Source organism: Alligator mississippiensis, chromosome 2 (genome assembly GCF_030867095.1).
Source record: "Alligator mississippiensis isolate rAllMis1 chromosome 2, rAllMis1, whole genome shotgun sequence".
Classification (NCBI taxonomy): Eukaryota; Metazoa; Chordata; order Crocodylia; family Alligatoridae; genus Alligator; species Alligator mississippiensis.
In genome coordinates, this window is record NC_081825.1 from 79385760 (window position 1) to 79457848 (window position 72089).

General features: G+C 44.1%; 1 long non-coding RNA gene across 1 annotated transcript in view; it reads right to left on the reverse strand.

The window, feature by feature from the left end:
• Nucleotides 1–70991: 70991 nt before the first annotated feature.
• LOC132248328 (uncharacterized) overlaps nucleotides 70992–72089 on the reverse strand; it is a 1267-nt gene continuing 169 nt past the window's right edge. Inside the window, exon 2 of the long non-coding RNA XR_009459502.1 lies at nucleotides 70992–71429. This is a non-coding gene — a long non-coding RNA (uncharacterized LOC132248328). The remainder of the gene's footprint in view (nucleotides 71430–72089) is intronic.

A 72089-nucleotide genomic window follows, 5' to 3' on the forward strand; every position in this document is an offset into this window, starting at 1 on the left:
CAAAATCATACCCTTGGGTTATGACAGTAGTCTGTCTAAATCTAGTTGCAGCCTCTCTCTCCCTTCAAGTGTGTCCACCTCGCCCCACAACTTAGTGTCATCAGCAAACTTGGACAGCGTGCTTTCCACCCCCTCATCCAAGTCCAAGTCTGCTTCTGGTGATGAGGTTGGGGAGCTTCAATGCTTGTTTGAAAGCTAGGATGGGTGGCTCTGGGAAGATCTCTTTAAGAACAGGGTCCCTTTCTAGTATGGGTTGCAATTGTTTGAGGATTTTCCGTACGGGTTTGAGGGAAGGGGTGATATGTCATAACCAGCAGTGTGCGATTTGTGGGGGGGGTTCTTCTGTACTGCAACAGTTCTTCACGTGGTATCTGGGTGGCTCTTTCAAACATGTGATCTCTCTCTCTGGAGGAGTGTCCTTTTTGTGTGAAAGCCTTTTTAAGATTGGTGAGGTGGCAATCCCAAGCGTTCTCTTCAGTGCAAATTTGGTGATATCTGAGGTCTTGGCTATATATCACAGCTTTTTTGGTGTGTTTAGGGTGATTCCTGGTTCTGTGCAGATATGTATGTTGGTCTGTGGGTTTCTTGTATAACGTGGTCTGTAATTTGTCATTCTGGATACTGATCATCGTGTCTAAAAAGGAGATGCTGGTGCTAGAGTATTCTAGAGAAAGTTGGATGGAGGGATGGTGATTGTTGAATCTGATGGAACTCAATCAGAGATTGCAGGTTTTCAGTCCAAATGATGAAAATGTCATCAATATATCTTAAGTATAGCAAGGGTCTGATGGTGCAGTTCTTGAGGAAGTCTTCTTCCAAGTGGCTCATAAAAAGGTTGGCATGCTGTGGGGCCATTTTGGTGCCCATAGCTGTTCCCATTGTCTGGAGGAAGTGTTGGTTATTAGAAGTGAAACTGTTGTGTGCGAGGATGAAGTATATAAGGTCAGTAATATCTTTGGGTCTGTATTCTGAGTTGTAATCTTGTTCCTGTAGATATGCAAGGCAGGCTTGGATGCCATCCTGGTGTGGGATGTTGATATATAGGCTGGTAATGTTCATGGTGGTGAGGAGGGTGTTGCTGGGAAGTTGGTCTATGTTTTTAAGTTTCCATAGAAAGTCTGTAATGTCTTAGACAAAACTTGCTCTGTGGGTGACGAGCAGTTTTAGGATTGATTCAAAGAATCCTGATATTTCCTCAGTTAGGGTCCATGGTTGGATATGATAGGTCTGCCAGGGTTCCCTTGTTTCTGGATTTTAGGGAGCATGTCACAAGTCCCTGGGTTAGGTAGTGGGGGTATTAAGGTCTGTAGTTTTTTCTTGTAGTCCTATTAGAAATGATTTGATGATCATTCAGCAGAAGCATATCATCCCTACTTTGACTGCCCACTCTGCTGCTCTGCATGGTTACTGGTTCCTCATCTAAGGATGCAGGTTTAGTTTCAGGGGATGTATCTGCCTCATTCATGTTAAAGATAGCACCTGCAAGTGCAGCTGATTCTTCTGAGAGATCAGCTTCTGGCACTCAAGAAAATACTGGTTGATTAACACAGGTATGCCTAACATGAAAACAAATATAAGACAAAATCAAAAATATCAAAGTAGAATGATATCTAGCATGTGTGGTATACTATGTCCACCTTTCTATATATTTTTTTCATTTTCAGAGGCCACAACCTCTGGTAGCTATGTTTTCTCCTCTTGTTAGGCATGTCTTACTTTCTTGTACTACAAACCAGAAAGCTGTTTTTTCTTTTGTATAGATTCCAACCTAAATACATTGTTAACAAGTCATTTGGTACAATGAAGGTTGTACCAAGCAGCCAGCAAGGCCACCCACACCTTGTCATGCGTCCAAAGGTGCATCTCAAGCCTGTCCAAAGAGGTGATACTCCCCCTCTATGTGACTTTGGTCAGGCCGCAGTTGGAGTACTGCGTCCAGTACTGGGCGCCACACTTCAAAAGGGATGTGGCCAGCCTAGAGAGGGTTCAGAGGAGGGCTACCCTCTTGGTGAGAGGGCAGCAGGACAGGCCCTACGAGGAGAGACTGAGGGACCTGAACCTGTTCAGCCTCAGCAAGAGGAGGGTGAGGGGGACCTGGTGGCTGCCTACATCAGGGGAGATCAACAGCAAATAGGCAGAGCCCTTTTCTCCCTAGCACCACTTGGGGTGACAAGGAACAATGGTCATAAGCTGATGGAGAATAGGTTTAGGTTGGAGATCAGAAGGCAATATTTTACAGTTAGGGTGGCCAAAATCTGGAACCAACTTCCCAGGGAAGTGGTCCTCACCCCTACCTTGGGCAAATTCAAAAGGAGGTTGGACAATCACCTGTCTGGGGTCTTGTGAGCCCAGCATTCATTCCTGCCTGTGGCAGGGGGTCAGGCTAGATGATCTGTTCAGGTCCCTCCTGACCCTAGCTACTATGATACTATGAAGCTTGGATTTTCTACATTCCAAGATCACAGATTGAGGCTATAAAATTCAACAATCCTCTGTTAGTGTGACTGATGAAGTGATCCCATGACTGAGCTGAAAGAGAGCAGCAAACCGTATCTGGCAATAGGGAATCACTGTTTCTAGACATCTCTCACTTTTCTCCCTCAGACGTGCCATATGATTTGCAGCCCAACTACAGTCCATTCCTACCTTTCAACTCAACACTTTGCACCAAAGAAATGTATTCTGAGTAGCAATAAAGTTATGTACCACTGAAGAATTTGCATGCACAGGAAACAAGCAACTGAGGAAACTTTGAAAATGCTACCCCTTTGGGAAAACTGAACTGAACTATATATATTGTATATCAATTCATAGATTATTAGGGGCTGGAAGGTACCTTGTAGATCATCGGGTCCAGCCCCCCTGCACTAGGCAGGAAAAGACAACTGGGGTTAAGTGACCCCAGCAAAGTGACTGACCAGTCTCCTTTTGAAGATTTCCAGGGTAGGTGACTGCATCACCACTGGAGGGAGTTTATTCCACAGTCTGGACACCCTGACTGTGAAGGAGTTTTTTCCTGGAATTGAGCCTGAAGCAGCCTTCCAGGAGTTTGTATCCATTGCTCCTGGTCTTCCCCAGGGGTGCCCTGGTGAACAGCTGATCACCGAGTTCTTGACGTACTCCCCTGATGTAGAGGTAAGCTGCTGCCAAGTCCCCTCTCAGCCCTCTCTTCTGTAGGCTGAAGAGGCCCAAGTCCCTCAGTCTCTCCTTGTATGCATGTCTGCCCCAAATTCCACCTACGTTCAGTTTCTTCAATATGGAAATTACCCCAATTTAAATTCACCTCTAAATTTAGTTCAAACATGAGTGTATTTACAAGCATATAATTTATGCAGCTTCATGCATCTAAAAAGCCGTTTTCTTTTGCTCATCTTTCTTAGTAAATCTAATAATACCTTAGATTGGGGTGTCAATTTACCCAGCCCCCACCTCTCCCACACCACTCCTGAGGCTGGGTCCAGACCACAAGTCTGCTTGGAAGCCAGATCCAGACCCACCCTTTTTTGCTTGGTTGATTAGCTGGGGGGAGGCAGGGTTTCCTCCCCTGCTTCTCCCTTCACCTGTAAGGTAAGTTTCTGATAAGTTCAGAGCTGCCAGTTCTTATTATTTATAGGAGAAAGTCCCGAGGCATTTTTACTTCAAGAAAGCTGTGTAGAAAGAATCATAATGAGCATATGAACAAAGGGGCCATATTGTGCCATAATTTTTTAACATATCTGTCCACTGAAATTAAGTGGGAGATCTCTGTAAAAACTGCAGGCACAGTATGACTAATGCGAAATAAAAGTAGGTCAAAATTGGGACCAGTAGAATCAGCAGGGAGTTATAGTTTGTCCAAACATAACAACTCAGCATCATTAGGTCTCTTATTTTCCTTTCAAAAAGCAGATAAGTAAAAACACCTTTAGTTATTTTGGCAAAGATTTTACTAACCCATAAAATATTATTCAGTCTAGGGAAGAAAGACAGATAGAAAGACAGGCAGAAGTCTAATGTAATTTCCAAGCATTAAGCTAAGAAAATTAAATATGAAAATGTATGTCTATATGCAATGACATTTTTTACTTTTAGTTTGTTATAACAGAAGGATCTTGGAGAATTTAACCTTGTTAATGGCAGTTTTAATTAGTGCAGTGCAGTGAGTACCTTTATAAATGCCCAAATAAATTCATTATATATCTAAAATATTCTTTTGACAAATACCACCCCTTAAATTTCCAAACTACACTTTCTTGGATATTGCAACTCTAGGGCACATCCAGATGAGTGCACACATGCCTCTTGCAGCATCTCAAACCCCTTCAAGATGCTGCAAGACACACATGTGGGAACAAAAAAACGTTCCCCACACTACGTATTTGCAGCGCAGGGACAAAATTAGACCCCTGGATAGCCAGGAGTAAAAAAAAACCCCAAAAAACATGCCACAGAACAGCGGGCAAGGCACAGGTCAAGACTGTGCCTGGAAGCAACCCGGGAGTCAGTCCTCCAGGAGAGATGCTCTGGTTTCTAGCCAGAGCGTCTCTGTGGTGCTCCTGATACCCCCAGTGCTATCAAGGGTAAGTTAGGGATGTGGGGGGTGGGTTTATGGGTGTGGTTGGCATGGGTGGGTGTGAAGAGTGGCAGGGGGATGTCAGGGGCTATGGGGAGTGGTGGGAGGATGCCAGAGGGTGTTGGGAGATGTCAGGGCGTGTCGGGGGTGGGGTCAGGAATGGTGGGAGGGGATTTCCTGTATGTGGGTGGGTTCATGGAGGGGCTCAAGCTGGAGCTGCCACACACCTGCCCCCCCATCTGGCCCCCACAGTACCGGTGGCAACAGGCAGTATGGCTGTGGCTCTACTGCAGGCACAGCCAGCAGCAATGTTGCCCTGTGTGACCCGGGCTCTATACATGCTGAACGGACCCAGCCCAGCCCACTAGTGCATGACTTTGGACAGGCCAGGCCAGGTCCATTCAGCATGTACGGAGCCCGGGTCACACAGTACCACATCACAGCATGTTGTGCCTGCAGCAGAGCTACAGTCCCGCTTGCCTGCTGCCACTGGTGCCACGGCCACTTGGTGGGGGGGCAGGCATGTGGCAGGCCCAGGGCCATCCCTAGGGCTGTGTGGGGCCCAGGGCATATCAGCCTGTGCAGGGCCAGGGGATGGTGAGCGGAAGGGGGTGGGGGATGGTAAGCGGCTGGAATGCAGAGCAAGGGGGTGGCGAGCAGATGGAGTGTGGAGCCAGCAGCATGTGGCAGCCACGGCAGAGCTGGTGGTGCGTGGCAGCCAAGGCAGAGCCAGTGGCATACGGCTGCCTCAGCAGAACTGTCCATTGGTGGGCTTTCACCCCCAAGTCCTGCCCCTATCTGTGGTAGAGGCTTGTCTCTATTGATCTAGGTGTTGTCAATCTCTGGAGCTCATCACCTTTCTGAGCGGTTTTTTCCCTTTTTTTCCTTTCTTACTCCATCTTCTACACCAAGACAGTTTTAGCACCTCAGCTAACAAGCCGAAGTCCACGGTGACATCTGCTGGCCTCTCCCACACATCCGCGACCTTGCCAGCCACAACTTGTTGTTATGGAAGAAAAAAGGGTGCTGGGGCATGTGGGTCTTGACACTTTGGCTCTTGCAATTTGTCTTTGTGTAGTGAGAGCTCCACCAACACCTACACCCTTGCCCATTCCACTGGGTGGTAATTCAGTCATCTCCACAATCTGCCTTTTGAGCAATACAAAATGCTCCTTGGGTCTCTAGGTCTGGCCAGTCAATATCCCCAATGGGCCCTGTTGTACCCCACCCGGCTGGAACCTGGCACAGACATGCCATTAATCCTAGCCAGTGTTTTCCTGGCTTATTGCCCTGATAGTTGTAAAAGCACTATCTGGGGTGACTTTCCTCTCACCCTAATGAAAAGGAGAACAAAAAACAAATTGGCACTTCTTCTGCTCTTATATTCCCAACTTTGTGGTACCCTTTTTCTTCCTCCCTCCTATTAGGGTCTTTATGGTACCTTCTAACTGCCTCTCTCTGGGTGTTTCCCTCAGGGTTCTCTCCCCAGCCCCCTCCGCAGCTCCCTCCACAGAGTTGCTTCCCTTAAGCCCGGTCCCCCTTGCGTCCTCAGCGCCTCTGGCTCTCCCTGCCGTCTTGCTGCCTGAGTCAGTCACTTCCTGTTTTCTGCATCCTCCTTTTACCTGCCCCACGTCTCCTTTTATCCTGGAGTTCTGGCTGACTCTCCCTCCCCTCCTGAAACACTGGGTGAAGAAGGAGCCCTGGAGAGTTCTTTGCAATGCAGGTGCATTTTACTTCTCTAGGGCTCTTCTCTTTCCTCACAAGGACCTGTACGGCACTGTCCGCAGGCCCCCGCAAGAGCACAGGGCCTGAGGCAGTTGAACCAATTCATCCACCCCCCTAGAGACCAGCCCTGGGCAACCCCTGTTCAAGCCCCTCCATGAAGTTGGCAGCAGGACCTTACCTGGCCCAGCCCGGCATGGCTCACTAGCCCAGCTCTGCACTGTAGTAGCATGTGCAGCTCCAGGAGGCATGGCTCCTGTGTGAATGCATGCTAGCTTCATGTCCTGGCCCGGATCGGGCCAGCATGGCACATTTTCCGTGAGGCTCAGGTGCACCTGAGCCTCATGGAAAATGTGCCCTGCCCGCCCAGCCTGACCCAATCCAGCCTAGGCCACATGGCTAGCATGTGGTTGCACAGGCGGCACACCTCCTAGAGTCGTGCATCGCACTCAGGTCTAAAGCTGGGCTTGCAAGCCATGCTGGTCTGGATCCTGCCATGTGCCTCTTCCCCGCAGGCACTGCAAGTCAGGCAGTACTGCCACCAGAGGCAGTACCTGGCTCAGCTCACAGGGACTGTGTGTCACGCCAAGCTGAGTCCTGCCGGCACTGGGGCCGCTCACACTGCCAGGCTGGGCCAGTTCCATAGTGGCAGGACCAGGCTCAGCACTGGCCCCAGGCTCTAGCTCCCCCTGGCTGCAGATCTGGGAGGAGCTCGGCAGGTTTATTTTGCCCCAAGTGGTACAATTTGCCCCACACCAAGTGCATGTCCAGGCATGTGCACTGAGGCAAAAAGCCCCGGCTCAAATTTGTTCCACTTCTGTTTGAGCTGCTGCAAGCACATGTGCCTGCATGTGTGGATGCACCCCTAATGTGTAAGTTCAGGGAAGTAACTGTATTCTAGATAGCATGCTTAATTATACATATATGCTCAGTTCTATGAATTTTAGAGAGGCTTAAGCTTATGCAAGTAATTTTCTAAATCAGGGTACAATTTAGTAATAACCATATATCACAGAGCTAATATATACACCTGTAGGGTCTTGAACCATCATCCTAGTTGTATGCAGGTACAGAAGTGGAAAAGGACCATTTTTACTTCCTAAAACCTCTTTGCAAGAGCTAAGTACATTGGCAGGCCATGAATTCCAGGAAGACAAGAATATACAAGTTCAGAATTTGCAAAAGGAGTGAGGCTTCCCACTCCTAAAGAGGCAGAACACAAATTATTATACTTTCACCTGTACTCCTGGAGGCACTTGACTTTAACTACTTTCTTTTTTTTTCAGCTGTTTTGCTCCAGCTTCTCTTAATTTCAAACTTTTCACAGGAACATTAATGCATACATTAATCCTCAACACACCTGGACAACTGGAATCCATCTGTCAACTACTATTTTCATAGTGTGACTAAATTCTGCATAAGACAACACAGAAGAAATTGTTCTTTCTCCAGTAATCTAGTCTTCTAACTTCCAAAATAAATTCCAGTGCCAGACTAGCTGACATCTGCTTGGAGACCCATCATCACCTGAAAGAGAGAACTGGTTACCTCTATCCAGATGCCCAGATCATCCTGTCAGTGAAACGTAAAAGCTGCCAGACAGCAAGAAGCTGCTGCTATGGAGTGGTTACAGCTGCAGATCAACTAAAAAGCCTGCAGCAAAACTATAGGTAATATCCCTAGTGCTATGACAAAGCCATTCTTTAAATTTTCACTGAGTTGCTGCTAAAGTGCTTTGCTATCAATGACTTGACAATCAATGTATACTAAAAACATAGATTTTTTATTCCTTTTCTAGCCAACTAGGAAAAAATCTTCCTACTTAAACGGGAAAAAAATCTGACATGACAATTCTGTTACAAGCAAATTTCATAAAACTACCAAACTCAAATATCTTTAAAAGTCTTTATGTATTACTTTTAATTTAAATTGAGAAGTACAGTGAATCCCTGCATCAGGTGTGAGTTGCATCATAGCTTTGACCAAGACAAAGAAGAAATATTTGAATTTTGGAATGTTACTTATTAGTAAATTAATTACTAGCCCTTTTACTTCGTGCATTTTTAGCCTTTACTATTTCAAAGCACTCAAGACATGTGAATAGAGGTTCTAGCATTAAATGATCAACCTAACAGCGGGGCCTACAGTGACAGGCACTGATCCTATAAACTGATCCAGGGGAAAAAAAACATGAAATCCTTTGATATATTTGATCAGTCATTCCAACATCATTTCTTGATGTAGACAATGAAGATTTAACTCAAAGCAGGAATACAAATCATGATAATACAGACACTTAAGTAGCTTTTGATTTAAAATTCATTATTTTGGACTCGGGCTCTGTTTGCTTTATAACACGACAGAAGTGCGACTATTTCAGCTGGATTTCTAAATTTTGCCCTCATTGGAGGTTAGAGTTTCAAGTTCTCAATTTGAGAACTCATTACAAATTTATAAATCTTGATCCACTTGATCATCTTGATTCATTATCTACTAATTCTCTAAATCCCATTTTTGGAAACCAGCCGTATAAAAGCTCTATGATTTGCATGCTGCCAACTGATGCAGTAGCTTTGTTTATAAAGCAGCTGCCAAGGTTTGAGTAACTAAGTCGGATTGTAACATGCCCATTTGTATAATTTCTATTCTTTGGCAGTGCTTAAAGGTTTTTTTAACCTGTTGTTGAGATATAAGTCAGGGCACATTTCAAAAAATGGATCAGTGATAAATTTGTTCCACCATAATTTTAAAACTATAGAGCATTTACACACATACATTTTCATGCCCAGATGCACCAGAGATCTGGCATGTCAGAGCAGACTCGATTAATCAAGTCTGTTCCACACACAAGCTGATGTGCACATAGGGTAGCCACCATAGAGGACAGTCTGGTTGTCTTCTGTCCTCTATTGATATGAAACCCAACACCTTTATGTCCTTTATGAGGATATAAAGGCATCAGGTTTCATATCAAAAGCAGACAGAGGACAGAGTAGCAGAAAACTGGAATGTCCTCTACGATTGGCCATCCTATGTACACATCGCTGCAATACTTGCAGTTATGGAAGCAGTGAAATACATGTCAGCAAGGAGAAAATGGTGGTGGTGCGCTTTTGAACTAAAACACCTTCTTTGTCAACACCTTTCTGCATTTGGCACCTTCTGCTGCCATTTTCTGCGTGCTCACACACATTTTGCCACTTATACTACCATAAGGAATGCAGTGCTGGACACTTTTCAAAGCCCCAGCACTGTGGCACTTGCATATGTAAAAATGCCCTTATGTCCAATTCATTCATTCTGTGGCAAATTAGAAACCTCTCTCTAAGGCTGGAGAGAGGAGATTTGTTTGAGGGGTGGCACACAAGTATAGCTAATGCTTACTCATCTCATAGTGTCTGTGAAGACAAAACAGTTTTAAAACCCACAAGGATTTCATACATTCAGTCAGTTCATCCCAGGCTGCAAGAGTGCCATGCCAAAGCACTCATTCTGGAATGTTTTCTTTAGACACACAAGAAAGCAGTGTTTGGCTGTTTTCCTCAGTGGCAGCCTCCAACCCTGGTGGCCTTCTGGTGTTCATTTTGTTAACTCATTCTATAATGTTGCCCAAAATGCTATGGCTATCTACACTATCATATTGGGGGCAGGGAGGAAGAAGTATTCAGTGGATTATTTTCCTTTTTAAACAAAAAATCTTTGAAGCAATGCTAGACAATATCTAGAGATGCTGCTTCAGTTCCTTCCATCTTAGGACCTGTTCCATCGTCTTCCTGCAGATTCTGAAACTTGTAGAAATTGACCGATTAACAACTGACAATAAAAATTACACTATACTTGATTTGAGAAAGGATAAATTCAGCTGATGAAGGACTGATGACATTTTGGATCATGCTCCCTCTTGTTTTATGCAGAGGGCAGTATATTTTCTATGACTTTTATATTGCCAAGATATTCTAGTTGGCTTAGAAACAACAACTTGCAAACCTCAACATTAGTATCAGGCATAGAGCTGAACATCTGCTTTTAATGACCTGATTCATAGCACTATTGTTTTGTTGTGCTTGCTGTTCTAGATGTTGAGATGACCTGAAAATAACCTAATAATAATTGCAACATTCAAGTAGTTGCTAAAGAACTCATGCAAAGCTTCAACCTCATGTCTGTGGGGTCTAAATGAAAGGTATTCAAAGAGAATTGGACCAAGTCATAGAGTACTTAGAGTGAGGCAGGCAGTACCTGCTGAAGTCCTCAACGCTGTACATTAGGGGTGTCCGACTGGTGACCTGTGGCCCATGAGCTGTTGATATATGGCCTGCAGGCTCCCACCCAGCCCCTGCTCTTCCCATTACTCCTGCTTCTATTGTAGCTAGAGGCCCTTTCTTTTCGCTTCTGCTTTCTGGCCTGCTCCTGGGACCAGGTTGGTGTGGTTGGAGGGGACCTAGCGAGTGGTCTGTGTTGCCTGCACACTGTGCAAAGCTGGGAAGAGAGGAACTGGACTCCACACATGACCAGAAGCAGAACTAGACTACCCAGGGGAGCTGCCCCTACACAGGTGAAGCCCATGTAGTTTGTACCCCATGGCATTGCCTAGAATTTGGACAACCCTGCTATATATGATAAAACCCCAGTTTGGGACCAATACAGGTTCTAGTCATCACGTTTAATTTTTATCCTAAAATAGGAAGATTACCCTTTAGAGGACCAAAAGACTTGTCAGTTTGGTGATTACGGCATCAGCTTTAAGCTAAATACTACAGTCCTATTTTACATCAGCTTTTAGGCCTGTTTGGAGCTTGCTTAGCTGTGCTCATGCATGCTTCTTTGAAGAGGAAAGGAAATGCTTTCATTTGTTTCACTTTACTCATGTTCTGACTTACCCTCTGAGGATTCCAATAGGTCAGGCTTGAAATCCAGAATACTAATTATTTCACATCACAGTTTGTCAACATGAACTGGAGGAAACAGCTTTTTCTGGATTTCCTCCTCTAAATGCTGTGGGTCAGAGTCAAGTAGTCTGATCTGGTAGCTGGAAAGGAAGCATAATCCAGGCTTTCTTGAATTTAAAGATTCTTCTTCTTTTGTTCTGTAATTTTTTTTGTTTCTGACTACAGTGATGTGTGTGAGTTCCAGGATGAAGATACCTTTTACTGATTTTGATGGCTCAGTAGTAGTGGTTTTTGGATTTTCCCTGATTAGATTGGTAGATTAGTAGTGGTTTTGGATTTTCCCTGATCAGACAAATAGAGGGCTGTGTAATATTAAATTGGAGATTGAAAATATTCATCTGGGGAGTCACACCGCAGGACTAGAAGTCACCTCTCAGAGAACTGGAACATGTATCCTTAATTATTTTCTTCCTGTGATGGGGACTTCCCAATCTCTATGAGGGAAGGAGAATCATGAGAGAGAGTTCTTCGATAGGAATGAACAAAACTTGACATTGGTCTGAGGCCTGAAAGACCAAAAATTGGGCTCCCAAGTTTGTAAATCTTATGGAGAGTAGGACACATGAATTAAGATAGATAACATACTCTCTCCAGATTCTGCTCCAGTAGAGCATGTAAATGGAATATGGGGCTGTATAAAGAGGGGAGAGGCAGATCCAGTGAGGGTACAGTTGCACCTCCCTTTAATTCCTGGTCCATCCAAGGCTTAAAACAAAGTGCTTGACAGTAGCAGTGGCACTGTTATTCAGGGAGCAGTGAAGAAGTCACTTGACTTCATGAATCATTATGATCTATTTGATTCCTTTAAACTTTTCATTTTTTGTGGATGTTAATGACCTTTCTTTTTAAATGGTCTTGAATTTCAACTAATAAAACTAGGCTTTCTTCTCCAGTTCTGCTGTCTGTTGACTGCTCCTGGTAATGTAGCTCCTATTTCACAGCCCTGCAGACTGTTTTTAACTCTAACTAAAAACATTAACTCAGGTGTGGAAATGACTTTTAGTGAAGTGTTGGAGGCATGGTCAAGATGCTCAAAAAGGCTAGATTTTGTTTTATGAAGCTGCAAAAAAGATGTCAATTTAATTTTAATGTCTGAAAAAACATCAAAATACCAGGGTTGATGGGGAGTCCCTTGCAATCAGTGAATGAAGCTCAGTAGAAGAGTCTCCACAAAGTTGCATTTTCCAGATACAGATCTGGAGGCTGAGAAATGATCCTGTCACTAACTGCTGACTTTAGCTTGAGGCTAGCTGAAATGTGAAGTATTGATGAAACTCGTAGAGTGTGTTGGCTGGTGGTGGTTAGAAAGTACGATGGTTCAATTTCTTCCAGCTGGAGTCTAAAACAGAGCCCAGTTGTTGGTTCCACATTTTCTGACGTACTAGGGGCAGATGGGCAGCTTTTTGCTACCTGTGACTGAAAGACTCAGTACTGCCACAAGTGAAAGCTGCTATACTCAAAACGCCTGCAACAGGGACTATCTATCCTCTGGTACTGACTCTCTGTTAGAGTGAGGTCTTCAGGGAGAAAGAGCAGCCTTTAAGCAGCTGGAAGCATTACAAATTCCCTTTCAGAACTGTACAGCTGAGGAAACTTCTGACTTCCCTCTTCATTTTCCAGACCTTATTTGAGACCCAGTATAGGATAGGGACAGCTACACATGGTGGAACAAGGCATTGTGAACTCCCTGAAACTTCCATTAAAATCTCTTTAGAAAAGAGGGGAAAGCACAAGATAAAGGGAAAAAAGCAAAAGAACAAAAATATAGAGGCTTTTCTATCCTACAGATTCTTCTATCCAAGCTGCCAGTAGAGAGACAGAGAGCACATCTACACATACATATTAGTGTGACAAAGTAAACTCCAGCACAGTTCCTGTCAGAGTTTATTGCTCCTGGGCTCAGCATTTACACACATGCCCAGAATCGCAGCATTTTGAGCCAAGGCAGCACAGCCCTGGCTAGCAGCCAGGGCTGCTCTGACCTGGCTCAACATGCTGTGGAGGAGCTGGCTGGGGCACAAGGGTGCTTCAGTGTGGGGCTAGCTGACAGGAGGCCCTCGCACTGAAGCAACCTTGTGCACCAGCCAGCCCCATCAACATCTACACGTCTGTTGTGGCAGAGTAAATAACTCTGCCATAGGATAGTACTTGTATCTGGCAGTACTAACCTACAGTGAACTTAGTTTACTATGGCCTAATAGCTCTGCACATGTAGACTGGTGACACTTTACTGTGGAGCTAGTTAAGCAACTCTGCAGTAAATGTCTTACGTAGATGCACCCAGAGAAGAAGAAGAGGACTTCCAGAAGCCAGAGCAAAAACTTCCTTCCTACAACTGACAGGCCTGGTCCTGCCTCTGGAGCTGCAGAGCACAGGAAAAGTCAATCATGCAAGCTTGGATAAAGAAGAGACATGATGCATGAAAGACTAAAGAAGGAATTCACTGAAACAGTTTTGTTGCTCTGTTGGGGGAGAGAGGTGTTCATCAAGATTCTGCTTTTTGCAGAAGCAGCAAGAGTTTGAGAGGGGTCAGAAGTTAAATGGCAGTACTTTGGTGAGATAGAAGGAGTAAGCTCTTAATTAGGAAAATCTCCTGGCTCCTCCAATTTCCTGTTACTTCTTATTTATTATTGCCCTTAAGAGAGCAATCCTGCCTTTTCCTGTGTTACTACTCTCATTGTCAAAAAGCTTTTACTCTATATTTATTATTAGCTCTTTGGAAAAGAAATGTTGCTTTCATTTTGCAGAAAACAGTGAAAAAGGAGCTTTATGTCATTTTTTAACAAAATTTGTCACTTGTCAATTTAGCCCTAATTGATGTAGATCCCACCTATTGGAGGCTAAAACATCTAATGCACTTTCTTTTGTTGGCAGGTAAAAGATCAGTGCAGAGTATTTCTGTCTCTAAGATAATAGTCATTTCCCTTGCCTCTGACCCAAACCTGTGTGATTTATTGCCTACAGACACTTGAGCAGTGTTTAGTACTTTGCCAACAAGGAACAATTGTATTTTAAGGGGAGTGATTAACTGATTTGTTAAAGTTTCTTTCCCCTATTTACTTACATCAAAAATCATGAATTTATGGTAAGGAATCACAAACAATTGTGCTTCCATCTACAACACATTAAGGAACAAAGGACATGATTGGAACAGAGTCATCGTATTACAATTTAGCTACTATTACCACTCAGGGTATTTTCACCTTGGCCCAGGCCCATGTGAGGTCAGCCGGTGAAACACACCTCTGACTCTTCACATTGCATCATGATTTATCACATATGCAGCTCTTAAAATAATGACTGAATTGGGTAACAATTATTATGTCATATTTGATAATGTGCAATGCAATTTGAGTGAGCAAAGCAGGCACTGCTTTTTGCAAGTACCCCCCTATATAAAAGTCTAACATCCACAGCATCAGCACTCGGGTGCAAAATTTTAGTAGCAAATTCTTAAGCATGTTTAAATAGAGATTGGAGTCTTAGAATAACTAATTTATCCAAGCAGGGTGGATGTCTGCTACCTATCCAAGTACATGATCAGAGAGAATAAAGAATTTTGAGTGGGCATAGTTAACAACAGCTGTGCAAGTAGTACAGGCAAGAAGGTGGCATCTGAAAATGCAGATAACAGACTCACCAAACAAGCTGTGTTCTGCCAAAAGGAAGAGAAATCTACCTAGATAGACCTTTCACAGAACATTAGTTTTATGTGTTAGCAATCTGAGCAAATAAAAGGAACTGGCTTGGAAAGGATTAGTTAGAGAGAACTGACCTCTGCTAGCCAATTTTTTTAACTATATCAGTGCATATAAAATCCATGAGTTATTTTTCATAAAAAACAAATTATATATGAATGCATTGCTTGTAAAATAACCTGTATTCACATTCATCATGTAGGTTGACATGAACTAAAATCCGATTCTAATATGTACTGTATTAATGTACATGATATACATGTGTAGGCAGAAACATATAAAGAAATGTGAAACAGCTGTGGAATGGAAGTTCATGGAAGGATAAGAGTAGGCAGACTTTGAGGTCACGGATGAAAAGGGAAAATAAAAAGAATCAAGACGTCTGCATGCACTATATCCTGCTTTACTCACTGTTTCATTCCCAGCGCACATGTCTGTTCCGAGGATTTGAAGGGTCATATTCCCAGGTTTCCTAGTCCTACCCTAAATGACGCTTCCTAAGAGCTACTTTGAAGTGCATTGTGGGGCATTCTGTCCCTCTCTCATGACCTTAAGTTTTCCCCAGACATCACATGTACTTGTGTCTCTCCCACTTTGCCTTTTGTTTATACTGGCATTTCTTGAGCAGGTAAGATAGCTATGGGATTACTAACAGTGGCCTGAGAATTTCTACATGAGGAAGCAGATTTTCAAGTTGCTGTATGAGGCTTGTCACAACGTTCTGATACCAGGGAAGTCATATCAGTGGTGAAATGGTGCAACCATTTGGAAATTGCCTACCCCAGACTGCTACATCTGTGTGATTCACTGAGGTCAGTTCCTAATGGTGGAATTATTGATATAATTCTAAAGTTGTTTCATCTTGGTGGTGGGAATAACCCTGAAAGAACAGCTAGCTTTCAGAGGATGGGGTCCCAAGACCACACTGAAGCCACTGAAATTCCTTCCAGCAAATCTAGTATCTGGGAAGGGATTTCATGCGGTCATTTAGTCTAGTCCCCTCACTAAAACTATCCTAGCCAAATGTCTATCTAACCTGCATTTAAAAATTTCCTGGAATCACCACTGCAGCAGAATAGATAGGCTGGGATGATCCTGCTTTGAGGAAGAGGCTGAACTAAATGATCTCATCCCTTCCAGCCCTACTTTGCTATGATCCTATGGTCCATGTTTCCCACCATTAGGAGCGATAGAATTTAACTGCAACTACTCTCCAACTCTGCATAGTTTGGTGTCCCATAAGGACAGATTCATTAATGACAACACGTTCCCATGTTATGGGAAAGGCACATAACACAGAGAATTATCTGGAATTTACATGTTTAAACAACCTAGGACCTTATGCCCTATTAATGACATTGGTATTAACTGGGTAGTGGTGTTCACTGTCATTTTGAGCAACCCCATTTATCCTCTCCCATCACAAATCATTAAACTGGGCTCCGACAACAGTGCAGCGGAAAGTATTCAGTTGCATGTTTAGCAGTTACAGGAGGTTGGTGGGGCATGCATTTGACAGACTGAAGGCAAGACATCTGGGGACTTTGTGGCATATGATTGTGGCCAGCTATGTCCTACCCATTATCTCTATGGTGAAAGGCAAGTATTATTTACACCGAACAGATCTAGCTCACACAACCAGAAGTGCTCCCATCGACACTAGCACCAGCTCAAGAGAGACAAGTAGTAAGGGAAGCCAAATGTATCCACATCCTGGCTACATAAGAGAATGTTTATGGATAACCGGGAGTTCATATGCTGCTGCTTTCTTGATTACATTTCCCTAATGCGAAAGGAGCCTACATATATACATATATTTTTTCAAGTACAGGCAGTCCTCGGACTTACGACACAATTGATTCCTGAAAACCACGTCTTAAGTCCAACTTTGTAACTCAGAACCAATTTTCTCATAAGAAACAATGTTATAAATGGGGGATTGGTTCCTGAACCAAGGCCCGATACCCTATTTTCACTAAAAATACCTCAGGATTTTGTACTCGATCAATTATAAACAAGTCATATAGCTACATTAATGTATTTATATTCTAAATAGCAATCATACCGATTTGGAAGGACTTCCTTGAGGTGACTTTGCTGGACTTTTTGAAAGGCTCTTGGCTGGACTTTTTGAAGGGCTGTTGGCTGGAGTCTTCTCAGGAGTCTTGGCTGCAGGCTCTTCTGGAGTCTTGGCTGCTTTCTTAAAGAAAGTGTCCAAGGAAGTTTGAGCAGATGTTCTCCAGGGAGATGAGCAAGCCAGCAAACTTGTTGGCTAGTGTGACATCGCATCGGATCAAGAGTTGTAAAGTCAAAACTGACATCATATAGTTGAAACAGAGTGTCAATTTATAAGTGTTGTAAGTGAAAAATGTTGTAACTCGAAACATTGTAAGTCGAGGACTGCCTGTATGTTCTCAAGATGGGGACCTGCATAAATGAGATGACAATCTTTTCAGAGGAAAACTGCACTTTGTAAATTTGTCTTGCATTTAATAAACACTTTTATCTTGAGTTAAATGCCCACTGTTAATAATTATTTTTCTTTTTTTAAAAGAAATCTGTGTTCATGGGGTCTCAATTATATGGCCCCATGTAATTTTTTACCAGTCAGTTACCAAATGACTTAGATTTTCTGATACCTTAACAAAATCTATAAGGATAAATAAGAAGTAAGAAAACAACTTAGCTGCTACAAAAAAAAAAAAAATTTCAACTGGACCAGCTGTCTGCTTTCAATTTCAAAGTGTTGTTTTTTTAAAGTTCAGTATGGTGAAAAAATCATGTTATGCAAAACCTGTAACCCCAATTTAAGTAAACTAAGTAGCTGCAAAGAAAACAGAAACATCCATACTTAAGTACAATCTAGAACTCCCAATGCATAAAAAAAATTGCAGCTTGCACCTTACAGGAGTGGAAAGACATCAGGAGGAATGCTAATAAACTGCAGAATTAACCCATAGGTCATCAACAGCCAGGGACTGCACCCCTAAATCCTCCCCACCAAAGGGGACATCTAAGAAGCACAGGACAAGAATCAAAACTTCCACTGAAAACTTTGGCAATGAATTTTCAAAGATGGCTTTCTGCCTGAATTTATTCCATACAAATTAAATTATTTCTTCATGCACGTGTTGAGCCTCAGTGCCTTTTTGTCTTCAATGTGAAGCATTACAAGTATGAAGTAAATAAAGCTCCCAGTTTTTCCACTGATGTAACATATTCTTGTGTTTAATCCAAGTTTCTTCTAAAACCACTATAATACTTTTTCAAACACAGTGACCATGTAGTACCCAGTCATAACTGCTTTCAGATGGATCAAGTGTCCTGAAGACAAAGAGAAACAAATAAGAGAGACAAATAAAAAATGTTAAATCATACATCTAAGGTGAATTACAATATAGATAGTATTAATGAACACTTGGAAGCTTCACACTTAAACTTCCTATACCAGTTAGGTTTAAAGTCTTAAATATAATAATAGGGGTGATTCAAAGTGGAATTCTACCTTGAGAGGTATGTAAAATAGCATTGCAGAGTCATATCCTCATTGCCAATTTTTCCATGTCTAATATTCACAATTTACGGCTGATTTCAAATTGCCAGCCCTGCAAACTTAGTGGGGATGTGAATGTCAAGCTGAATCCTGCATTTGGTATCACCAATTATTAGCAAATAATAATAACTCCTACCACCAGATTCTGTATAATGCTTTTATACAACTGTGTAAAGGAGATAATCATTATTATCCTAATTTTACAGATGGCAAAAACTGAATGGAAATGTGGAATGACTTGTCCAATGTCACCCAACAAGCCAAGGGCTGAGCCAGGAATAAGCACAGGTCTCCCAAGTCTTGGTCCAATCCTTGATCCACTTCCCCTACCTAGAGATTCTGCAGCTTGTTGATGTACAAGCCTGAATCCAGCTCACTTCTCTTACTGCTAAATCAAAGTAATGGAAGGGATCTACTCCTTTAATAAAGGGATTCACCTGCAAAAGCTCCTTTCTTGCTGCTCCCTCATTACTACCTACCCTCTCCAACCTTGTTTGGCATCTTCCTTCCCACCCCTCTGAAAAAGAGCAGGTTGCTCAGGAGTCACCCACACTGTTCATTCTTTCCACTCCTTAACACATCACTGTCCTCGCCCTAATCCCCACACTGAAATTCCTATTTCAACCAAATATCCCAGCTCTTCTTACCCCACTCCTATCCCACCAGGCCATGGGCTCTTCTGCTTCCTCTTTACCTTCCCTATAAATGTAAATAGCATCACATAGCTACCAGCCAGGTCAAGTGAGTGTGCAGTGGCATCTGCCAGGTCAGGAAATAAGAGATCTAAAACTGTAACAAAAAACAACAGAAACCCACACACTTGTGAGTAATGTATGAATAATGAAGCTCATGTTGAACAGAACTTAAGCCCACATATGGCATGAGCACCCTGTAGAGCTATAGTTTAAGACCCTGCTGTTGGCCTTACTACAGTGTTTTCCTTCTTGAGCTCTGACTCAACATGTTGTGACACGCTAGCTGACGATTCATGTAGTTAGACTGAAACAAAAACCTGTTGTTGTTTTTTCCTAAAACATATACTGAACTGCTATCTCACAGTTTAAGTTTTGCTGAGCAGACATATGGTGGTGACCACATTGCTGTGAGAACAGCCTGCAGGAAAAACATCTTCTTCTGTGACGACCATACTGTAACGTACATGATTATTTTGCAGTCTCTTGGTAACTTTCCCACAAGCAAGTTAAGATGTTAGAAATAATGCTGCTGTTTTTAAAATATATTTTTATTTGTACCAAATCTGAATACTAAAATCATAGATGTGACATGAGATTATATCTGTTTCACTGAGAAGGGAATGAAATTGTTTGGGAGAATCTGCATTTTTGCCAAAAAGAGAAAAGAAGCATTAAAAATGTACTCATGGATGTTGATTTCTCACTTTAAAAATGATCAAATATTTCACAATTTTTATAATATTTTGTAAAAAAAATTGTAATATGAAACATTTGATTTGTCAGTGTGAAATGATACTTCTTTTCAAAATTTCCTTGAATGTTAATTTAAAAAAAAAAAAACACACACACACACACACACAAAAAATCAAAAAGCTTGACATTAAAATGGAACCTTTCAATTGACCAGAAACAACATTTTTAATTCACCAAAATTTTTCTTTTACAATCTGAACTAAAGGAAATTAAAAAAAAAATGCCAAGGAACAGAAGTTTTGTTTTTTTTTTGACGCAGCTCTATTCATCTATATATTTTGTATTTCTTTTCCCAGCCTATTAAAGAAGTCTTTCATTTTTTTCTGTTTTTCCTGCATCATTCCTAAGAATCCAGATGTAAGCAGGATTTGCAGCACTCAAAAAAAGAAAAAAAGTTTAATCTTATAGCTATTCTATACACAGACAAAAAAAAAAAATCCCATACTGAGTTAATACAACAGATCCATCTAGCCCAATATCTTGCATCTCAAAGTGGCAGAGAGCAGATGCTATGGGAGAGAATATTTATACAGGGTCTAACCAGACTGCTCTGTCCCCCACCCCTCTTCCCCAATAGCTTCCAACATTTACAAACTTAAAGGGCACATCTACACAAGACCCTTACTGCATGATAGCCTAATAACACTGCACAGTAGTGTGCCAGTCAAAACCATGCTAATAAGCTACTATGCAGTGTTATTGGGCTATTGCATGGTAACTGTCACAAAAAAAAACAAACCATGCATCAGTGCTACTGCACAGCAACTGTAGTTACTGAACATTTAGTTAGTACTTCATTAAGGAAGTACTATACTAAAATGCACAGTAACTACTGTGTATTAATGAATGTGTTGATGCACCCAAAGTGTCCAAATTTGAAGGTGACTACCTGTAACAAGTAGGCATCCTGGGGCCGATCTCTATATAGGCTCGCCCACTTGTTTCCGGGCTGGCCACCTGCCCGCCTCTCCTGCCACACCTTGATGTTCTGATTATTTGATGTTAATCAGGCGGGAGGCTGCCCATTGCCTGCCCTGATGACAATAGCCTCTGTACACACTCCGACCTCCCATTCATGTGTTCCATGCCTCACAGATGTTTCTTGGCCTAACACCAGACCTCATCATGATTATGGCCTAACACACAGCCTCATCAAAATCTCTACATATACTGGGTTCCCTGCCCCATCCCTGGGCCTACAAGCCCCATCCTCTGGCTCCAGGCCCCATCCCTGGGCCACAAGCCTCTCCCAGCTCTAAGCCTTGTCCTCAGGCTCCAAGCCCTGTCCCTGGGCTATAAGCCTGCCCCATCCTTGGGCTCCAAGGCCCGGCCCCAGGCATCACCCACTCTCTATATCTCTGGACCCCAGGCCCCCTCACTGGGCCCCAAGTCCCTCACAATGGGATTAGGGTTCCAAGCCCCATTCCTTCTGAAGTCTTACACCTGGCTCCATAATGCATCCAGGCAATCCTGCAAATCTGGGCACTTCCGCAGGTCCCTCCACCAAGCTGGGCCCTGCCTTAGAGCTCACAGTGAGCCTAGGCTCCCCCTGTCTAGCTATAACCCACCAGAGATATGGGGGCTGGGGTTTAGAGGCATCCATACCTGCCTTTTACCAGGGAGGTAACTGGCCTAGCATTTCTGGGAAGCTACCCTGCCACAGGTAGCTCAACCAGGCCACCCTTCCCCAGCAGGGTGCAGTTTCAGGTCATGCCCTGGACCATGGGGCCTCTTCCTTCCCCATAGCCCCAGCCCTTACCTCTGAATGATGCTGAACAGCAGCTCAGTCAGTGTTGACCCTCCAGCTCTTGGCAGCAGACTGCTGCCCTGAAGTTTAGGGACCCAGTCCTTATATACTCCAGCTGGGCCCTGTTTCCCAATCAGGCATCAGTGCCTGTTTGGGATTACAGCCACCTGTAGGCTTCCTGGCTGCTGCCTATACCCCTGTAGGTAACAGAGCATCTTGTGCTCTCTTACACTGCCCTATTATGCTTAATATACTGCTGGACCTATCCTACATAAATAGGTCTAATCCTCTCTTTTGAACCTGAGTAATTATCATTCTTTCCAACATCTTGTGGCAAGGAGTTCTTCAGCGTATATGAAGAAGAATTTCATTTTGTTTGTTTCAGACCTGCCTGCTTCCTCATCATTTCATTATGTACCCCCTGTTTCTGGTAATGAGAGACATGGAAAATAGTAAATTCCTATTTGCTTTCTCCACAAGATTATTTTATAGACTTTGGTTGTATCCCTGAAAAATACTAACCTATTTAGTCTCTCCTGGTACAAAAGCCACTCCATCTGCCTACTCAGCTTTATTGTCCTTCTCTGTGTCTTTCCCAGTTCAACCATATCCTTTTGCAGGTGGGGGGGGGACCAAAACTGTAAGCGTTATTGCAGGTATGCACATACCATGCATTTATACAGTGGCATGGTAACATTTTCTGTTGCTTTCAATCCCCTTCTTTGTAATTCCTAACAATCTATTTGCTCCTTTGCCTGTTACTGAACACCAAGCTGATATTTTCAGACAAATGTCCATGATAATGTCAAGATTTCTTTCTTGAGCAGTAACAGCTTAAGTACAGCCCATCATTATATATATGCATTGTGGGTTAGCCTTTCCCATGTGCATCACTTTGCACTCACCAGCATTGAACTTCAGCTTCCATTTTGTTGATTATTCAGTCAATTATATGAAATCCTTCTCCAGTCAACTTGATTTTTAGCAGCCTGAATAATTTGGTGTCATCTGCAAACCTGGTTGCTTCACTGCTCATCTGCCCCTTTCCAAATAATTTATCATTTAATTAACATTAAACAACATAGACCCCAGCATAGACCACGAGGGGACCTGCTGCACGCCTTCCTCATTTATAACAAGTGACCATTTATACCTACTTTTTGTTTCTCATTCTTTAGCCAGTTACTGATTCATAAGTGGAGCTTGCCTCTAGGGATATGACAGCCTAATTTCATGAAGAACCTGTGGCCAAAAGTTTTCTGTAGTGAAGTACTTATGTCCCTTCTTTATAGATGACAAACTGAGGCATGGAGACTAAGGGTGAAATCCTGACCCTCCAGAAATCAGTGGGAGCTTTACCACTGACTTCAGAGGGGTCAAGATTTAACTTGTTGAAGATCACAGTTGTGACCAAGTAAGGAATTGATTAAGATCTTCAGCAAGCACCCTGTCCCCTGACAATCCTTCTCCTCACAGATGATCCAATTTATTCTGTGCAGGCAACCCAATACAGTCAGTTGTAAGAAAGCTTCTACTCATGCAAAAGCAAATCATATCTTATAAGTACCAGCAAACTGTAGATAGTGTGGCATATATTCAGCTATGTCTTTTTTTTCCTTTCGAACACTGCAACTTTAGATTCCTAAAAATTCTAGATAGTTTACATTCAGTAGGAAGAGTTGCTGCAGAGAAGTCAAATCCCCAGGCTACTCCACAATGGTTTTTACTTTTGTTCTTTCTTGACCTTGTTTACATTAATGCAAGTGATTACAGGGCAAAAGCATATGTTTTGCTCCTTGCGTCTGGAAACATCAAAAAATGTATATGCTTAAGAAACATCTAGCTTTAGACTGATAAACAATCCAGCATAGAGTTACAGATAAAATATGTAATGAAGCAAGATCATATAAGTTAATTCTATTAAATGGTTAAGAAAACTATGTAAGGCATTAGAAACAACACCACAAATGAATATTTAGACTAGTAGCTTTGCAATAAGATGTACTTAAAAATAAGATCAAATGATACCAGTTCAAGTTAGCAAAACAAGCTTTGAAATAAATGCTTGCACATGAAAAACTCATGAGTTAAAGTCGGACTTCAATAGCAAAATACCATTGTGCGGGCAGTTCTACATGTGCATTTACTGCGCTGCACAGTAAGCAGCTTCTAGGCTGGCATCTACATGTGCAGCTGTTAAAGTGCAGTAACACTGTGTGTGGACTGTCTTGGGACTAAAGCTAGTCCCAAGTCAGTCCACACACAGAGTATTACTGCTCAGTAAGGCATTTACCCATGCATTACTGCAACTAATTGGGCATAAATTTGATACATGCATGATACAGGTGTCAAATTTACACCCAAGTCAGCGTAAGTTGCCATAGTTGCTGCGTAATATGGGTGTGCGCGTGTAGATGCGCACCTGTACTGCATAGTATTTTGGTTACTGTGCAATAACCTAAATTACTGGACAGTAAATGTGCACATGTAGACATGCCCTGTATCACCAAAAAATCCCTTTTAAATAATATAGTTATAAATAGGCCAAGGGATATATGTAAAATGAAGCATCACTACTAATACTGTAAGGCAAAAGCACACAGAAAAAAGAAGCAGTTTAAGAGTATGATTGGTTGAACCGCAAGTTGAAAGTGAAATTTCACTTATTTTTCTCAGGGATGATGGAGCTTGCAGAGATAAAGTAACAGAGATTATCCCAGTAAATTCTATGCAAAGGCTGAAACTAAGTTTCTGAATGTGAGAAGGGCCTTTTGTTGGTTTGATTTATTGTCTTGACTGAGTTAATTCCTTTCATATATATGACTTCTGTAATGATTCTGGATAGCCACATAATTAATCATTAGGGTGCTTAACACTTTCGCACAGGCTTGGCGTGGTGGTTTAAATATAAAGGGAATAAAAGTGAAGGATTATAAATACACAGTTTCAGGGGGGAAAAGTTGCTGAATGTACAGAAGATAAGGCACATTGTACTATAGGAGCTGACTGTAAGAAAAGGTAATTATGCCAAAGTTACATTGTATTTTTATTCAGAATAGCATTCACAATGTAAAATGATTCATTTCTATGAATTCAAACAAATGTCTCTCATGCTTCCATAATTACTCATTGTTTCTTAAAATATTGGATGCTAGAGAACTCAGTCCTATTGTACATAGCTTAGTAAACATCATTCAGCTGCTTCAAGGTCTCTCTTACCTGCAGTAGGTACTATACCTGCAAATTAGACCAGACTCTGAATAAAAATTACTTCCCCTGTATAAGGCCACCAAAAAAGTACTTTATAAGCACCTGACTCCACAAGTAATGAGCCTTTAGCTATATACATAATAATTCTCCTTACCTCTTGCCAGCTGGGTTACCTTTTGTTTCCCAGGACATTTTGAGGGGAACACTTTGTGTAATAATTATTTCAATATTGTTTTTTTCCCAAAATGCTTCCATGGAAAATGGGTTATACTTAGAAACACAGATTCATTTCTGCAGTGGGAGTCAAATTCATTAAAATTAGAAAAAACTATTTAAGTCAGGGCTCTCCAGCTTCTAAGCGGCTGGGACCAGCACACCCTATAGACCACACCAGCAGAGGGCGCATGCCTCATGGATGCTTCCCCAACACCTTGCACCTGTACCCCTCCCCACCCCTGATTCATTGTCCACCCACATGGGCAACCCCTTCCACCACTGCAAAGACCATGCATGGATGGTACCTCCATTGCTGCAGCACACATTTGTGTGGCTGCCCTCCACTACCATTTCATGCTGAGCTCCTTGTGCCATGGCATGCCAATGCCATGCCATGCTTCACTGCCCTGGGGCATGCACAGAATGCAGAAGCTGTTGCAGCCAGAGCAACAGGGGAAGTAGCAGCTAGGTGGTAACCCAGTGGTTAAAATTTAGCTCCACTTGAACAGCCTGATTTAAATCAATAGTTTTAAATAGATTTGCCATATTCCAGATCATGGTACAGTTACATTGCAAGTGAAAGCAAATGCTGGCCCCTTAGAATTCTTTCTGCTCCTCTAAGGCACGTGAAAGGTACATCTGATAAATGATCCAGGCCAAGGGTTGGACAGGATGAACCATGATGAACCTGTGATTCCAGGTTTATTGCAACTCTATGATTCCATGATTAACCAGCTACTTCTGGTTAACTGTGGAATTATTAACCAAAGAAGAGCCACACTCTCTTCTTTGGAGTAGAAAATAATGCTACACTGTAAAGATGCTATATCAGTGTTTCTCAACCAGGGTGTCACAGCAAGGTGTCTGAGACCCTTTTAAGGGTGGTGCAGGATGCCATGTAATAAGGAATATGCAACTACCTACACGATTCACCAGATAAACCCAGAAGTTTTAAATAGGAATCCACAGTGTTGAAAACATTCTGACTAGTTATAGTCTCTGAGTTCTTTGCAACAGAAGACTGGCTCTGTTGTTTGTCTGTAGCCAAAAAGAGAGTGAAAGCTAAGAGCTAGGATTTCCTAAAGGGTGGCTTGAGTCTAAATAGACTGAGAAACATTGATCTATATGTTCTGAATACCTTCAGGAATTCCTCTTAGGGGGAAAGGGGGAAAGGGATGTGCTTGTAACATGCATAGTTATTGTTGTTCTTTCTATGCAGTACACATTTAAATGTAAGATAAGGAGAGGAAAAATTCAAATTGGAAAAGCCTCCTCTCCTGCTGAAACTTCTCAGTATGGGGCTTTTTTGGTATTATTCTGCTTTCTGTAATCAAAACAAAATGTGACCTAAGCTGAAAGTATTTGTGCATTATAATAAACACAAGCAAGAAACACAAGAACAGCCAAACTGTACCAGATCAGAAGTCCACCCTGTCCCTAATCCTTTCTCTGATGTCTGCTAATACTACCAGCATCAAAATAAAATAAGGGGGTGAGCCAGGGGGAAGGCTGCAGAAGACAGTCATGGGACATCCTATCCAGAAAAAAAAATCTTCCTCACTTCTGTAGTCTGAAGATGACTTAAGCCCAGGGGGACTATAACCCTTTTCAAAGAAAAGTATTATAATAAATGCACATATTCAGGTTGTGTATATCAATGGACAAACCATTTAGAATCCTAGTAAACTTTTGAATAAATATCCCTGTCCTTGCAATGGAAGGTGTCTCAAATGGACCTCTTATTTTTCTGTTACAGGTCAACATTTCTTCTCTGCAGTTCTCTTAAAAATGTTAGGAGGCTGTGTCCTATCCAGTCAAGTAGTATTTCCATGCAGAGCTACAGCTGCTGTCAGCAATAAACAGAAACGGGAAAAATGCCACATAAACCTCCAACAGTTTGTTCCTACCTCTCATGATGCCACAGTGAAACTGAATTTTGGTTGTGTGCCAAAAGATTATTTTCCACCCAAACTTACTTTTTCAGGGACCCTAACTTTTCTGGAAAATGCTTTTAACAAGTAGCCGCAGTAACCCTGGTATCTTCTACACTATCCGTCACATCATAAATAACCCTACTTAGGCAGTGCTGCTTCTTAGCAGCTGACGTAAGTTCCCAAAGTCTTTCTGACATTTTTAAACATGCAGGTGGTTAGTTACAATAAAAATCAACAGGAAAAACTACATCCAGATTGTTCTGGTACAATCTATATTGCAAAAGACCAGTACTTGTTATTCAAGCTAATCTTAAAAGTGAACAGAAAAGCAAAACTGAAAATAGAGTTCATCCCAGATTGTTGTGTTAAAGGCTCACACTAGCCCAGCCCCAAGGAGCATTCAATATACAGTAAGTTTCAACTACCCTTTTTAACCAAATTCTTCTATGTGAAACTCAGCTGGTGCTTTGAGAGAGAACATCCCAGAAAGCATAATTCTGTGATATCAGATTAAATTGAAGTCCCATTACTCCCAAGAAATTATGGGAGTTCCAGTGCTATCACAAAAAAGCACGTTCTGGGATGACTTGAATAAGCCAGGATGGGCCAGAAAGTTGTTTTGTTTTCTTTCATGTTTTAATCAAAGGAGATAAATTTAATAAAGGTTAATTTAAAAACTTATTTTGTGATGAACAGCATCATCAGCTGGGCTAATGGAAACATGCATCCCATAAATGGAGAATTAACTTGATTTTCATTTCAGTTTGTCAGTTTACCTTTAATACAGAGAACATTCCCCTCTTGTGGCTACATGATAACACTTCAAGTAAGTGTCATTGAACATCACCATGTGATTTCAAGAGTTTAAGTGATGTTGTTTGCTTCGGAGCCCAATCCCTGGATGGCATTTTATCACAGAATAAGAAGAGACTTGTAGTACTAAATCATTTAACAATACTTAGTGAACTGTTCCTAAGGTCCCTAGATGTGCTTCCTATAGTTAGTGATTTGTCCTATCTGTTTATAAAAGTCTAAAATGATGGGATTTGAACCACTTTTCCTAGGAAATGACTCCCATCTCCTACAAGAAGCATAATAAGGTGGCTGAGCGCCTGGGGCAGTGGAATGCACAGAGGCAGCTGCTGCCATATCATTGATGTGACTAATAGCTGGTATTAGTTTTGCATCCAACCCTAAGCCAGATCTACTGCTCTGGTCACTACACCCTACTAAACCACCCTACTGTCTCCTACTAAACTACAGTCTTCCATGTTCTTCCAGATATTCAGCCTCATTTTTCTCTTATAAAGGTTATCCTTTTACATACATTTTTATCCTCAATTGATCAAACTAAATAATTCCTCTCTCCCTCTGTTCTTTACATTATTCTAAGATGAATTGATTAATTAGCTCATATCGTAATTTGATTATTCTATTCTTTAATCAATCCTTTGGTCCTTTTTGCTGCTTTTCTCTAAACTGGTGGTTCCCAGCTTTGGGGTCACGACCCCATTTGGAATCACAACAATAAAAAACAGGGTCACAAAGATGCTCAGCAATGTTGACTGATTATAATGAATACTTTTCCTATTTATAAATATGCAACTCATATACGTGGCAGTTATTCATCCACACACGACAGTTGCAGCTCCGATGCAAGCCATCCGATCCAAGCTCCGATGCAAGCTCCAATGCAAGCTTGTTCAGTAGAGGAAGCTGATGTAAAATCAGTATGCTGATACTGGCTGGCTGAAATGTTTTACATGACAGAGAAATCTAACATGGGTGGCTTTTTTTCTGAAAAGTTTCTCTTCAAGCTCTAGTGGTAAAACTAACAACAAGGATCAGAATGAGAAATGAAAGAGGATGGAGCAACTTGTGTGGTGGGGTGCAAAGCAGGTTTGCATGCCATGGTAAAGAAAGTTGCGCCTGCTGCAATATAGACACACTGCCTCATTCACAGAGAACAGGAACAGAGTAAGGAATTGGATGATGTTTTGCAACATGTTACTTCAATTGTGAATTTCATGAAAACTCAGCCACTGTGCACTCATTTCCTTGCCCAGTTGTGTGATGAAATGGGGTCCCAGCAGGATGCTCTGTGGTTTCACACTGAGGTTCACTGGTTCTTAAGAGGAAAAGTCCTTGAATGATTCTTTGAACTCAGAGACAAGATATGTGTACATACAGTTCACTGCAACAAACAAGAATTTGTGAACTTTCTTTGTGATAATGATCACATGCATCTGCTGGCATACCTCAGTGACATCTTTATGAAGCTTAACAATCTGAATGTCAGTCTGTAGGGCAAAAATACACACATTCTCATGCTCAGCAACTGCATCAATGGATTTGTGAAGAAAATCACTTTCTGGGATCAAGATCTTATCAGGACAAACTATAAGTCATTCCCTCATCTCTCTGCCATCCTGACCAAGAACAACGGAATTGAGCCTCCTACGCAAGTGGTAACTGTCCATCTCCAATGACTTGAGGGGAAGTTTGGGGGATTCTTTGTAGACATTCAGGACATATCCAGACCGTACTAGGCACATAGTTCATTTCTGTGTCAGCCTGATACTATGAATGTGTCATCAAATGAAGTTCAGCAGCTCATTGAATTGTTCTGGGATTGGAGTCTTTGATCTTTATTTTCTTAGCTACCTATAGTTGACTTCTGGTTCAGTGTGAAAACAAACAGTCCTGCTCTGTCAACACATGCCCTCAAGGTACTTGTGTCCTTTGCCTTGATTTACCTGTGTGAAGCAGGATTCAGTGTCCCAGTTTCCATAAAGATGCGCTGTCACTCTACATCAGACATTACTTCAGTGCTGGAGCATGCCATCTCTACCACAAAAACCAAACTTCAACAAGTTGTGTCGGGATACTCAGGTCCAGGTGTCTCACTAGTTCAGGCAATAGTAGAGCTTTTAAATGTGACCAAACATGAGAATTTGTGTATAAGCATGTTTATCTGCTAAAGAATTCCAACACTAGGTAATAGGCAGACAAGGTTCTTTGGGTGAATCTGATCTCTTTTATTAAACCAACTTAATTAGCTGGAAAAAAAATGTTAAGCAAGCTTTTGGATTCAAAAACCCTTCGTCAGGCTGAGGAAGTTACAGCAGTTGGTGTGTGCTCTTCCTGAATGGAATGAAAAGTAAAGAAGCCAGAGGCTGGTCTGGTATGCATACAAGACAGGTAGTCAGTGAAAATGTAGATTGAGGAGTCAGTGGGTGAGATATGGGGGGGAGGGGGGGCAGGGGGGAGAGAAGGGGGATAAATAGTGGAGAGGTACCTGGCGAGTCAGATGTCAGGCAGGTTATAATGTGTCATAAATCCGAAGGCTTGCTTAACATTTTTTTTTCCAACTATTCCTTAGACCAACACAGCTACAACCTACACCCCTGCACACTAGGTAATATCAGTTTAACATTCAGGGCTTCTTCTTTGTGTATTGTTTGTGGTTAAAGATTACAGTTAGAATTAATTATAATTTGCATTGATAAAGTGCACATATTTATTTTCTCTGGCACATCATTGTTGAATATAGTATGGCACTTACTGCTTTTCTTGCTAAAATAAAATGTTTTTCAGTCTGATGCATTCATTTTTTCTTTTGATTTGTATTGCTTTATTTTTAGTGGGAATTTAGAGAAACTGTTGTATTGAGTAAGCATAACAACATCAACAGTAAACAGTAATAGCAGTCTAGTTTCCTGCATAATTTCTGTATATGTATATACTCTTAAGTCTCAACTTAGCAACCATGACATCTAGGGTTGTTTAATGGTATGGCAGGATAGTAAATATAATCCACAGTTAAAGAAATTGAAACAAATGTCAAGTAAATGAATTTAATAGCTTTTTTTAAAACTTTATATTCAATGTTAGTTTTTTTAATCAAAAAAGAAGTTAAAATTATTAAAAATGAAAAATATAAAGACAATAACATTGTAATACCACATTTACGACTTGTTGATCTTGTAGGCATCATTTTGGGGTTGCAAAAAATTTCCAGTGTTTATATGGGGTCATGCTGTGGAAAAGGTTGGGGAGCCCTGCTCTAAACTCTTTCCTTTTTGTCAATATGTGTAAAAATAAGCTTTTCAAAATGGAATATTATATTCTAGGTGCTGCCATGGAAAGAAGAGGCTAGTATTTCCATAAACCTTATGTGGAACCCCAAGTTCCACTAGTCTTTTCACAATCATAGTGGGATAGCTTTAGCCTCCAAGGTAAAGAAAAATCCCCAGTGTTTTATAAACCATATTGGTAGAATCCCTACTTGATTTTGGGCTTCCCTTACTAGCCAGATCCATCTCATTATATATGGTTATGACCCCCAAACACCACTTTTCCACTGCTTGCCCTACACCTCTTTAATATTCCCCTCCGCCTATCACCCATCTAGGTTCCACCTGATGTCTGGCAGAGAATTTTCAAAATGTCATTTTCACTTGCTTAACTCCAATCAGTTGCTTTTTTAAGGAGGACTAAATATTAGATTTGGGTATGGTCACAAAATGCACACCCTTCAGAATCACCTGAAAGGGCTGATACTTTCAGAACATAAGCTTGTGACTTAACAGAGACATTGACGTAAAACACATAATCATGTTAAGCACTGTGCAAGAAAACATAGTTGCTTAAATGGAACTGAATCACATGTTTAAATGTTTTCCTGAATGGAGGCTAAAGTTTAGGGCACATGGGGCGCATCTACATGTCACTCTACGGTGACATAATGATGTGTTATGTCACTGTATGGCGTGCCACTGTGATGTAGCGATCACATAAGTCTACATGTGATCGGCAACTGCATTGCCGTAGAAGCATGCTCCCCCAGCATAGCATGCTACTATGGCAATGCGGCGGCGAAATCTAACCATGTGCTGCATGAATAGCGTAGTAACCACCCATACTGCACCATGCTTTAGTACTTCCTCTTGGAAGCATGGTGATGTATAGATGCGCCCAAGGAGAAGCTTTTGTTTGGAAAACACTTTTCTTCCCTAAATGTTCCAACCCTTGGGACCCCAGGAACCAAAATATCAGGCAGTTTGCTACAATCAGAAAACAGTCTTAACCCAGCCTGTGCCTCTAAACAAGTACAAAGGCATCTAAAATTGATGCAACATTGTATTATTACTGTATTTTCTCACAAATTATACACATCTCTTAAGCAGGGAAGTGGTTTTCCTTGCTGAAAGAAAAGGAAGTCTGGAGAGACTGCATGCTACATAACTGCCAAAGTGGCTGCAACTTGTGTCTGTCTCAGCCAGCTGAAGTGGCGGAGTCCAGTGTTAACCCTCTCATAGGTGTAGGTATTGGCTGAACAATATAGCTTGTTCCTAAAACAGCAAGTGAGCTGCAGGTAATATCTTGATGAGGCTTGCAATATGAAACCAGCAATTATAGAAATGTATATAAAGAACTGCTTACAGTAAAGAACAGTCTTGCTATTGCCCTTTCAACCTTGTGCTGCATAGTTTGTCTAGGCAGTGGGGTATCTGAGGAGATAGTCTGGGTGAGGCAGCAGGAGCATCCTGGTGTGTCAGTAGGTTCCTGCTGCCTCACTCAGACTGTCTCCTGGGGTGCCACACTTTTCAGGCACCATGTGTTTCTAGAAGGACTTACTCTATGTCACACAGTCAGCCGTGACTTAGGAAAAATCTTTTTTTGTACAGCCCGCCTTTCAAAAACAAGATGCAGGTTTTATTTGGGGATGTGTTGTATGTAAGAAAATACAGTATTTCTATAGCATCTAGAAACAGTCACAGCCCAGGATCCCATTTTGCCAACATAGACCAAAGAGACAGCCTCTGCTGAAAAGAGAGCACCATCTAAGTAAAAACATAAGAGTCAACAGATGGGAACAGACGGAAAGGCAGGAGTAATGAAACAGGAGCATTGAGTATAATAGGGTCCAGCTTTGGCATATTGTCTGTGTATCAAGAGTCAAGTCTTTTTAAGATATTATGGCTAGGGATGGACATTCAAAAAACTGAAGCCTGAATTGATTCAATCTTTGCAGGTTAGTCTAACCTGCTTTAGGTTGAACAGATTTGCAAGTGCACAAACATTCCCTCTGGACTGAGGAAATGCAATCACATGCCTGTAGTTGTTCAGGCCAGGAGTTGGGGTGTGCTAGAGCATGCCCTCCACCTCAGGGAAGCTATGCTGAACTGCCAAGGGGCGGGTTTAATTCCTCCCACCCTGTCCCACTGGCAGGGACCTGAACCAAGGTCCACCAGGTGCTACCCCCTTGCTGCTGCTGCAGCGGTGGGGCCAGGCACAGCCAAACACTGGCCTCTGAGGCAGAGGGGTCAGGGATGGGGGCTATTCCCCCTTTTACCCTCTCTGCCCCCAGAGGACCGCAGCTGGGTCTGCCTGCCCTGACCGCTGCTGTCGCTGCTCTCTCCCTGCTTAGGGCAAGAGGCAGAATATGCCCTCTACTGCCCCCTCCACCAGATGCCAGAGCGAGGGGAGCAGGAGAGGGCCTATTCCACCACTTGCCCTGGGCACAGAGCAAGTAGCAGCAGTGGTGGTCAGAGCACTGTGGTCCCCCAGGGTCAGAGGAGGCATTAACCCCACTCCCTGAGCCCCACCCCCAGGGGCCCTGCCAGCAAGCCTCTGGCCCTGCCCCCACCCAGCTGGGGCAGAAAGGGGGGAGCATCCATGATGGGGGCAGCAGCCCCTGTCACGGTGTCCAGGGAATGTGAGCTTCTTCTCAGCAGGGGTCCATGCTGTGGGGTGGGGAAAGCTGCTGCAGACTGTGCGGTGGCAGCAGTGCTCGGGGGAGGGTTGTGGGGAGCTCTGGCCCCCTCTGAGCCCCAGTGCTGCTGCATGCAGTCTGCAGCAGCTCTGCCCACCCTGCAGTGTGACCCCCCCACCCCCACCAGGAAGAGGCTCACAGTCCCCAGACACCATGACATGGACTACTACCCTGATCAAGAGCAGCTGGGCAGGGGTATGGCCAGAGGCCGGCCAGAGGGCCCTTCAGGTGGGGGGCAGGGAATGGGGTTATTCCCCACCCCCTCCGGTGTCCAGTGGAGGTGGGAGTAGGGGGCTTATTTGGCTGCTTGCCCTAATCAGGGAGTGAGCAGCAGCAGCAGTGGTTGGGGTGCGCAGACCTGGCTGCGGTTCCCTGGGGACAGTGCGAGTAGAAGGAAGTATAATGCCCCCTCCCTGCCCCCTCTGCCTCAGAGGCCATGCTGGCCAGTGTTTGGCCATGCCTGGCCCTGCCACTGCAGCAGCAAATGGGGAGTGCCTGGCAGACCCCAGCTCAGGTCCCTCCCAGTGGAACAGGGAAGGGGAAATTAAACCAGCTACTGCTGTGGGTGGCCATGCCCCTGATGCTGGAGCAGCCAGTGGAGAAGTGCAGGTCTGTGCTGGTGGAACAGGGGAAGGAGCGGGGAATAAACTTCTTCTCTTCTCCCTTCTGAGCCAGCACCGAGCTAGACCCCCACCCCAGCCTGTCCTCACTCTGGCTGGGAAATAAAGGGGCAGAGCCAGCCCTGCACTACTGGAGCAGACAGACCAGCCCAGAGAGCATGCCAGAATGCTGGGTGACTCTGGTAAACCAGGAAGGGGTGTGGGACAGACATTGCATAAACTAGTTTGAGCTCAATCAGCTAAGTCTGATACTATATTCAACCAGGTTTATTTCAAACTGGTTTCAGCCATTTTGAAATTGGTTTATGTGCACTGACCATCTGTTCTGTTCCAGGTGTAAATTCATTTCTGAATACTTAAACCATTTATGTGTAATGGCTGTCCCTAGCCTCTGGCACAGGACAGTTTTCAGGTGGGTTTGAAGGCGGACTACAGGTTGCTTTAGAGATGTTTACAGGAAGTCTCTCCTAAATGCAAGAAGCAACATGGAAGAAAGCCCTAAATCTGGTCTCATGTGAGTCAATATCTTGACTGTATTTGAGAGAAGATTGGTAACATATAACTGTTGGCTGTGAAGACCCATAAAAGTGAACACAAGTAGTATATTTTTATCATGGTGAATGAAGGAGGACACAATACAGAAATGCAAAGGGACACTTGACATGACTGAAGTAATGAGCTAGGAAAGTTATATTTTCAGCAGTATTTTGATCAGATAGGTACAGGTTGAGACTGCATTTTTCCAAGCCTGAGAAGCAGAAGATACAAGATAATGAGGATCTGGGAGAAAGCTTTAGCACCTTGGAGAAATTCTGCGGGAAGAACCACAAGGTTTGGACATAGCCTTGTTTAAGTATCAACAGAGGAGGGTGAGTTGAAGATAACACCCAGTTACAAATCTGAGTGATAGGGTCAAAGATGTTGTTGGTCTACAATGACTGGGAGAAGAAAAGAGATCTTGGAAGACCTGTAAATATCAGACTGTCCCACAAACCCATACATGAGATCTATATGGGTACTTATACCTGTTTTGCAAATTTTGGAACTATTTTTTTCTATAAATTAATGCAGTTTCTCCCAATTTACATCAGTTGAAATAAAAGTGGAATTTGGTCCAGAGTACTTGCATGCTTATCAGATCTAATTATTTTGTAATTTTCATATGTAGTCCAAAATAACTTGTACCATGAACGACTCTGTTTACCAGAAATATATAATTAAGTTAAACTAACTACTCAACTTCAATTTCCCAAATTAAGAACAAAGGTAAAGTTACTATCACAGCATTACTCTTCCTTTAGTAAGTGAGGATTTAACATGTTTGCTAAAGACAAATCTTAATTTTCTTCAACAGCCTTTGTCTAGCTCTCTGTCCCAAAAAGAAGAGTCTTGTGACAAATCACCTCCAGGTTAGCTGTCTATAATAAGGCAACAGGGATATTCTTACCCTGAAATGCTTCTTTAATTGGAAAGACATCTCAAATGGTTTAGAAGAAGAAAAAAAGATTCTTTTGCTAATTAAGTTATCCTATATCCTCCCACTCTTTCATAACTCAGTCCTTTTCAGAAAAATCTGTTATTAAAACTGTGTTCTGCAATTTTCTGCCTTACTGCGCACTGATATATCTTGAAAATAGAGAGGCTCCTGACTGCTATGTTTCTATAAATCCTATCATTTCCTACCCAAGATAATGATGTGAAGTTTACTGCATGCATTGCATTCAACCTATAGGACGAGGGTTATGAAGCAAGGTCTACCACATCAAGTGTAAAACTTCCTGAAGGCAGCATGCTTATGCAGTATGAAAGCAAAACCAGACAGACGCTCTTCCCAGAAAATTAATGGGTTAAACTTTAATATGTCACACTTCAGTCTGACATTACAAAATTATATGTTTATTCAGCAGTAGAAGGGAACATGTTGCAACACGGAGTCACTCTGATGAGCCTGTACAACACTTAGTAATAAGTACGTCAATGCTATTGAAATAGTTTTGGTAATCTTTACTCAGAAAGAAAATCTGAGGAAAGATGTCCTAACTTGGGAAGACTTGTATACATATCTTGTGAAATATAATTGTAAGATGTATCAAAATTAAAAGGACTGCCTACAAAATTACCATGACTCCTATACTCCTATATATATATATATTTAACATGTGGACATGTGCCCTCAAACCTGCGAACAAAAGCAACTTCTTATAGCCAGAAAAGCAGCAAGGCAATCAGTAATAATTTCATATCATTAAGTGAAAAAGTAACATATTTCAAACAGAGATTTCGTTTCATACAACGAAATTATGGCCCTAGTAAAGTCAATGGATAAGCTACTACGGTCAATATCTACATACAGCAGCAGCGGCTAAAAAAACTCCTTACCAGCAACATTACTTCTAACACCATTTTTTCTGTCTTGTAGCAGCAGCATCGCTGCTATTTAACAACAACATGCATGTACCAGGAGATGCTTCACCTTGCTGTGTCATAAGTCAATCCAACAACAAGCTTGGGGATGGGCACACCTGCATGTTTCCTTACCTTGCACAGACAAAATGCAAAGTCACCTCTCCTTTAAAGAAAGATTCAAGATTGTCAGAGAGTATTGAGCTCCAAAGGATAGTCAGAACCAAAATGCAGTCAAGTGGGATTGTACAGGTTGGTTGTATGCAGGATATGGAAGCAGAGTGATAAACTGACTATGAAGATGGCCAAGCAAAAAACAATCACAGACACAAACAGGAAGGAAGAGCCGTGACACGGACAAGGGTTTCTTTCTATAACCGAAGAGAAGAGGGCAGCGAGAATAGTGCTCTCTGGACCTCTAATCAGAAAGGCCCTTCAGCTTGTCCATGCAATTTGTTTGAATGGATTTTCAGGCAAGCAGTGTTTGGTTTGGCAGGAGGAAGAAATGGTTCAAAAAAGGAGTGTGAAGAAAAACAGTTGGCAAACAAACCAGCAGCTGTGCAGTGGCAAACTGAAAGTCTCTCTCATCTTCTTCGGAAGTCTTTCCTAGATGACATCTAAAACGAAGATGAAATTAAGCTTAATTTTAAAGGATACCTGCAAGAGGACACTTAGGAGAAAAGAACAAGGCAAAGGAGAGTGTAGCAGGACTGGGCCCCAGGGGCAGCCATGACACCCGCTGGTGGCAAACAGCTACTGCCTTACTCAGATCCTAGGCACCCTCTCTTCCGCTCTCACCTGCCACCCCGATGTAGCTGTTAGATTGTTAAAGGGAAGCTGCCAAGGGTCCTAGAATGTGCCCTCATCCTTTCTTCACCAGCTATTACCCTCCCAGACCCCAGTAGTCCAAACCTGGTCTGTCAGTAGATGGGCCCCCCTAGCCCATATGTGACCCAAGATATCTGTTGCCTTATGGGATATTCACAGCCTCTGACCTCCCCTACAGATGTGCTCATGCCTCAAAAGCTGTTACCAATTCACACTCATGTGGGGCACTGCCCTCAAGCTTAATGTCTGGCCACTTTGGATCTCTACACCCTTATCAGGGCCTCGGCCTTCCCAGCCTCTGCCCCTTTCCTCTAGCTGGCCCCTTTCTGCCTATGCCCTCTGCATGGGGCCAGTCTCTTGGCTTCTAGCCCTAGTCAACTGTCAGTCTCCCTGGGTCTCTGGTCCGTGTGCCTCTCACTCTGGGCCCTTGGCCCTTGAAGTCACCCTTCTGGTCAGCTGGGCTCGTGGCCCCTAGTCTCTGCCTTTCTGGGCTGATCTCACTCCTCTCAGACTATGGCCCCTTTCCCTGGGTCTCACCCCTTTGGGGCTACAGGTCCCTCACACTGGTTCTTGCCCCACATGGGCACTTGCTTCACCCTGCTCAGGCTAGGGGTCCCCAACACTAGTTGATGTCCTGCTTGGACACTGGACCTCTTTTCTGATACCTTCGATATTTACCTCACCCCTGGCTGGGCTCAAGGCAGTTGCATGCCCTGTAGGCACTGCTGGGACCTCTAAACCTCCCCTGTAGTCCCAAACCTAAACTACCAGTATAAACCACAACATAATAAGAAAACCCTCTGGCTGTACCAAACAACTATCCCCACACTAAGTCCTAACATGAACTCCAAATCCCTGACTGAATGCAACAAAGCTTCCCCTCTCATACTGGGTCCTACTTCCTTCCAGTTGGTGATAGGCATCTTGTTCCAGATCTCAGGGCATCTCAAGTCAATTAGGCGGTCCCCTTCAGCCTACCTGTTCAAGAGCTCCTTCCCTTTCAGCCTGCAAAGCGAGACTGCCTGACCGGACTAAAGCATTGGCTTTATGTGCCTCCTAAGTCCTGCCCTATCCATTCAGGTGACCCTGCGCTCCCCTGTTCCCTCCCTGTGGCTGATTACCAGGGACCCAGGTTTTCCATTTCCCATGGAAAACCAGAGAAAAATACGGATTTTCCCATTACCCAAGGAAAAAACAGCTTTCTCATTTTAATGGAGATACCTGCAGATTTTGCAGTTTTGCAAAGAGCTCTCTGCAGGATGGCAAGGTTCCAGCCTGCCAGGGGCTGGGAGGAAATGGGAGAAGGGTGAGGGCACCATGTGCATGTATATGTACATGGCCACCAGGCAACCTGGAGAACAGCTTCTGCAGGTAAGTGGGGGGGGGGCGGGGGGGAGGATTGAGGCCCCCATAGGGAGGAAGAGAGGGAGGGAGTTGGCCAGGGCTGGGGCTGCTGCCCAGCCAGGCAGTGCTTGGGGCTTGGGGCCCAGGGCCATAATGTGCAGCCACAGAGCCCTGGTGGGGAGAGGGACAGGGTTGCAGATGGCTCATCCAGGGGTGGGAGGAAGCAGCTTTCCACCACTGTGTGCACTCCTGGGAGGGTAGGGGGGACCCATGTGCCCCAGATCTGTGAACGGGATGGGCACAGACTGCCGGCCGTGGGCTTGGGCTTCTACCCTGTTTCCCTCCCCTGGGGCTCCACAGCCCAGTGGGTGAGACCCGGCACTGCAGGGCACAGGAGGACCATGTGGGGAAGCTGCTTGGCACTGTGAGCTCTGCACTGCCCTTGTAAGATGTCCCCTGCCTGTGCAGCAGCAGCAGGGCCAGCAGTGCAGGGTTGTGCCCCTCACTGCTGCTGCACAGGCAGAAGACATGTCACCAGGGCAGCATGGAGCTCACAGTGGCAAGGAGCTTCCTTGTGGGGCCCCACTGTGCCCTGCAGCACCAGGTAACATCCTCTGGGCTGCAGAGGCCCCAGGGGAGGGCAGCAGGGCAGGAGCCCAAGCCTGCAGTGGGCAGCCTGTCTCCACCCCATGCTCAGATCTGGGGGGCACATGGTAGCGTGCACAGCAGTGGGGAGCCAGCCTCCCCCACCCAAGCCTACAGCAAGCAACAGGGTGGGAGGTTGGGCTGGGGGAGAGCCGGATTCTGCTCTGCTGCAGCAGCTGCCACCTCCTGCGGGGGACAGGAGGCTGTGGACCTGGGTCCCTGGCCCCAGAGCTCTGGCAGCTGAGGGTCCCCTCCAGCGGGGGGGGGGGGGGAGCAGAGGCTGTGGGTGAGGGGTGAGGGGCACCAGCAGGACTGAGGTGCTGTGGCTTGGGAATGAGGGGCCTGGACCTGTGTTCTGTGAGCTAAGGGGGCAGGGTATTACTATTCATCCATGATAAAAATAAAACCAAAATCAAATGCCAACATGTATAGATATTTCAAATCTATTTTATTATAGTGATTGAGACACTGGTAGGCTTCCAAATTGCTTTAAAATTGTAAAATATGAAGAAAACATTGTGTTCAATAGATAGATAGATAGATAGATAGATAGATAGATAGATAGATAGATAGATAGATAGATAGATAGATAGATTTAATCACTGATTTGGGCTAGGGGCAGTATCAGAGAATTTGCAATATTTTTTTATCATGGAAAACACCAGAATCCCTGCTCATGACCTGCCTGCCTTCTCAGCTAGGGCTTAACATGGAGCTTGCATTCCCTTGCTTCTAGGTTGCCTACCTGTCTGCCTGCTGTAGCAATCTGCTGCTCTTGTTACACTCCCTGGGTGAGTCAACCCTCCCCCCAACCCTGGGCTAGACTTTGCCTGCCGCTGGCCATTAGTATGCTTCCTGGCGGCCAGCTCATTAATAGCTAGCTGGTCTCTTGGATGCCAGATCTACTACAGCCAGCCTATTCTCTGCAGTGGTCCCCTGACTAGTCGCAGGTTTCCCCTTTTTCTTAACAAGCCACTCCCTGCCAAGGCACCCTGATTCCTGGCTTCCTGCCATCTCACAGCTAGCCTCTGAGGGCTGCTGCCTGGCTGTCACCTGCTGCCACCTGTGATAGCACCTGTCCCCTTGGACCTGTGGCCCCCTGGCTGCATGCCTGCCAGACCCAGCCAGGGACTGCATGGCCTCCTGGACTGTGGTACAGGCATTGCAGCAGAGCCTCCTGCACTTCTGAGCCAGCTGCCAGTGAGCCATGGCTGCACAATTGACCTTCATGCAGCACTGCTGATTTCTGGTGCCCCCACCCTGACATCTGGGCAGCTATTGCTAATTCTGGTGGCCCACTTTGAACTGTCAAAGCATGTCCTCCTGGCCTCAAATGGCTAGGTCAGCCACCTTGTCTGCCCTCCAGCTAGGTCCCCGGTGCTGGTCTTAGGCAGGCTGCTCTGCCCAGGTCTCACCACTTGTCTCACCAGCAAAGATCCTGGGGTTCCCTGTTTAAAAATTATAAATTCTCTGATAAGAAACCCAAATTCTCTCATGAAAATACTCAAATACCAGGCTCTTCCATGATTAAAATGAAATGCCACTATATAGAGAGAGATCAGTGACCAGTGGATCTCGATCCATCAGTAGATCTCAGAGCCTCTTGGAGTCTATCCAATACTGGGGTGGAGGGCTGAGTGCCCATGCATATGCATACATGTTCCCCAGCCCAGCAGGTCAGTCCATGGGGAAGGGAAGGAGCGGGGACTAGAGCAAGGCCCCCACGGTGAGGGACACCGCCGCATAGGCAGAAACAGGGGTAAGTTGAGAGGGGTCCCAGCTGGGTGGGACTTACCTGCTGGGGAGGCACACCCCCAAATATTTTTTTTTCCCTCTGCCTTGATCTGCACCCCCCCCCTTCCCTCCCCACAGACTTACCTGCTGGGGGGGAGGGGGGGCTGGCAGTGGTGCACGGTAGATCTTGGATTGCTTTTAAATGCCAAAGGTGATTGCCTACTTAAAAAGGTTGGAGACCACTGCTCTATTATAATAATAAATGGATTCTAAATATCTATACATTTTGGCCTTTGCTTTTGGTTTTTTTATCACAGAAAAATCAGAGCTGCCCATGCCCCCTTTGCTCACCAGGATATAGGACACTGATCAGCACTGATATACTAGTGCCCTGCCCCTGCCTTTGCCCCTCACTCCCAACCCCCAGTGCCCCTCTCTCCTGACCCACAGCCCCTGCCTGCTCTCACTAGCTCCCTCCTGGCAGCAGCTCCACCCCAGCACCAGGACATGAGTTCAGCTGCAGCTGTTCCATCCCCTGCTTTGTGGCTCTGAGCAGTGCCAGGCCTTACTGTTCTGCTCCCTGCACCTGTGTCCCGGCCCCAGCGATCCCCATGCTATTCCTGGGAAGCCCTTGAATGGGGCTCAGGAATTGAGCTAGGCAAGCCCCTTTCCTTCCAAGCTGGCCTCCCCCTGCACAGTCTGCTCTAGGGGGGCAGGAGGGCTCTAAGCCTGGCTTTGATAGCCTCTCCGACCTGGAGCTGTCCCCCACCATTGAGTTCCATCTCTCTCTCTCTCTCTCTCTCTCTCGGGAGGGGTTGGTCCCCCACTGGCCCCCCACATGGTGCACAGCACCCCTCCCCCCCACAGCAGCAGAGGCAGTGGCCATCAGGCACTCACAGCCTGCTGTTGACAGAGCCCCCACATAGCACGGTACGGCCCCAGTCACCTGAGACCTAGCACCACCTGTGTCACATGTCACAGGTCTGGCCTAGCCTAAGGACCCGCACCTTCTGGAAGAACCAGGCTGCTCTTGCTTTCACCCAGGGTCCCAGCACCACATGTAGGAGCCACACATTGGGCTGGGCTGGGTCCTGCCTCCACAGAGCTGGCTCAGCCTGACCATGAGCAGAACACTTGGAGGCAGGACCCAAACCAGCCTGATGCACAGCCCCTGCGTGCAATGCCAGGACCCTGAGTAACAGCATGAGTGTTCTGGTCCTGCCTGAAGGCACATGCCTCTGGGCCAGGCCAGACTGAGCCCACAACATGTTGTGCAGGTGGCACTAGGTCTCAGGCAGCTGGGGCACCCTATCGGGGCGCTCTGCCAGCAGCAGGCCCTGAGCACCCGCTGCTGCTGCTGCAGGGTGGTTGTACACCATGTGAAGGGTGGGCAAGGGACCCACCCGGGGGACCCACCCCTCTTGAGCAGTCCTCCCCACACCCACAAACCCCCCCTCCATCCCTCTGTCTCTCCTCACTGGGGACAGTGCCTGGGTCAGGGTCACTATTGCAGCCTTGCCCCACTCCTATTTGCCCCAGCACACTGCTTCAGTGTTCTGGGGCAACAGCAGCACCATAGAGATGTTCTGGCCAGATGCCAGGGTGTCTCTCTGGAGAACTCAGCCTCCAGTTACTTAAGGGCATGCTGTGCTGCTTTTTTCCATGGGTTCTTTTTTTATATGTATATATATTTTCACACACCAGGGTTTCCCAGTATCAAATTTAGAATCTGCACTGCAAATATACAATGCAAGGAACATTTTTTTGTTCCCAGCATGCCTCTTGTGGTGTCTTGAACTGCTTTAAGATCCCGCAACAGGCATCTGCGCACTTATCTGGATGTGTCTAAAGGATGTGTGCAGACAAGCTCAGCCATGTGGTATGTGGCACCGCAAACATGTCTGCAGCACCACATACCACACAGTCAGGTGTTCTCTGCACTGCAAGATCATGCTGCCAATTTGTGCACTGCTCCGGATTTTTTTTCTGTGGGTTTTTTTTTGACCCCTGAATATCCAGGGATCAAAAAAAACCCATGGAGGAAAAAGCAGGAGTAGCGCACACACGGGCAGCATGCCCTTGCACAGTGCTGGCCCCAGCCTCCCCTACTATCCCCAGGGTCACTTTCCACGCACCAAAGCATCCATGGCACAGGTATTTCCTAGGGACAAGTAGCTGCAGTGCAGGATGTGCTGTTGCTACTTGTCCCCAGGGAACCAAACATCAGTGCTCATCTGGACACAGCTGAAGTGTGCATGTAGAAGTGGGTGGGCAGATTCTGCTTGCAAACAGCCCAGCTGGGTACATGGTGTAAATATACCCTTTGAGACACTGACTCCTATGCCTAATATAAAAGTGTGCCTGGGAACAAGGAGAGCAAATCAAATTAGTTCTTTGACCTGAACTGAATGTTAACATACACAGTGATTTTACCCTTTGAATCCAGTTACCAGCAGATACCTACTGTAGATCTAAAATACACATAAGGGTAAAGTGTGGCTTTAATTTAGTTTGCTTTGGTTGTCAAATAAAACCTGACACTTTTATAACATTATAGCATTGGCTAGCAGCTTTTATCTATTGGAAAAACAGACAGTTGTTGGGTAAACAACACTATAATAGCAACAGCCGCTTTGGTGTAAGACAGCAACAGGGCACCAACATATTGTTGCTAACTGAATCTTTCTTTTAATAATCACTATACAACATCTACAATTTTATTCAAGATGCTATTCAATCTAGAAATCGTAGGAAAGTATTAAGTATTTTGCATAGAAAGGATTTTGCTTAGTGCTTATTTTCTTGTAATAAAAATGTTAGTACAAATCCAAGCCTCAGTGGAATTTGACAGTCACCAGTCAGTAGCATTGACCTTTTAAGTATAAAAGTAGTTTGTAGCTCGAGAGAGTTCAAATTATAAAGGTATCTGACAAAATGAAATACTTCATAGTTAACAAATGAGTGAGCCTGACCCTCAGCTAGTGAAAACTTAAACTGGTTCACACAGCTGAGGAACAGGCTCTCTCTGCAGTTTCATTTATGTCTCAGGATTGGAAATAAACAAGAGTTGACAAAAGCATTCTATCTTTGTGACAAAATCAGAAAGAGAGGAAAGGTAGGAAAGGAAGGAAAATCAAGGATGTCTGTCAAGTGGGATTGGGAGTCCTTTTTCTTACTTGCTCCTATGAAGTGCTTTTCACTTAGAACAAAAAGCAGTCAGATGCTGCAGCCATCTATGCTTGTAATTTGTTCTGGATTTTGCATAACTCCATTAGCCAATCTATAACAATAGTTGGACAAGCAGTGCCTACACACCACATTGTTATTCCATGATTAAGGTATTTTTGCCTCATGTATCACGGTCACATGTATTTTGAAAGAAGTGTTCCAAGCTCTGGTCAGAGAGTGTATTGTTGCGTTACCCTACTGTATGCATTTTTTTTATGCTGCACATTGCATTTTATCTTTTGAAGTCTATGTTATTCAGGGATTTTTACTCGAACTAGTTCTCAGAATTCCCTCCTCTTGCTTTTGTAAGCCAACACCATTTTCAAAGAGGGGATGTCAGGCAGGATGGAAAGGCTGTTGATGAGTTCAAACAAATGCTGCAAGCATATCTAAAGTGATCAAATGACTTCAAAACCAGGGTCCATAAACACCTTTGAAGGGAAACAAACTGAAAGGAAACACACATTACTTACACACATGAATCTTCTCCAAGAAAAATCCATAGCTCCTGGGCTCAGCCAAGCAGCATTGCTTTGTAGGACATAACAGTGTTGCAGACCTTGGATAACCAGCAACGGTAGTAGAACTTCATACTATCCAAAACCACTTTCCTGGAAATCTGCACAGAATTCAACCCTGAGCAGCCACTATGTAAAAATTCATTTCAGCATGGAGAAGTGCCAATGTGGTCCCTATTTTCAAGAAGGGAAGGAAAGAGGATCCAAGCAACTACAGGCCAGTCAGTCTCACCTCCATCCTTGGTAAAGTCTTTGAAAAGATTATTAAGGCTCATATATGTGACAGCCCAGCAGGAATAATTATGCTGAGGAGAAACCAGCATGGGTTCGTAGAAGGTAGATCATGGCTGACTAATCTAGTCTCTTTTTATGACCAGGTTACAAAACACCTGGATGCAGATATCGTTTACTTAGACTTCAGGAAGGCCTTCGATACGGTATCCCACCCCATACTGGTGAACAAGTTAAGAGGCTGTGACTTGGATGATTACACAGTCCGATGGGTGGCAAATTGGCTAGAGGGTCATACCCAGAGAATGGTGGTGGACGGGTCAGCATTGACCTGGAAGGGTGTGGGCAGTGGGGTCCCGCAGGGCTCGGTCCTTGGACCGATACTCTTCAATGTGTCTTCATCAGTGACTTGGACGAGGGAGTGAAGTGTACTCTGTCCAAGTTTGTGGATAATACAAAACTTTGGGGAGAAGTGGACACACCAGAGGGCAGGGAACAACTACAGGCAGACCTGGACAGTTTGGACAAATGGGCAGAAAACAATAGAATGCAATTTAATAAAAAGAAATGCAAAGTGCTGCACCTGGGGAGGAAAAATGTCCAGCACACCTACTGCCTAGGAAGTGACCTGCTCTGCAGCATGGAAATGGAAAGAGATCTCGGAGTCCTAGTGGACTCCAAGATGAACATGAGTCATCAGTGTGACAAAGTCATCAGAAAAGCTAATGGCACTTTATCGTGCATCAGCAGATGCATGACAAACAGAACCAAGGAGGTGATACTTCCCCTCTATTGGGCACTGGTCAGACCGCAGTTGGAATACTGCGTCCAGTTTTGGGTGCAGTTTTGGGTGCACTTTAAGACAGATGTGGATAACCTGGAGAGGATCCAGAGAAGGGCCACTCTTATGGTTAAGGGCTTGCAGGCCAAGCCCTACGAGGAGAGACTAGAGAAACTGGACCTTTTCAGCCTCCGCAAGAGAAGGTTGAGAGGCGACCTTGTGGCTGCCTATAAATTCATCATGGGGCTGCAGAAGGGAATTAGTGAGGCTCTACTCACCAAGGTGCCCCTGGAAGTTGTAAGAAATAATGGCCAAAAGCTAGCAGAGAGCAGATTTAGACTGGACATTAGGAAGAACTTCTTCACAGTTAGAGTGGCCAAAATCTGGAATGGGCTCCCAAGGGAGGTGGTGCTCTCCCCTACCCTGGGGGTCTTCAAGAGGAGGTTAGATAGGCATCTGGCTGGGGTCATCTGAGCCCAGCACACTTTCCTGCCTAGGCAGGGGCTTGGACTCAATGATCTATTGAGGTCCCTTCTGACCCTAACATCTATGTATTTATGAATCTAAGTGCATGGATACAGCTATCTGGCAATTATCAGTCCTGGTTATTACAGTGCAGTTAGCTAGATAATCTGGTGCTGGTGGGATAGCTGCTGGGATTGTCATTATGCCCATATTTACTGCAATAAAGACTATACTTGCCCCTTAAGTCATAAGACTGGCAAGGAAGGGCAAAGAAGTTAGTAATGGGCTTACACAGTTGGTGTTTCCATGTTTTATTTGGGCCACTGATGGGACTCTGTAACAAGTGAGCCTTCCTGGGGCCAGTCCATATGTTGGCCTGCCTTCTTGTTTAAGACAGTCTGCCCACCTGTCTCATCTGCCACACCTTTGATCTTACCAATTTGAAGTAGTTGTTTATAAGGTGGGAGGCTGCCCATTTAATTGCCCTGATGCCAAGGGCACATTCACGGCTCTGAACCTCCCCTTATTCTATGTCCCACACCTTGCAGCTGGCATCTGTAGCCACAAACTCCCCCAGCCTCTTAATGGGGCTGGACTCAGCCACACCTGGCCTAAACTTGGTTTAAGGTATCCTCAGACTCACCTGGACCTCATTCCACTCACACTGGGGCCTCAATTCCCACAAACTCTGGGCTCCAAGTCCCTCACTCACTCTCAGGCTCCCTGCCCTGCTCTTGACCCCCTGGGTCCTCCCCCCTACCACACCCTCATGCCACATTTATCCCATGCCCCATTTGGACCACAGGCTACTCTGTGAAATTAGGCCCTGTCTGATGCCTCCTTCTCCAGCCTAGACCCCACCTCAGGCCTCAATCAGTGAACCTGAGCTCTGTGCTTTTTTCTTGGGGTGGGCTCCCCTAGCCTCTCCCCTGCATGGGGTCACCTGCAAGGCAGCGGAGGCTGAGGTTTCCTGGCACCCCATACTCGTACTTCACTGGGGAGGCACAGGTGTAGCATTTCCTGAGGACTGCCTTGCCACAAGCAGCCCCACAACACTATCTTCCCCAGCAGGGTGTAACTTTAGGTCATGACCCAAGACCAGGAACCTCCTCCATCTCCATAGTTACTACCCTGAAACTCCAAGCTTTTCTGGGAACAGCAAGTCCGGAGGGATAATGTTATCCCTCCAGCTTCATGCAGCAACTCCCCACTCACCATTGAGGGCCTGGGTTTCTATGGAAGCTGCTCAGCCCCAATCCTCCAATCCAGGAACTCAGCCTCAGTCATGTGACTGGCTTGTTAAGCACCTGTCAGCTGCTCCACAGTGTGCTTAGATCCCTTAAAGTGACAGGTACAACTTGTGCTCTGTCACAGACCCACATACCTATTTGTCACACACAGACCTCACAGTTCCATCAGCAGAAAGGAATATTTCTCTATAGTGCTTCAAGGTCTGATTAATCACTAAGGAAGCTTCATTAATATTAATATGGGTTTAGAAAGTCCAAGGCAACAGCAGAATCTACAGAAACTCTAGACCAGCATTTCCCAACCAGTGTGCCGTCGGCCACATCTAGGTGTGTCACGGAATCTGGGGGGAAATGCCATCACCGTGCCCCAGCCAACCCTGCACTGATACACCCCCTCAACCTGCTCAGCGTTCAGATGCTCACTCCCTCCTGTTCAGTGTTCAGCCACTCACCACCCCCCACCCCCTGCTCAGCATTTGGCTGCTAGTCACCTCCCTCCCACTTGGCATTTGGCCAGTGTGCCATGGGGCAGAGCAGGCCGGGTAAGTGCACTAATGGCATGGAAAAGGTTGGGAAATGCTGCTCTAGACCATTGTCTTGATTGAGAAATGCAACTTCTGATATTGTCACTGATGTCATTGTCTTTTCTCCAGTTATTCTTGGGTCACTCAGGTTATTCTCAGCTTTCTTAGTTTATGAAGCCTGGGCACCTGGATGCATAAAAAGTATTGTTTAATTGTACCCTGAATAGTTATAGAATAACAGTGGAATCTGTAGATGGAAGACTGAAATGTACATGGAGGAGCGTGATGTTGAGGCTGAAGGTTAATGAGAAACATTTGCCTCCTAGGAAAGCTGCTGGCTATGTTTTAGACAACCTTTGTGAAAACAAGAAAGAGAATCTTGAAAACAGATGGGAGGAGGAGGTTGGCAGACTTGTGGAATGTTCTGAACAGCCGGAGAGGGGCTTTACAAAATGCTGTAAGGCCCCGAGAGCACAGAGCTGGAGATACATTGTGGTCCTTCTTTATTCAGGGTTAACGCACACATATTACTTTGTATACAGAGCAGTGCTTTTAGTCAGCTTTGTGCGAGGATTTTAACATTAGGCAAATGTACATTTTATTATAGGGCTTTTGAAAGTACAGTGAAAGTGGGCATTTTTATGAATTGCTCATGATGTGAGCTATAAATGCAAACACATTTAATACTGAATTTTAATAAGTAACAATGAGTATCCTGATGCTAATGCTGTGTGCAGTAAATACTGTTATTAAACCTACATATATAACAGTATGTGCATTTAAAATCCACAAAAAGGAATAAAATGCAGCTTGAAGGCAAATTGATAATTTAAAGGTAAACATTTTGTCTATGTAGAATGCTCAAAATTTCTCTAACTTTGACATGGGCAATAATAACTGAAGGGTCTGACATTCATAAGCGAGGGAGTTAAAATGACCTCCCAGAGTCCACTGCTTGCTTTGTTGTTCCATAATACAGAACAGCTAGAAAATATTTTTTTCCTATGCATTGTTGCAGTGAAGAGTGAAATCCAGGTGGAGGTACTGGAGATAAAATACTGCAAGGCCATGCTGAGGCTGCAGCACTGTCTGTGACCACAGAACCACCTAGTTCTCCAAAAGACGATCAGTGGTCTGTGTATGACAAGGCTTAGCCATTTCTTTGTCTTTTCTTCTTTCCACTTTATCAAGCCTTAGGTTTCCTCCACTCCTCATTTTTCCTGTCTTGTGTAGACATGCCCAGAGTGATACTGGAAACACATAAGAGTTCTTTGAACATGTCATTCTTTGGATTCCTTTACCTCCTACAGTGGCTAAACAGGGATTCAGTCTGCATTAGGAATCTAGCATAGACAATGCATCAGTTACTATTGTAACCCAGGTATACCCAAGGGTGTGCCCTAGTCTCAATTGAATGGGATGGGTAGGCAGGAAGGGGTGCGGTGAGAGGGATGCCAGAATTTCAAGCAGATCCCTCTTTCCTCTATAGAGTTAGCCCAAACCTAAAGTTCTTAACTATATACAATTTATTAAGTTATGAAATATATAAATATAAAACTTTATATCATATACATATATTTACAGTGAACACTAACCACTAACCAAGGTCAAACCCTAAATAACACTATTTACAACATCACAACATAACATGTCAATTACAAAATATAAGGCACAAACATGAATAATCTTAATATCATCTATTCCTTAATATAGTTCTTGACCCATGGCAAGAGATAGTCCTGCTTCCAAAGGGGTCCCTTGGGGGGTGTCCAGGAAGCACCAGGGGTCCCTCCCCTTATGGCCTTGACAAGGCAGGGGGCTGCTCACCCAGCCCCTTCACTGGGTTTGCTTGTCCAAAAGGTCTTTCCCCTGTGGGACCCAAGGACTCAGTGACTCACGCTCCCTCAGATGATGGTGGTCCAGGCGCAGCTCAATGGGGTCTCCTCTGCCGGAGTGCCTTTCCAGGCCTCTCCCACACCACTGGGTTCCTCCCGATCCTGTGCCCTGCTCTGGGCACCGAGGGCTCAGCTCCTCTCAGCTACTGCACCACTGCTGCTGGCCCCTGGGTGCCGGGCCTCACGCTGCAGCACTACCATTTCCCTGTGCCTTGGCTTGGCACTGAGGGCTCTCTTAGCAGAGGACAGGCCCTTCAGACTCCAGCCAGCCATCATCATGCCAGGTGGCTAACCCAAGCAGCCTCCGCTGCTCCCTGGCTCCCAAGGCTAAGGCCTGTACATCACCCTGCACACCGTGGGACCTGGTTGCTTGCCGAGGGATTGGGCCTGAGCTGCCTCACTGCAGCCCCAAGGCCTTCGCCCCATGTGTTGCCCCAAGCACTGTGTGGCCTGCTGGCCCTGTCAGGGTTGCAGGCTCGAGCCGTCACTTGTGGCTCCCAAAGCCTAGGCTCCAGGCAGCAAACCGTGCACCGTGATGGGTCTGAACGGTCTCATACCACACCCAGGGCCGGGTCTCTGTGCACCGTCAACAGCCGGAGCGGTCTCACACTGCTCCCAAGGCTGCTCCTCCAGTGGCAGCTTCGGGAGCCTTGGGCCTACTGCCCGCTGAGGGAGAGCGCCCCAGCTTTTCTTGACTCTGCTCTTCTTGAGTCCCTCACAGCACCTCCTCTCATGCTAGGCATGCAGCTCCTTTTATACGCTCCAGGGCTCCGCCCCTGAAGTCTTCTGGACCTAAGAGTTTGTAGTCTTCAATCAGGTCTGGGAGAGCTCTTCTCCCCCTCTCCTCAGGAAAGGGGCGTGACTTTATTTCTCCTGCTGCCTCCTGATTGGTGATGGGCTCCACCAGTCAAAACAGCAGGATCTCAAGCCTGGGACTCAACCCAAGCTCTGAAAAGTGAGCCTACTACACTATAGAAAGGGAAGTGGGGGGGGGGGGTAAAAAAATAATAATTATTGTCAATATTGTGGTCTCCATGATGGTAGCAAATAACTGGTTATTCTTCCTCCATTTTAAATTCTATTGCCATAGACTCTTCCTAGTCTCAAGAGATTTTGTCAACGATGCATTTGCCAACTTCCCAATTTTCCCTGATTTAAAGGACTCAAAGATCTGAGCTACAAGGGGACTGACTAGCAAATGGTACCCTGAAGAAGAGGTTAATAATGTGAAGAGGCATATCTAAATATGGTGCAAGAGAAACTAGGGATCTGCACCTCTTCAGGTTCTCAGTGAGGTAGCAGCTGGTGTGTGGGAGAACCAGCAGACAGGCAATATTCTGTGTTCTTTTGTATCAGTCCTCACTTTGGAGACTTCCACCCTGAGGCAGATTCCCCAAATGTGCTAAAGGATTGCATCCAAAAGGCAATGGGATAACCTGAAAAATATGCTTTACTGCTGTTTGCCATAATGGTACCCCAAGAATTAGTGCAAGGATAGAAATAAGCCACTAGCTATACAGGTAGTTGGCAAGAGAATTTAATTGCCATGTAATCTCTCTGTGACAAATGTGATCACTATTTTTGGCTTAAACTGTCTCCTTTTAATGCCCACATGTCAGAATAAAGTGCACTGCAAAATAAATATATTGCATTACAATAACCCATTGTTGACCACATTACTGCAGGTAAATTCATCCTGCATCACATCAAATCCACTTCCAAAGTGGTTTTAACAGTATGCAAATCATCTGGCAGAACTGTAGTCAAATTTGACTTTAATCGCTTTAACTGAGATAGCTCAAGTAACCCCCAATGCAGCTTAAGTGTAGACAAGCCTTACAGTACCAGGAGCAAAATGAGCTGCTATAGTAGCAAAGTACTTCGTGCATGTTGCTGTAATGTTAGCATTAGAAGAAGATGATGCCATGGCAGTCAGAGTACGTGACATTTCTATTTGTAGTTACAAAAACTGATTTATGTCATCACTTGGAGAGCAGTCTACTAACAGCAGCTTTCCATGTTTTCTGCACTCATCTATAGCAAGCATTATAGGACTAAAATCAGAATTTAAGATGCTCATTACCATAAAGTTTACTAGTAGTTTATCATTATTTGAGAGGCTGAATCATCTCTTGGTTCCTAAAACTTGGAGTTAATTTTAGCCACTTCTGCAATGACTCATACCTTTACTATTATTATTTTTACAGGGACTGTAGTGAAATACTCCACAGTCTACATAACTGGTGCAATAGCACAGCCTGACCTGGTCCATCTCATTTGGTTTATATTCCATATAGCTTACTTGTAGCTCATCTGTGCTTTATGTCTTATAGAGTCACTTGCAGTACAAAACTAAAACTCTGAAAAAACTCTACTGAAAAGAGTAAGAACTAAATTGTTGATATTGATATCCGTCATGTGTCCCTAAAACTTCATTAAGGTTTTAAGAATGTGATTTGGATCCAGATTGCATTTTACTTGAATCACCAAAGATTGAGTAATTGATTTTAACCCAGCTGATATGCTTAAAGAGATATGGGTATAAGATACATGGGGGAGGCAGATAAATGCACATAAACACACACAAAACATGCAGTGTGATGAAAAATAAATGCAAAGAAAATATTAATACCAAAGATGCTTTAACTCCAGCTTTCATGCACATCAGCCTTTGTAATCTGCATTATCTCTGCTGTTTTGGCAGGTCCTGGGTGGAAATGGAGTCATTGCTTTAGCTAGGGCTCTACACATGGATGTCTTCGAAGACAAATAACAACAAAAGGAACTGTGAGGTAGTGGTGGAACTGAAAAATAGGGATGGTAGGACAGGCCAACCTGTTTAAAGAAAGTTGTATTTTCTATACTTCAGCTGCCTTCATCTTCAGATGCAATGAGTTACATTAATCTGATATGGGACATGGGTCACTCTGCCAGGTCTTCATGCAGAAAGAAATGGTAGAGTTTACTAGGAACCTTCAGGGAAAGATGCCTCTTTTCATCATTAGCACTATTTGGGTTTAGCTAACTTTTAAAAATTGTTTTAGACAGAACTCAGCCCAAAGAGAAGAATTGGTGTCACAACCCCCTCAAACCTAAAGCTGGATACCTCGCCGCTCTCTCTTCAGAGCTTGAACTAAAACTTTGGCTCCAAGCACCTACAAAATAAGTTTGTATCTGGAGCCAACCTCTGCAATCCGGGCCCATTTCTAATCAGTGGGAGGAAAAAATAAAAACTCACCAATAAAAACAAGAAAGGGAATGTTCTATAAGAATAAATATCCAAGAATCATCTGATTGTATTAACACTGACTGAAATGGCTGAAGTCCAAAGGGAATGAAGGAAGGGAACCCCCCAAAACAAAGCAACAACAAGAACAAAATGTAAGGGATCATACTGCCGACTAACTCCGTTATGGTTCAAAAGAAAGCAGTGCACTCTTAGCCTAGAGAATATTTTAATCATTATTGTTTTACTAAGAATTACTAGGAAGTCTTCTATATTCCCAGGAAGAGATGAAAATTGATCCCCATCTACAGGGTGATCTGTGGGTCAGTGCATGTTGAATAAATCACAGCTCCAAAGACAAGTATGCTGAAGATGCAACTAGCATTAGGCTTCTCCAGAACACCTTGTGTGGCAGCCGTACTTGGAGCAGTATCAGTGGCTGAGCAGCCAGCAGCATGGCAGTAATGGCTAGGCCAGCAGAATAACTGCTGCTAGTTTTGCTCCCCCTTCCAGGGTTGGCAACTGGGGCTGGAACCCCTGGTTATCTGTCCTTCATTACACTACTGGGATACTTAGCTTCTGGCACTTGGTAGATTCCCATGCAGTGAGGATGTAAGAAAGGCAAGATGAAATTCTCTTACCTTGATAGCTTTATCTACAACACAAAGCTCAACCCACAGTTAATAATCCTGGTCCCTAAGGTCAGTCTAGGAGTATAAAAGGTCCCGATATAAACCTTCAGCATAGTTCTGTGGAAACCACAGGCCTAACACTGACTCTGACTACAACAGCAATGGTCAGTTCTAAAGTACTCCCAGGGTCATTATCCAATATATATTACTTAAAGTGCTACCCTTCCTACCCCCTCTCCTCCCCCCACCTTTCTGGTGGTATTTACTGTCCTTGTACATTGGATGTTGCAGACTCCTCTGATGGCTGCATCTTTAATTGGGGATTAATTCAATGCCAGCATTCATGACAAAATGCCACCCTTGGTCAAGTGAGTATCCTAGAGAGTGCTGTTGGTGTAAAAACTTGCATAACACCAAAATGATCGTTGTCAAGGTGATATGAAGATTGATTTCTGGCACTGGGGAATTCAAATTCAGTTAAGGCAGGAACTCAGGCTTGCTTAAGCCTGCTTACAAAAACGGGCCTTTGGAAGGGACAAGTGTCTAACTGGACATTACCTGAATCTTTATAAATGAACTTATTCCATTACAGTGAGGAGACAGGGAGAAGGGGGTTAAATAAAAATGTCTTATTCTTGGTTATGAAATGGACTTGTGATTTTTTTTCTGACCTTCTTTCTTTGATTCAGTGAAATGCAATGAAGACTCACAAATCACACACTATTCTGGTGAAGTGGCAACCAGGAAGGCTGCTTTGCTTGTTATTGTCTTCAACACTGATAAGCGTGTATATTTTAGCTGATAAGCAGAGCTGCTGGAAAATACCCTTCTTTCTTCTCTCTCTAGCTATGTACTAATTAGCTTCAATTTCTAACAAGACATGCACTGCATTTTGGGTGAATAACCCTTCGGGTCAGAAGGTAAGCACAAGACCCTCCTTGGGTTCATGGCAGGAAAGAGCCTATGGACCTTTAAGCCTTTGATAATCATAGGTTTATATTTGGAGCTCCTAACAATTAAACATATCAGGCAAAAGCATTCCAAATCAAACAGAATACTTAGCTTGTGCTACCATCATGCTACATAGATAGTTGCTTTTCTTTATCAATCGTAGGATTTTGACTCTAGCCCCATTATCTCCTTGAACCTTTCTGCAACTGCTTTTTATCTTCAGCCTCCTTCCCTTTTCCCAGTATCACACTGACATTTAACAAACCCTACCTCCCACAACTTTTGCCTTCCTTCCTTGTCTTCTAATTAAAGTTCTGATTATTCCCCACTTTTCACTAACCCTCCCTGTGTCTCCTCTTTCTGTTCTAGACTTATTCTATTGCTGCCCACTCTCTCCCGTTCAGATCCTCAGTTACGTATAGCACCCCCCTACAGATTTTGCCAATTCAAAATTCCATATCCAAAACTGGTCAAGCACCATTAACTTTTCCTGTCTCCTTGCTCACCACTCTCACGCCTGTTTTCCTCTTAATTGACACCTCGACTCCCTAATTATTTTATGCATCTTGTTTCATCCCAACATGTAGCAATTTACAGAATTCAGTACACAATAATGAAATTACATAAATCAAAATAACAAATCAATTAAAAAATAAAAATTCAATCAAAATCCTGAAGCCCCATGGTGGCTATAAACCGAAGTTGTCTTTTTTGCTCATTTCATGAAAAATTTAGACCAAACTCCAAGCTGTGTAAATCGATATAGCCGAGAATCTGGACCATATAGAGGGGGAGAGATTTCATTAGACAGACAATTAAGATTTGTCTGATTCGTGTCCTACCAATCTTAAATCCAATTTTACTATTTGAAGGAATTTAAAGTAATTACAGCGTGTTGGAGTAGACTTGATTAATCCCCGTGTAATTGCCATGCTCCAGCAGACTCCAGCATCACATGTATCAGAGTCCCCACGCTGAAAAATGGTAGTGGGGGTGCTTTAACTAAAGCTTGTTCAATAAGCTTTATTCATAGATTCATAGATGTTAGGGTCAGAAGGGACCTCAATAGATCATCAAGTCCGACCCCCTGCATAAGCAGGAAAGAGTGCTGGGTCTAGATGACCCCAGCTAGATACTCATCTAACCTCCTCTTGAAGACCCCCAGGGTAGGGGAGAGCACCACCTCCCTTGGGAGCCCGTTCCAGACCTTGGCCACTCGAACTGTGAAGAAGTTCTTCCTAATGTCCAATCTAAATCTGCTCTCTGCTAGCTTGTGGCCATTGTTTCTTGTAACCCCCAGGGGCACCTTGGTGAATAAATACTAACCAATTCCCTTCTGTGCCCCTGTGATGAACTTATAGGCAGCCACAAGGTCGCCTCTCAACCTTCTCTTGCGGAGCCTGAAAAGGTCCAGTTTCTCTAGTCTCTCCTCGGAGGGCTTGGTCTGCAGGCCCTTGACCATACGAGTTGCCCTTCTCCGGACCCTCTCCAGGTTATCCGCATCCTTCTTGAAGTGTGGCGCCCAGAATTGCACGCAGTACTCCAACTGCGGTCTGACCAGCGCCCTATAGAGGGAAAGTATCACCTCCTTGGACCTATTCGTCATGCATCTGCTGATGCACGATAAAGTGCCATTGGCTTTTCTGATGGCTTCGTCACACTGCCGCCTCATGTTCATCTTGGAGTCCACTAGGACTCCAAGATCCCTTTCCACCTCTGTGCCACCCAGCAGGTCATTCCCTAGGCTGTAGGTGTGCTGGACATTTTTCCTCCCTAGGTGCAACACTTTGCATTTCTCCTTGTTGAATTGCATTCTGTTGTTTTCTGCCCACTTGTGCAACCTGTCCAGGTCTGCCTGCAGCTGTTCCCTGCCCTCCGGCATGTCCACTTCTCCCCATAGCTTTGTGTCATCTGCAAACTTGGACAGAGTACATTTGACTCCCTCGTCCAAGTCACTGATGAAGACATTAAAAAGTATTGGTCCAAGGACCGAACCCTGCGGGACCCCACTGCCCACACCCTTCCAGGTCGAGACCGACCCATCCACCACGACTCTTTGGGTGCAACCCTCTAGCCAATTCACCACCCACTGGACTGTGTAGTCATCCACATCACAGCCTCTTAACTTGTTCACCAGTATGGGGTGGGATACCGTATCGAAGGCCTTCCTGAAGTCTAAGTATACGACATCCACCCCTCCTCCTGTGTCCAGGCGTTTCGTAACCTGGTCATAGAAAGAGACTAGGTTGGTCAGGCACGATCTGCCCGCCACAAACCCGTGCTGGTTTCCCCTCAGCATAATTTGCCCTGCTGGGCTCTCACAAATGTGAGCCTTGATAATTTTTTCAAAGACTTTACCAAGGATGGAGGTGAGACTGACTGGCCTATAGTTGCCCAGGTCCTCCTTCCTCCCCTTTTTGAAAATGGGGACCATGTTAGCCCTTTTCCAGTCCTCCGGGACTTGGCCCGTGCGCCACGAGCGTTCGAATATTCCCGCCAGTGGCTCTGCAATGATGTCGGCCAGTGCCTTCAGCACCCTCGGATGGAGCTCATCCGGGCCTGCCGACTTAAAGGCATCCAGTTCTTCCAAATGACTCTGCACCACCTCAGGATCTACGTATGGAAGTCTGGCGCCTTGCTGCTGCCTCTCTACAACCCCGGTGAGAGACTTGTCGTGCCCCTCACTTAGGAACACTGAGGCAAAGAACTCGTTGAGGAGTTCAGCCTTGTCCCCCCTGTCTGTCACCAATTGTTTCTGCCCATTTAGCAGGGGTCCTATTCCTCCCTGGGCCTTCCTTTTACTCCCAATATATCTAAAAAACAATTTCTTGTTGTCTTTTACTTGGGTTGCCATCCTCAGCTCCATGGTAGCTTTGGCCCGCCTAACTGCCTCCCTACAAGCACAAGCAGAGGAGGTATATTCATCTTTGGTGATCTCACCCTGTTTCCACTTTTTATGTGCTCCCCTTTTGGCCCTTAGGCTGCCCTGGATTTCTCTGGTCAGCCATGGAAGCCTCCTGGCCCCTTTCCCTTTTTTGCCTCGCTCGGGGATCGTCTTGCTTTGTGCCCGAAGGATTGTTTCCTTAAGGCACAGCCACCCTTCTTGGGCTCCCATCCCTTCAAAACTCCTACTCTGCAGTGCGTCCTTGACTAATCGCCTGAGTGCATTGAGATCAGCTTTCCTAAAGTCTAGCACTTTCACCCTACTAGTTACCTTACCCACTCGCCGTCTTATGTTGAATTCTATTATTAGGTGATCACTGTCTCCCAAATGGCTACCGATCTGGAGGTCCCCTATCATGTCATCCCCTGTTGCCAATACCAGATCCAGTATGGCATTCCCCCTAGTGGGACCATGCACCTCCTGTGTCAGGTGGAGGTCCTGTACACAGGTTAGAAACCTGCGCGAGCGATGGGACCTTGCTGTCTGCGTCTCCCAGCAGATGTCCGGGTAGTTTAGGTCCCCCATGACTACCGCCTCTTTAGCTTTTATGGTCTCCGAGAGTTGCCTCAGGAGCCCCGCATCTATTTCTTCCCCTTGGTGTGGGGGTCTGTAGCAGACCCCTACCACCAAATCCCTTTCTCCTTGTCCCCCATGTAGCCTTTAGTTAAAGCACCCCTGCCACCACTTTTCAGCACAGGGATGCTGATACACATGATGCTCCAAACACCTTAGAGTGGCTCCAACAGCCACGCTAATTAAAGTGCACCTCCTCACCCTTCTCCCGGAGCACGTCCATAAACATCCTAGTTTAAAATTTAAAGGAATATAAACGATAAATCTTGGCCTTTTTTATGGTTTATCAGCCTAAAAGTTCAAAGCAGAGATAAATCAGCTGAGTAAGATGAGCAAAAATATTGTGACTTTGAAGACAAATGTACAGCCACTCTTTTATCCATTTAAAATATTTTATATTGACAGGGGACTACTCCCCATAAATTGAATTAATTGTCATATGGGAATGCATGACACTATCACCATATCTACTCTGCACATTTGATACAAGTACAGTAAAATCTCTGTTATACAGCATCCCTGGGGTAAGGGCATTACCAGCTATGTAAAAACTCCAATTATCTGAAATAACCCAGCAGGGTTTGCAGATAACGCTGACAAGGAGTTGACACTCAGCGTGGCAGAGCAGCAGCAGTGCAGGGCACTGCACGCGGAGCGGCTGCAGCACAGCAGAGTGGCAGCAGCACAGCCACCACATATGAGCTTTCCCCTTCCCCTCCTCCCCCACATCCAGCTGGCAGAGTGGGGGGGGGCAGCATGGCGGCAGCCACATGCGGAGCAGTGGCAGCGTAGGGTGGTGGGTGGTGGCAGTGGCCACCACATGTGAGATTTCCCCCACCCCCGCCCCACGTCTGGCTGGAAATTCCAGTTAGTGAAGTATTCTGGTTATTTAATTGCCAGATAGCAGGGATTTTACTGTAATCCATTTGTCTAGACCCCACCATTTGGGATTCCAAAAACAGGTGTTAGGAACATCACAGAAAAGAGTGTGAACCTCCAAATTTGATTAAAATACAATGAATTAATTTAAGTTACATCTTGGGACTTAAAAACATGGTTCGTTTATAATACACTGGCACTGTTCTTATTAAATAGAAGGCATATATAAAGGTACACATAAATTGTCCATAGACTAGGCTGGCACTAACCTCATTGAGTAACACAACCTGGGACTTGTACTGACTGCACATAAAATAGGTTGGGATTGGTACAATTACATGCAGATGTTCAGGGAAGCTAGGGGGAGATTAGGTCACATTAAAAATGGCCACCTGATCTCATTTACTATGATACCAGGTGCAGACCTTATACTTAGATTCCTAATTAGGTCAATCTAAGTGTAAACTGTTTAGAAAGGTTTCATAGTTTCATAATTGTTAAGGACTGGAAGGGACCTTACAGATCATCAGGTCTAGCCCCTGTGCACTTGGACAGGAAAGACCACTGGGATCAGATGACTCCAGCAAGATAGGCATCAAGACACTTTTTGAAGATTGCGAGGTGACTGACTGTACCAGCTCTGGGGATCCTGTTTCAAACCCTCACTACTTGACTTGTAAAGAAGTTTTTCCTTATGTCTAGCCTGAAGTGATCCTCAATCAGCTTGTGTCCATTATTTCTTTTGTGGGGCCTTGGTGAACAGATGCTCCCTCAGTCCCTAATGTATGCCCTTGATATACTTATAGGCTGCCACCAAGTCCCCTCTTAGTTTTCTCTTCTCCAGGCTGAATACTCCCAAGTTTTTCAGCCTCTCCTCATATGACCTGGTCTCTAGGCCTCTAATCATGCATGTAGCCCTTCTTTGGACTCTCTCAAGCTTTTCCACATCCTTCCTGAAGTGCAGCACCCAGAACTGGATGCAGTACTCCAGCTGCAGTATCACCAAGGCTAAGTAGAGCAGGAAGATGACATACTTGGCCTTGCTTGAGATGCCTCAGTAGATATAGGCCAGTATTTGATTATCTCTGCCAGCTATGATTCATAGATTGTAAGGCAAGAAAGGACCCTGGAAGATCATTGGGTCCAGCCCCCTGCACCAAGCAGAAAAGATAACTGGGGGTCAGATGACCCCAGCAAGGTAAGTGTCTACTTTCCTCTTGAAGATTTCCAGGGTAGGTGATTGTACCACCTCTGAAGTGACCTTATTCCACAGTCTGGACACCCTGACTGTGAATACGGTTTTCCTAATTTTGAGCCTGAAACTATCTTCCAGGAGTTTGTGGCCACTACTCCTAGTTTTCCCCTTGGGTGCCCTGGTAAACAGTTGCTCACCAAGCCCTTGATGTACTCCCCTAGTGTAGTGGCAGGTCCCCTCTCAGCCTTCTTTTCCTCAGACTGAAGCATCTCATATCCCTCAGCCTTTCCTCGTATAGCTTGCCTTTTAAGACTCTGATCATACGGGTGGCTCTTCTTTGGACTCTCTCCAGCTTCTCTATGTCCTTGTTAAAGTGTGGTGACAAGAACTGGACACAGTACTCCAGCTGTGGTCTCACCAGTGCTGAGTAAAGCAGAAGAATCACCTCCTTGGTTTTGCTGGAGATACATCGATTGATGTATGCCAGAGTATTATTTGCCCTTCTGGCTCCAGCATAGCAGTGCTAGCTCATATTCATACTGTGGTCTATTATTACTCCCAGGTCCCTATCTTTTGTGGTACTAGTCAGTTTGGTGCTGCCAAGCCTATAGGTGTGTTGGGGGTTGCTCGTACCAAGGTGGAGCACTTTACATTTCTCGATGTTGAACTTCATCACATTCCAATCCGCCCAACTTGCTAGCCTGTCTAGGTCCACCCATACCTGTAGCCTATCTTCAAGCATGACCACGCTTCCCCTTAACTTAGTGTCGTCGTTCATGAACTTGGCCAGTGAGCTCTTCACCCCCACATCCAAATCGTTAATAAAGATGTAGAAAAGGACTGGACCAAGCACCAACTCCTGCTGGACACCTCTGCCCACTTCTCAGCATGGCATTGGTGGCTCATGTTCATTTGTTGGCTATCACAACAGCCAGGTCTCATTCATATGTAGTGCTAGTAAGGTTAGATCAGTCTTAAAATGGCAGACCCATTCTAAGTTAACTGTATCTCCAAGGTGGTCGAACTTAGATCATGTCCAGCAAGAGTGATCTAACTGAACATCTGTACGGTTCCCAGCTTAGCTCCAAGGCTGAATTTTTCCAACCCCCACCCCAGCACTGGGCTATTTTGTGTGTTTTTCCTACCCCCCATCCCCACCACCCACATGAGCGTGCCAAACTCTTCCATTCCACAAGCCACTCCTGGTGACAATTTTACCAGTATTTGCCAGTGCCAGAAGCTGAGGAAATAAATTGGGATGAGGGGAGGGGCAGGCAGGATCAGGGGGTTCAGTTTGCTGTGGGAGAGGTTCTTCATTTGTGGGCAGGGGAAAGTCAGGGGGGTAAAAATAGCTCTTTGTCAATGGGGGGTGGGAAGAGCACCCCAACTCACCAATTCCCCGCCCTCCCATAAAGCTTCCCACCCCCCACCCCCATCCCAACTTACTGCCAGAGCTGGTAGTATCTGGTATAACTGGCTCATCAAACCAGCCCCAGGAGCAGTTTTCAGAAATGGGGCCAGTTTAGCAGTGGCATCAGAGGGAGTTGGCGGTCTCTGGGGGAGTTTGGTGCTATTGGAGAGCCTCTCCTATCCCACCAACCCCCCAGATCCCTCCACTAGTTCCCCTATCCTGAATTGCATTAAATCAAGTGGCCATTTTTAACTTGATCTAACCTACCCAAATGAAGCTCATTCAAGACTTATGACTGGCTAAGAAAAGACAGATACAACCCTTTATTTACTAATGTTGAAAGAAACTCCCTCACATTTAACAATTAGACTTTTTTCCACCTCCCAAAATTTAAGTACTAAGGCTTGAGTGTGAAAGTTTCTGAATGCCTACCACTCACACTGACTTCAGTAGGAAATACTGGAGCTTAACACTTTTCCAAATTCCCCCCATATTAAAGGTACCTTGCTTAGTACAAACTTACCATACCAGGTAGTGGCACCTTCAAGCACCTTGTGCTGTTCTTCATGTTACCTCTTAAACCAGAAACGCAACACTGTGGTCAGGATTCTCAATTCTCAATAACATGCAGCATTGCTAACTAATTTGTCTGCAGTATGGCAGGAATCCATCTAAACTGCATCTGGTACACAGGGTAGCCTATACAAAGCAGTGCAGTGTGTTTGAAGGTAAAGTATGCTTTCATGAGCCTTTGCTGGCTCTCCTCTAAAGGCTTCACACAGCAATGGTGACCTCCCCTCCATTACAACTAAGTCCTTCTATAGATGGTGGTGGCAATCCCTCATGGTCAAGGATGATCAGTTCCATGGGTCAACTGAAGGGTAATGAGTCCGTCGATGGCTACAAAGGCTGATGCTAGAGTCGCAGATTCTCTAGCAAATGCTGCAGGTGGTGGTTAAAGGGAGGGTTGAACTACAGATTTCTCAGTCTTGTTGCCTTTCCTTCCATTTCTGTCATTTTTCTGCCTTCAGGGCAAAAGAGTTTTCCTCCAACTAAGATGGATCTTCCCTCACAAGGCATCACCATGTAGCCCTGTCCCAAGCTAGTTTTTCCCAATTTGTGCCGTTAGTGCCACAATTCTAAATGTTTACCTTGAGAGTATCTTTGAAGCATTTTCTCTGACCCCCCCACATGTCCTTTGTCCTTGGCTGGGTTGGGAGTATGTTGTTTTAATAAGCATACATCAAGTATACACACATAATGCCCTGATCACGGCAACTGATGTTGAACAATCAATGCTTCCACACTGATGGTCTTATCATTGTATAGGAGACTAGTCTTCTAGATATAAACTAAATATTGTACACTGTTAAACTTTAGAGACTTATACCTATAAGGAAAGCATAGGTGACTCTTAGGGAGGGCACAGGGGGAGCACGTGCCCCCCCTGAGATTGGCCACCACCACCACCACCATCAGCTTCTGTAGACAGTCACTGCTTACCACGTCCCCTCCAACGCCTGTGCCACTGCTGTCTTCTGTGGGTAGTTTCCACTAGCTGACACTGCTACCAGCTTCTGAGGGTGATCACCGATCGCTGCTTGCAAACTTCCCCACCACTTCCCCACTCACCACCCCACTGCCAACACCACCGACACTGCCGCCCACAAATTGTGCCCCCCACCCCCCCCAGTCTCAGGAGGCATCAGTCATTCATGAAGGAAAGCACATCTTTGCAATTCAACAAAGATAAATGTAAGGTACTCCACCTAGGAAGGAGGAATCCCCAGCACACCTACAGGTTGGGGGATGTCCTCCTCAGCAGCTCAGAGGCCAAGACAGATCTTGGAGTCATAGTTGACTCCAAGATGAACATGAGCTGGCAGTGTAACGAGGCCATCAACAAAGTCAATCGCACCTTGTCGTGTATTAGCAGATGCATGACCAACAGATCGAGGGAGGTGATGTTCCCCCTCTATGCAGCACTAGTCAGGCTGCAGTTGGAGTACTGTGTCTGGTTTTGGGCACCACAATTCAAGAGGGACACGGAGGATCTGGAAAGGGTTCAGAGGAGGGCCATCCACATGATTAGTGGTCTCCGTGAAAGACCCTACGAGGAGAGGTTGAGAGATCTGGATCTCTTCAGCCTATACAAAAGATGGCTGAGGGGTGAACTTGTGGCCGCCTATAAATTTATCAGGGGAAGACAGCAGGGAATTGGGGATGCGCTGTTTACCAGAGCGCCTCGGGGAGTAACTAGGAATAACGGGTGCAAACTAGTGAAGAGTAGATTTAAGTTAGACATTAGGAAGAATTTTTTTACAATAAGGGTGACCAGAGTCTGGAATGGGCTTCCAAGAGAGGTGGTGCTGTCGCCTAACTTGGAGGTCTTCAAGAGGAGGCTTAACAATCACCTGGCTGGGGTCATCTGACCTTGGTCCTATTTCCTGCCAGGGGCAGGGGGTCGAACACTATGATCCATTGTGTCCCTTCCAACTCTATAATCTATGAATCTATGAACCTTTTTTACTAAGTACTAAGTGCCTTGAATTCCACTGAAAGTAGAAGAAGCTGAGTGTCTTCAAAACATCATTGAGACATATTTAGTACCTCACAGAATCAGGGCTCTTGAAAGCATATTAACAATAGCTGTCCTTTGTAGTAATTATTGGCTAATAAAGAATGTTCTGACACTAAACCATGGTTTCAGATGCTAATAAGCTCACCCTGCCAGTATAGTAAGGAGGATGCAATAGTCAATGTAGTGTACAATGATGTTGTAGCCCTGATGGTCCAGAAGTTATGTGAGAGGCAAGGATTTCTTAGGGTGGTATCTTTTATTGAACAAATGATGCAGTTGGGTTACAGTTAGACAAGCTTTCAAATACAAGACATTCTTCATTGGGTCCAACCTGACGAAAGCTTGTCTAACCGTATCCCAACTACATAGTTGGCCCAATAAAAGATATCATCCTAAAAAGTCCTTGCTTCTCACAATAGTAAGTGTAGCATAATCAGGATCAGACTAACCATTCTGACAGCTGCTGAATGGGTTTGTGCTAAGCATTTTCACTGGCTGCTGGAATTACTGAATAAATACTGTCCAGTCAGTTCTTATTCCTTGTTGTTTTGCCTTCAAGACCATAATAGATATTTCTTCTATCACTTCTAGTAATACTTCTAAAATAGCTGTGCTGCTAGTGGGGTTCCGGCCTGTATAAATGAATTAGAAGCTTTAATGCATCCTGAAGACCCTTCAGTTGTTTTGAGCAGACTGGAAATAGGCTAGTGGCATAAATGCAGTTAAACTTGTTAGGAGGTCTAGATGCCATGTTGTTTTTGTTTGTTACTGCAACATTATGAAACTCTCAATCTGGACAGGTGCGTAAATATTTTAGCAAAGGTAGTACCACCAGGAAGTTACCTGATTTTTTACTTGCTGAAGGGAGGAATGGAAGTCATATGTAAAAAAAAAACCCATACCCTCAAATTCTGGTGTTGCATTACCATTCTGTGTTGACTTAACAGAAGAATGAACCAATTAAAGAATTAGTTAATTGCATTTAAGAGTGTGTTTAAATCTCTGTCTCAATGTTACTGTGTATTTTGTAGGAATTATCCCTCCTTCACCCTCCTCTCTGGCAAGAAGCAAAACAAAAACAAAACATATTATTTCTATTTCTCTCCCTTCTTAGAATAAAAAAAGTAATAGAAATATTGCACAGCTATACTGTGTTCATAATCATATTTGGGCCAGGCCAACTGACCATGAATTGACCTTTATTCTTTTCCAGCTGCATGTTTATCTTTCTAGGTACTTGGGAACATTTGATGGGGAACATTTTTTTTATTGAAGTCAGGAAAATGAAGTAATGAACTATATTTTACAAACAGGAAAACCACTTATCTTAATTGAAACCTCTCGAGTACTCTGGGTGTGAGTCAGCTGGAACACATATTAAATTAATTATTTTTGTTTCACATTAGAATAACATAGTACTAGCCTGTGTACATTAAATATTTGATGCCAGAAGAGCCTTTTACTATAGCAGAAAAGCATTTAAAAAAAAGAAAATTGAGAAAATGGAATTTAGTTTTAAAAACTTTTTTCTTCTAATTAATTCTTCCTTGATATATGCCAGGAGATATTTTACAGAACCACTCCTTGAATATTTTGTCATTTTCCCTTGTTATTTGTTAACAGTTATGCATCATTTTCTCCGAAGGTACAAGCAGTACAATGCAATCAGAGGTGGGAGGGTAAGAGTACAACATATACCAGAACAGTGACGAAAATACCTGCTTTTCACATCAACCCTTTAGGACTTGCTGATTTTAGATTCTATTAAGGGAATGTGGAACAAATTAACAAATAAAGGATTTTCACTAAATCTTATGAAAGTGAGGAACTAATTAAGAACTGCTTAATTAAGCAAAGAACATAGTTGTTCACACAAACAGTGCTGGTAGATTTTACTCAACAACTCATCCCTGCAAAACTGCCATAAAACAGTAAAATAAAATTTTGATTTGTTAAGAGAAAGCACAAAAAATTAAAATGTTGTGGGAAGAGTACCAGCCTTCATGTCTGAGGTAACATAGAAAATGCAACAAAAAATAGATATGAAGAGAAAAATGCCTTCTGAAATTTACTCTAATGGTAGTATAATTATCTAAATCATTATCTCAAGTATCTGAATTATTTCCAGTGACTCAATTCTTACAACAGCCTGTTAGGGAAAGGGATCCTTGTTATGACTTTATCACACTGTGATTTCTGTAAAGCTTTTTGAGACAGATAGGTATGAAAGAAGTTACACGGTATCAAATAAATATAATAATGTATGGTGTCATGCTGTGGGTGCTATAAAGGTTCTATTACAATTTGTTTTTCATTTTACATGTAGCAGAGACCCAAGGTGAGTCAGCTAAAGCTTTACAAAATATTGTCAATAAAAACTTCATAGCATTTCCACCATTCTATATGTTGTTAGACGCATGTAGTTTGTTTCATCTCCATGTACAGGTTTTCCCCACTTTATGCGGGTTCTGTATGTGCAAATTTGCTCTTATGTGATGACCCTTTTTATACTGAAGATCCATTATATGCGAGGGAAATTCACTCTTACGCTATCGGTGTGGTGGAAGCCCACAGTCAGCTGCTTTGTGAGGTGCATTGTGGGAATGATATGCACCAAAATATAGTCTCCTGCGTGGATCTGTGTTCCTCGCTCGTTGTCTGTGACACGTTTCTGTAGTTGCCATCCCCATTATGGTAACATTCACCACCACCCTGTGCTTGTGTGTACTATCTGCTGTTGGTGAGTACCAAAATTATCTTGTAAAAGTGGTAAAAATGGGTCTGGGGATCAGTACAGTCGACGTCTTGGAATGTATCCCTATTTGTTACATTGTAAAGTGGGTTCCCTTTATGTGAATTCGAGTGACGTGCTGCTTTCCAAAAATGCATGCATAAAGTGAAGGAAACCTGCATTTCTAAGCTTCTCCACTTTCCCCCTTCAATGTACTTTAATTACTGTGGAAATAATGATTCCTTTAGTTTGGGTGGAGATAAATTAAATCCAAAAAATGCTGTATAAAACCTATTTATAAAATGGCATTTAACCATGATTTCTGGTACCCAGAGACCTCATCCTGCTATAAGCCCATAACTCACACCAAAATCAATGGCAATCTCGGTATATATAGAATGGAATGCATTATCAGGCCCAGATAATGTATACCTTTCTTATATATAGTACTCTTGGTGCAAATTCGCACAAGCAGATGTGCAGAAAGCTCCAGTAAATAAGTTTGGGACAGCAAAATAAGGAAAGGGCCTCTCCAGCTCAGCCGTATTATTCCAACCAACAGCCAACCATATTAACCATTTCATGTCTGTACACTTACATGGTGCCACTGAACACATGCAAATACTATTCATACAGCACCTTCTCCAGCCTGCCACCATCTGTACAGGACTATTTAGATTCTGTGACCTGTACTCCTATTTGCCCCCAGCACTGCAAACTGTGGTGCAATAAACTTCTGCGGTTATAAACAGAAGTAAATATATATCTTGTATGCATACTGATACCAGGTAACTGAGAAATAACTGTATATGTATATGAGGGAGGTCTGATTACACCATGGCAAGCAGCAGAATTCCATTTTTAAGTGGTTCATGAGTCACGACGTATCAGATGTTTACATAATTTGATTCATAACACTGTCTTGTGCTTATTTCAGGGATCTTAAGAAAATTAACAACAACATTTATAAAAAGTGGACTATATGAACACATTGTCCCATTCTTCTCCTCAATAGACCTAAAAATGATATAAAATAGATATAAAAATGAAATAATTACTAGGGCTGTGTGAAGCTTTGGGTGCTGATTCAATTTGGAAGAGATTTGGAGGCCAAATCTCTGAATCTGAATGAATCGGGAGACCAATAAAAAGGTCCCAATCAATTCGAAGCTCTCCAAATCAATTAAAAAAAGATTCAGAGAGCTTTGGAGATTTGGGCAGTCCTCACTCACCATTGCAGGGAGCTGGACCTGGACCCCGTGCCGGTAAGTAGGGGATGGGACAGGGGGTTGGAGGAGGGAGGAGGGGACCATGGGGGGACCCTCTACCAGGTCCCATCTTCTGCCTGCTCCTCCAGCCCCACTAGGCACCCCCCAACCCCTGCCCGCTCTCCCAGGCCCATCAGTGGCTGCCCTGCCCAGCCCCTGCATCCTGGTTCTTTTTAAAAAAGCCCTGCACTCACCAGCTCCTGCCAGTCAGGGGGGCAATCCCCACTGCCCCGCACTGCATGGGGGGCTCTGCCATGAACCCTCATCCCCCATCTGCTCTTCTAGCCCCATCAATGGCTGCCTCACCTGTTAGATCCCAGATCTTAAAAAAAAAGCCCCATTCTCACTGGCTGCTGCAGCAGCCATCAGGATTTCTGGGAGCTCGTGGCAGAGCCCCACACACAGTGCGGGGTAGTGGGGGGCAGCGGAGATCACTGCCCCCTCCCCACCTGGCAGAAGCCAGTGAATGCAGTGAGTGTGGGACTTTTTGTTTGTTTTTTTTTAAGCACCAGTATACTGGGGTTGGGTGGGGGATGAGGCCTGTTTGATTTGCAGATTCAGCGGTGGCCAAACATCCAAATCAGATTTAGCCGAATCAATTCAGAATAGTGATTTGAATCACTGCCCCCCCAATCGGCCAAATCCGAATCCGAAGCAAATATTAGCCGCTTTGTACAGGCCTATTACCTGTGATCATTAAAAACTGACGTTTTTTCAAAGAAATAGGGGGCAGTATACATACACATTTTCAGTTCAGATTCCAAATTGCAACATTACAAATTTGCTTACCTAAAAGTGTCCTTTCAGAACAATTTCCTCCTGTAAAAGTGTTGCACATTAACATTAATAAAGAATTATTTTTACTGTTGTCAGACAAGGTTCTTTTGGTGAATCTGGTATCTTTTATTAGACCAACTCAATAGTTGGAGAACAATTTTTAAGCAAGCTTTCAGGTTCAAAAACCCTTCGTCAGGCTGAGGAAGTTTCAGCAGTTGATGTGTGCTCTTCCTGGTTGGAATGAAAAGTAAAAAATCCATAGACTGTGCTGGTATGCAAAGAACAGTGTCTGCCTATGTCCTTAGACCAACATGGCTACAACCTACACCCTTTTTACTGTTGTCATTATTTTCAGAGTGCCTCTGCCTGAAGTGAAGAAAGTAATTTATAGGTTGGTGTCTGCACTGAAGGACTTACAGTCTAAAGATCAGATCCAATAGAGGATTTTGGCACCTAAAGTCACACTTATATGGAACCTAAGTACTCAAGTCCAAAATTGTACTCCCCAAAACTGCTCAGATGTTGTCTAGCTTGGAAGTACCTCAGTTTTTGATAGTAGAGTCTCCCAGGGAAGAAAATTCTGCTTGTGTACAGGGCAAGCAGTGTCTCAGTCTCTCAAGGCCTGAGCATCTTAGCATGCATCTCACACCTAAGACCCAGTAGGATCCAGAAATGAGGGGTTCCTCCACCTAAGCCTGCCTAGCAGTTTGATCCAGATGGTCTTCTTCAGGCATGCCTAATGCATACCTATAGAACCAGGTTCTGCACAGAAAGCATTGCTTTCCTTTAAAACTGAGGTTCCCAAACTTTTTCTTATTGTGTACCCCCTTCCAGATTTACCAGCAGATTTACCACATCCTCCTACCAGCATACATTTTATATTTTAACCCCTTAAGTGACAATTATTATGATAATGAAAATTAAATATGCTGTTACACAATTTCTCCTACGTTGCCCCAGGGTTACCCATACCAGTTTGGGAACCCCTGCTTTAAAACAGGTAGAGGCAGTGTGAGAACTCTAGGTGTTAGAAGTCTCTCTCAGGATGTTGGAGCCCTTAATTATATATTCAGTTTCCTGAGGGAATTCAAACTTTCATCTCTATCTTGGAAGGTGATTTAATCACCAGGCTATGGGTTATTCTGGAATAGGGTTACTTATTTTTCCTCATGTTGAAGCTCTTCCACTTTGCAGAAAGGAATTCAAGATACACTGGGTCTTGAGAGAGAGCAAGAAGCAGCATTAGTCTACAGGTAATTCATATAAAATACAGAAATATGGACACATTCCTGGAAACTGGGACTAGAACTCAGGTCTCACAGATGGTTGCCATAATTGCTATAAATGAGCCAAGCTGCTTTATAGCTCCATGAATCTTGGATTCTAGCCTGGTAATTAGGGCATTCTTTAGGGAGATGGAAGACATGGATATAAATCCCCTCAGGAAGAAGATAAAATGGAACTCACTTGTCCCTACATGCTGAATAAATACTCTAATTACTGGGAAACTGCATAAAGGGATGATAGTAGCAGTGCCAACACAAAACAGGTTTTAAAAAAGAGAAGAATCTTGTTCCATTTATTAAAGAAAGTGTAGGAGCGTACATTAGTGGGAGAGTTTCAGGTAGTGAATTCTAAGTACAAAGAAACACCTCCCAGTAATCCTGAGTGAGGGGTTTCAGCATCAGAAATACACTGCTGTCCTCAAAACTTCCTATTAACCAGCTGTGTTCTGGATCCTGCTATAAGGTACCTAGCTGTCCCCAAGCACTGTAGAAGGTACTTAAACACAGGGCTCTGGTTCCACTCCAGTGTGTTAGATATCCTAGTAATTAGCCATTGCAACACTCAGCATATGCCAGCATTGTGGCATATTAATCTCTTCTGGTCTGGTGCTACTAGACCAATATTGCCAACCCAGCATAAATGATTACTTCCATCTCAATGTTATGGATTATTTGACCAGGTAGGGTTGGCATTTCTGAAGCCTAAAAAGACAAAATACAAAGAAGGGATAAATGTTGTGAAAGAACAAACAGTAGCCTGACTAATATCTCTTGGCTCAGGAGCACATGGAGAGAAGACTAATGTTTATATAAGCCTTTTGGAAGAGAAGCATACTTCTCTCCAGGTACAGCTGCCCTTCTATTGTATATGAGTGATTCTTTTATAGATTACAGCATCTGACTTTTATTATTACTTGGATTGTTGTTATCTCTACAGAAAATTCAATCCAAGCCATACAGATTGGTTTGGAATCTAAACTGCCTTGAAGTCTGTGGATGTTAGAAATGTGCTTTAGTTCAGGTCCATTATAAAAATAATATAAACATTATCTTAAACTGTTACCCTTCTTCAATATACACAGTTGTTCAGTGCCAGCACCAAACCTCAGGACCACTTTTATTTCTATTTAACAGGTGATAGTATATGAGAATAAAACACTTTGATGTTTCTATTAACTTCTGGATGAAAATTCTAGAATAAGAGAAAAATCAACACTTTGAAAAGTTCTCTCATCCAGTTCTCCAGACTTTTTTTTTTTTAATCTGTCTGAAGGAAAAAGCTATCAAGGCCCAGGAATTAGAGCCCAGGTCTCATATTTTAAAATTTTCTTCACATTCAGTTCCTTTTACTTTCTTTCATGT